General features: G+C 41.3%; 2 protein-coding genes across 2 annotated transcripts; one reads left to right on the top strand and one right to left on the bottom strand.

Annotated features, from left to right (window-relative positions):
• The first annotated feature begins 20775 nt into the window (after positions 1-20775).
• CBX8 (chromobox 8) lies at positions 20776-23918 on the top strand. Its single transcript, XM_039345748.1, has 5 exons — positions 20776-21026; positions 21574-21617; positions 21830-21895; positions 22018-22084; positions 22342-23918. The coding sequence occupies exons 1-5, from the start codon at positions 20958-20960 to the stop codon at positions 23176-23178; spliced, it is 1083 nt and encodes a 360-aa protein (XP_039201682.1). The 5' UTR covers positions 20776-20957; the 3' UTR covers positions 23179-23918.
• Positions 23919-33608: 9690 nt separating this feature from the next.
• On the bottom strand, positions 33609-66325 carry CBX2 (chromobox 2). The gene is made up of 5 exons (XM_039345723.1): positions 66059-66325; positions 65911-65954; positions 64525-64590; positions 40736-40805; positions 33609-40347 (listed from the first exon to the last, which is right to left on the bottom strand). Exons 1-5 carry the CDS (start codon positions 66128-66130, stop codon positions 39001-39003), a joined length of 1599 nt encoding a protein of 532 aa, XP_039201657.1. The 5' UTR covers positions 66131-66325; the 3' UTR covers positions 33609-39000.
• Between the last annotated feature and the right edge of the window lie 5764 nt (positions 66326-72089).

The following is a 72089-nucleotide window of genomic DNA, read 5'->3' as shown; positions in this document are numbered from 1 at the left end:
TTAAGGTAAACGAGGTTTACTTTCAGATGCTGAAAATCAGAAACTACATCTTCAAGCTCTGATCTCATGGAATCCAAGTAATCTATACCTTACTGATTTAGGATGCAAAGAAAGGATAACAGAATGTTGACACATTAACAAGAGGCTGGTTAACAAGAGATTGGGTTAGACAGGCTCTTGACATCTGTCCTCCAGATTCAGATCAGACAGACAATCCAGGGATTCCCAAGCAAAAGCAGGGGCCACACACGGGCTCTTGAAACCATGCAGAGTTTTTGCAGAAAGGAGGCACATCTCTGTGACTTACTCTCGCAGACACCATTTCTAGTAGCACGGTGCCACCTATGGAATGCACCTGGAATTATCCTTGCCACACAGCATAGATTCCTTCTTTCCCACTTTGGAAATCCTAAATCAGGACAGGTGATAAATTTGGTTTGTTACCAAAAATCCAAGAAAAAGGGAAGAAAAAAAATTAAAGCCTGTTTGCCAAGTATAATAACAATTACATTACACACTGTCATGTTTTTAGACCAGCATTCATCTCCAAGTAATAACTTTTCAAACAATCACTGAATACAGTAAAATGACCTTTGTGCAACGTTTTAGGTTCTTCACCCAACCTGCTGCCTTCTATATGTGGCTGGATCCATTTCCCAGTTCTTCTGGCTTCAAATTATGCTTTCTGAGAATGCTAAGCATTACAACAGGCAAACTGGAGGAGCACCACGTTGAGGAAGGTGCTTTTTCAACATCTGCTTCTGAAGGAAACACAAGTTAAGTTAGTTAAATTAGCTTTCTCCATCTCTTCAGATATTTTGCACTCCTATATTTTCTAGCTGGCATGAATGGTGACATCAAACTGAGGAGAAACTGACCTACAGTAATGCTTTTTGAAACTATGGTTTCATCTTTCTGACATCAACACTCACTCACAAATATGTGGCTAAAGAAATTAACTTTTGAGCATGCCCAGAAGTCTGTTTCACAACTCAAGGATCCTTGCTTCAAAGAGTGTCTTATTTTCTTGGTAGCCATGCAGAGTTTCCAGGTGAGGAGCCTGATCTCCAGAAAGGCTTTTTGACCAGCACATCTTCGTTTTTTTAAAGTAATTTTGGCATTAGGGGAGAAGACTCAACCAGTTGTTGCTGGTGTATGAATAGTATATATGTCAACCCAAACAGGAACTACGGTAGTTTCCAAAACAACCTCATGAAAATTCACTGGAGCAGGGATGGATATTTGATATTTACAACTGCTTTCAATTTGTAAACACAGTCACAGAGTTTCCACACATTTTGATTTAAATAGTCCTTCCTTCCTTCCTTCTTTCTTTCCTTCCTTCCTTCCTTCCTTCCTTCCTTCCTTCCTTCCTTCCTTCCTTCCTTCCTTCCCCACATGAATGGATCGCCTGTGAATCTTTTTACTTAAGATGAAGCCTCCCTAAACTTAATGGGATGTTTTTCATACACAGGCAGGTGGAGGGAAGATAAAAATCAAGTGGTGGCAGAGTCTTTACCTGGAAGGGTTGGATTATCAGTGCCTCCTTCCCACACATTCACATTCACCCCTGCAGTTTCTGAAAGAGAAATCCCTTACTTTTTAACACCACCCCCAACAATTCCTCTGGGAAATTGGTTGGGGGACCCTCTACCCCCCTAGCCGCCGCCCCCTATATTTATATTGTGGTTCATTGAAGTTTGCTGACTAGAAACTTCCAGGATGCCCAATGGTGTTCAGGTTCAGGTATTCACAGGACCACAGCTGAAAATTTCTGGGGAAACGGCTTCCTAATGTTTGTCTCTTTCCTTCTGTTGTCCACTTTATCTCGCACACAGGGGACAAACAATTGTTGTTTCTATTGGCCCAGCCAGGATTTTCCGGAAGGGTTTTTGAATATTAAAGTTCAACAGGATGAACTTTTCTGTTTGTTTTTCTCCTGAATCACAATGCAAGGCATAAATCTCCAGACGTGGCTGGGGTGATTTCTCAAGCACCCGAGCAAAAAGTTTGCCAAAGATCAAAGTCCAAAAACAGCTGCGGAAGTTCGAAAAAGTCCAGGAAACGCCCTCTTTTGGTCGACGTCACAAAAGCAGTTTCAGGCCTACGGAAGAGCTCTCTCTCTCTCTCTCTCTCTCTCTCTCTCTCTCTCTCTCTCTCTCTCTCTCTCTCTCTCTCTCTCTCTCTCTCTCTCTCTCCTTTTTTTTTCACAGAGCGCGTCCGACCACATGCCCCACTGAACTCAGACTTGCCTCGGAGGACTCCGCCTAGGATGAAACGGGAAGCTGTCCAACCATCTGCTACCTTCTTGGTACTTTTAGACTAGAACACTGTAGTGTTCTGCAAATTTTCTAAAAACAGACTAGATGAGGTTTATTTCGGAAAGCACCTGTGCTGGATTCCACCACATTCGAATGTTAAAGAAAGAAAAAGTCTTAGAATTCTAAGAACTTCGTGAGAGTTCCCTAACCTGGTGGCCTCCGCGTTTAGGGAACTACACGTTCATATTCACCAGCCAGCCTGACTCTACAACAGGCTCTCTAGGAATTATGGGAATTGCAATCTGGCTAAACGGGGAAGCACTATATTGAAGATTGCTCCATAAAATTATTGCCCAAAGGTTGATTCTAAAAGTGAAGCAGGGCTTTTGCAGTGAGAAGAACATCTCCTGTCTAAATCTTTTAAATTTCACCAGTTGCACAAATGGATCTTGATATTTGGGCACAGCATTAGCCTTGGCATCTTGGGAGAAAGTGGAAGTTGCTTCAACAGTTGTGGACAGCCACAAAGTTTGGTAGGTCTGTTCCAATGGGATTCAGTTTCATGTATTCACAGGATACCTGCAGCTTAAACTTTCTGGGGTATATCAAAAGCTTGAAGGTCACTTAGTAGTGTATCCCCAAGCAATAAGTCTGTTTTTTTTGTTGTTGTTGTTGTTTTTAAGAAACCCATGCTTCTGTCCTCTCACTGGTAAGAAAGAACTTCCATTTCAAACAGATTGCAAAAAGTAGCATGGCTATGACATCTTATGCCTATGTGTGGGTGTCATCAGTTGAAAGGTCAAAGTCCTTCTTGGTCTTTCCAGAAAGAAAGTGTATGTATGTACATCATCCATGCATCTGTGCACTGGGAAGTTATGTGTGTATGCTCTTTGTGTAGGAACAAGATGTAGTGTCTTTCCTAGAATGAAACTCATGTAATGCCTTATGATGAAAGATTTCAAGAGAAACAGGACCATAATGTAGGTGTAAGATAACTATATCATCCAAGTCACCAGAATGAGCATCTTGCAAAGACTGAGTTCTTATTTGTTCTACCAGAGAAATAAGTCAAACTAGAGGCAGTGCTTTAGGCAAGCCACTAACCTTGAAGCCTCTTCTCTTCTTCCTTCCCACAATATAGGCACAGCCATAGGGTAAGAATTACTGAGAGGATAATAAATTGATTTATGAGGCATGCCTAAATAAAACTAGTAAAAAAGTTGAGAATTGTAGCACTATACAATGCTTATCAAATGGATAGTGTAATCTTAAATCATGGAGGGGAACTCTAATTCTCCAGGTGTTGTTGGCCTCCAGCTACTTCAGGTTCCTGTACTGTCGAAACTCCAAATAGCCTCCAAGATTGAAAATGGAAGATTTTAGTTGGGTAACATTTGGAAGTGGCCATGAGCCCAGTAGGCAGAGTTTTGCATGACACAAGAGAATCTTGAGTTGCTTCCAGGGGAAATAAATAGGACATTATAATCTGACTTATGATGAATCTGATTGTTGGTCCATTTAGTTCTATAGAATCTGGACTGGTAGCAGGAACCCAAGGTTTTAAACAGGAGATGCCAAGAGTAGATACTTCATTTGCAAAATATGTACTCTGCCACTAAATTAGGGATTGTCCTATAAAATTCAATATCTTTTTTTTAAAGCTGCAATCATAAATGCACTGGCTAGAAAGTAAAAGCAAGGTGCTTCCCAAATTATGGCAGTTTTCCCTGTGGTGATATAATGCTTGTCTTCTTAAGTAGCTGTGGAGATGGCCTAAGAATGCCTCCATTATAGAACTGCACCAGTTCTAGTTCATCAAGAAGAACAGCTTGGCCTAGAGGAGCAGATATAAATAAATACCATTCTCCATTAGCCTTTTCTGGCAGCAGGGTCAGAAGATTGTCAGAAGCATTTCTCTTTGACCCTTTTCCCTTTTGCCAACCCATCTGTCTTTTCTTTTCACTAATTCATCTCAAAGTATCATTTTTTAGTCACAACAGTTGCTTGAAAAGTAAGAAAAAAGGTCCTGGAGCAATAACAAAGTCCTGTTAAGTCAAGTGGATTGGAATCTGATAGAATATAAATTTATTCCAAATGCATAAACGTATGGAGTAAAGAAGGAAAAACAGCAGGTAACCTTGTGTGTACCAAGAAATAGAAGCAGAGATCTTATTACTGTTCCTAGTGCACAGACTTTAAATAAAGGGATTGTAGAGATAGAATATGAGATTCAACACTGATCAAGGTTAGGTTCGATGTCTTCTTTGATCTCTTTCAATTCAAAAGTTCTAGGACTCTATAATTTTAGAAGGGAGAGACACTTTATATGCTGTAAATTGTTATCTGGTTTTGATCTGCAGAGCAGAATGGGTGAGGCACATGTTAATGAACATGAGACTAGAATACAAGACTAGTGTATCAGGGAGACACATTATGGGATGGCAGAGGTCTCTGGAGAAGGCTCTGATGTTGGGAAAGGTGGAAGGAAAGGGAAGAAGAGGACAATCGGAGCAAGGTGGATGGATTGTTAGTGGCGATGAAAAACCTGAAATACCAGGTTGGGATAGAACATCGTGGAGAAAATCTGTCTATGTGGTCGCGAAGAGTCCACACCGGCTTGATCACACATAATATCAATGAGAAGATTGCCTTCAATGTTTGTGCTGGCTCGATGGTACAGGAACCTGTAAATATATAAAACTGAGGTTTTCCAAGTTAAAGGGTGCCTCTGCCACTCGGTCCTCTGGATCGCTGCTCGCCCTGCGGCTTCATTAAGCGACTGAAAAGGCCGGGGAAAAGTTCTTCGTTGGTAGCTTTCCCAGCGCTTGATTCGTTGTGCAAGTTAGTGGTTGGTCCAGGAAATTCTGCCCCTTTGTTCTTGAAAGTATTGTTCAGCTGTGGAGGTTGGGCGGATGTTGAGTTTATTTATATAGTGCCCGACTCGCGGGATTGCAGACGTGTCCGCTTGTCTCTTTCCCGCACCTCTTCAACTCCCGGCCGGTTGTGGTCCTCTGACTTGAAGCCGGCAAGACAGGAAGCCGGTTCCTTGAGCAAAAGCTTCAGGTATAAACCAAATGGAGCGGAGGTCGCTAAGACCCCTCTGTTCTAAAGCATTCCGCCAGAAAAGAGAGAAAGACTACACTGTTCCTTCCCATTGCTAACCTCAGATAGGGACGCCAACCCAGAGATCTTCTCAGCCGCGGATACCTGCACCATCTCTCGCTTTCTTCCCCTCCCCGCCCCCACCTCCCCTCCATTATTCGACCCCTCCGATTGTCCGATTTTTTCCTCTTTGGAGAAACTTTGAATGCAAGGTGAGCTCTATTCTAGACGAGATCTCAGTTTAGGACGTCCAGTGGTTCAGCTCTACAGTCCCTTGCCAAGCCCACTCCTGCTTTGTTCAGGAATTGCTTGCAAAGCTTAGAGGAAAGAGGGAGCAAAGCGTAGGTGCTCGGGCCAGAACTCTTACAATTTGGAGACAACAAGGAACACTCCCCGCCCTCCTCGCAGGACCTGATGCTGGTGGGGACATCAACAAGCCCCGGTATCACTACCCTTCCTTGCTTCTGAGATGTCTGTGACATCATAGATACTTTCCCCCTAAAGCACGAGTGTCGCACTCGACGCGTCACGTGACGTATCGCCACGTTTTTGCCTTTGCGGAGGCGGAGTGGGCGTGGCCTGCGCGTGACGCATCCGGCCCGCGGGCCGCCGATTTGACAACCCTGCTCTAAAGCACAACAGGATGGGGCTTTAGCCCTTCCAAGAGGAAAAGAGTGAATGAGGGCTTGAGATGCTGCAGAGCTAGGAGAAACTGCTAATTTTTCAGGTATGCTTGAAGAGAAAGATAAAGGGATTTATGGAACTTGGTGCTGTGAACAGAACCACCCTAACCAGGAACTAATGGAGCAAGCTAGCTAAATCTAGAAATTAGTGACTTGCTTACCCTGAATCATCTTGTTTCAGAATCAGGTGTTAGTGATGCTTTTTCAGAACAACTAAGGAATATCTGGCTCCTGATAATATATAAGTTGTTTCCACACAATAAGGTTGTGTGAACCAAATTTTACCAAATAGTTTCCTGGGTTGATAGGAAACACAAGCTTTTGCTTAGTCATTGATAATTCAAAAGAAGCTTTCACACTTGGGTGTACGTGGAAATATATAATGGACTTTCCATGCCAATTAAAATATTCTAAAGATTCTAGATTTTCAGGGCAGTAATAGGATAAAGTTTCTGAGTTATGGCTTGTCAGGTAATTGTGGTTCAGCAGGAGCCTTGGTGCTGCAGTGGAATAATGTCACAGACAAGCAGTGGAGAGACATCCAGGCCTACTTATGCTTCTGCACTTTTGTAGAGATTAAATACCACAGACATTTCTAATACCTATATTTCTTCTTGATTAATTTGAAATAATTGCCATCTCTTTAGTTGTCAGTTACATACCAACCTCCAACTTTCTCTTTCAAGAGGAAAATAACTTTGAGACTCTAGTCACAGCTGTTGGTGGTTTCCTCTATATCAGAACACAGGCAAATGATGTTATGGTACTGAGGAAGGAGTACCTTTCAGGCAAATGAAGCTTGAATATGACTTGAAGGAATGAACTATGTTGATTAAATAAGAGACAGGGCAGATAACTGAAAAAATGGGAAGGATAATCCTGAGCCAGCTGAAAACTGGACTACAACTCCAGTAAACCTCACTCAGTCTGGTAAATGGCCAAGGATTATAAGCACAGTACATTAAAGACAACTAGAAGGCATCTAGTTCCTCTAACTCAGATACACACACAGGAACTTTGAAGCAAGTAAAAAAATCAGCTCAGAGAGCTCAAACAAGGCTGGAATCCACTCTGTACACAAACTAGTTTGAATTATAGTCCATTGAAAGCAGTGAAATACCCTGGTGTGGATTAAGATGGATGTATCAGTGTGTGTGTGTGGGGGGGGGTGTTTATATATTCTATGCAGTATATGTATAGGGAAGTTATACTTGATGGGGTGTAGATATAGAGAGATGAGTGTGTGTGCGCACATGTGATTCTCACAACTAACTCTCATCTTGTCCAGAACTTTTGGGTATTGTTATAGAGTTCCTAATATGCACATACTTATTTCACCATATAGCCATATTTGTAACAAAAGGGAAGAATTTTTAATTAGAATATTGGTATCCCCAAGGTGAGGAGAAAAGAAGAAAGGAAATCTATGACTTAAACACTCTCTCTCCCTCTCCCTCTCCCTCTCTCTCTCTTTCTTCTTGAAAGCCATTGGATGGCTTTCTTTTAAAATCCCATTGAATTCATTTGCTCTCCTTTCACCCTTGGCATCAGGCATGATGCAAGAGGAAGCCTCAGGAACTTGGGTTTCCCCTTCAAAAACTGCAGTTGACTGGATTTAACTTGGAGAAATGCAGAAGCCATTTGTGCAAATCTGAAGGCAGGGCACTGGTGTATTTAGGATAAGGTAATCTCTCCAGACCTGAAATGGATCCTGACACTCCTTTGCTCTCCCAAACCATTTCCTAGACTTGCTGAGCTACATCTACCATCATTTACTAAGCTGGATGAGGCTGGTGGTTATTGAATGCTGTAAAGAGATCTGATTAAAGGTGTGATGGTGCTAGAAATCATCAGAACTCACCCAGCAATATTGAAAGACATCAACATCCTTTTGTCTTGGTGTGTGTGTGTGTTTGTGTGCTCCATTTCTATGAAATTTTCAGTATGTGGGTTGGAGGGGGGAGTAAGAAAGCTATGTTCCTTCAAATGCTGTTTCTCTGGTTCTGCTAAAGTCAGGGCTTTTCCCGAGTTTCTCATTGCAATAAATGTGAGTTACAGGAAAGGTTTTGTGCTTCTTTATCAAGCCAAGTTAGATGGCATCAACCTCTCATCTTGAGTTGCATTGTTGGCTTATTTATGTCTGTCTAAAAGGAAATGGTCTGACTTCAGGAATAGGGTGTATAGGATAAATGATTTGCATACAGAAGATCCTAGGTTTCCTCCCTGGTATTTTTGGCAGGCTGGGAGAGACTTCCACTAGCACCTCACAGAGAGGCTGCTCCAATTTTAGAGAGAAGGCTTTCCCAGATCTACTTGGAGGCACCAGACCCATAGCTTTTGCTCCTCAAAAACTGGGTTCAATATCATACCAGTGCCCTCCTTCCTTAGTATGGGTTTTTTTTCCACAGAATAAATCTTCATAGATTTCCCCCCCCTCCTTACTTACACTGGAATAACGGCCGAAATAGAGATTCTAATTCATATTAATATCTGCAAATACAGTACTGTGCATTTCAAGATAGATAAAAAGCCACGACTTAACCAGACTTGTTATCGCATTAGCAAGGGCCTGTTTTATCACCATACATGCCCGAAGAGGCCTCATGGCTCCAGGCTCGTTGCAAATAGTTCAGTGATTTAAGGGAAAAGGCGTACCATTGCCGTATTCTATTATAAGGATTACAACCAGCGACCCGACATAACACGAAAGAGGATTTAGCCACATTCCGCGGGGGCGGAGGAAGGAAAGAAGAGCAGTAGCAACAGCCAGTAGGCAGTCCTCCGCCAACCAATAAACAACCAGCTCTGAGTCTATTGGTCCAGCGCCTGCCAGGCGCAGAATCAGTGGTGACTCTGTTTCCTTGTGGGTTTTTTTTTTCCGTTTTTTAAAAATTATTATTATTTTCCTGTAAAGAGCCGCGGGAAATCTTTTAGTATACGTTGGTTGTAAAAACCTAGAGCCGGAGGTTAACTGTGGCTCAACATTCAGCTACACTTCCCTGCTTTGGAAGAATGCAAGGTGGAAGGCAAGAAATTCTTACTGTAGCTCCATCTTTACTTGAACGTCAATCTTTTCCTTCCTGGAAAATACAAATGGTTAAAGACTTGGCTTCCGTGCATGTGGGAAATCACCCTTTCCCTTTCCGCAAAATATATAAAATATCCCCCCCCCCATATATATATATATAAAGCTGGGGAAAAGAAAAAGACTGGGTGAGGGACCGCGATTCGAATGCCTGCTGTTCTACGCTTCTGAAATACAGCCGCGCCTGGCTGACGAGCGAGCTTTGGAAAACTTCGCCTCCAGTGATTTATGACGTCTTATATCCTCGTGCAATTGTCAGTATGTCTGAGCTGAAGGCAAACCTGTACAGCAAGGAAAGCCTGCGCCCTTTCTGAGAGTGGGGAGACTCCGCGTGTCAAAAGTGCAAGTGAACCCAAACTTGTCTCATAAGCGAATCAGTTCATTTCTCAGCCGCTGTCTGATGTCGCAAGGTTGTTGGGATACTAACGCAAATGGGACGGAGTAGGTGGATGTGGGGCAAGGGCTCGTGCTTCTTACAGGCCTCGTGCTTCTTACAGGAACGATAAAACGCACGCACGCACACCAGTAGCTGACATCTCTTTCTTTTTAAAAGAGCCTTCGCAGTGTTAGCTTTTACTGAAATGTTGATTACATCTAAAACTAGTGGAGTTAAAGTATAAGCCTTAAGTAAAGCTAAATCTCCTCACGTATGTTTAGGATGCAGATCTGCGATCATTTATTTGAAAGGAAGTTATACAGAACTGAATGGGGCTTACCATTACCTGACCTGAACAGACAATACATCTTTTCACTTCGAGTATGGCAGGAATCCTTTATTCGACACTGAGATCTGAGCAACCGCCTGTAAATCCCTTTAAATCATCAGTCCAGAGGGAGCCTATTTAGAAACTAGATGTGGTCTAAATTGATAAAGTAACACGTGTTTAGCTGGGTGGCATCTGCAACATCACTGTCCCAACTGCTTTCAGGGATCAGTTCAGTTCTAATGGCGGTTATTCAACACCTCAAATGAGTAGAGAGGATTCATTGGAGAACATTCTGATGTTGGGAAAGATAGAAGGCAAAAGGAGAAAGGGACGGCAGAGGATGAGATAGTGTCATGGATGCAATGGGCATGAATCTGGGCAAACTCCTGGAGACAGAGGACAGGGGAGGCTGAGGTACTATGGCCCATGGGGTCGCCAAGTGGTGGGGGACAAGACTTAGCGACTGAACAACAACAAATTCACCCCTTTAGCTGGTTAACACAGAGTGAGGAGAATCCCATCCCCGAGTCTCTTTTCCATTTGGTTCTCTTAACAAACGGAAGGCTAGGGACGGTATGTTGAATGGTGGAGCATCTTGTAATCTTGATTTATTTATTTATTTATGAGACTTATATACCGCTTTAAGTGATTCCTGGTAGATGAACAGGGTAAAATATGGGAAGGTTCTATTTTACGGGTAAATCTCAGGAGTGCAATGCTCCATAGTCCAGACTATGGCCAGATCCATAGTTGAGCCATTCGAGGGAAAGTGGGGTCTGGACGTCGAAGAGGCAGAGAAAGAAGGAGGACTTCCCGTCGGGGGATTGCAGTGTAGGCATCGTCTGCAACAGCGCGAAGTTAAGTCCTGCTGCATCAGAAGAATCCCAGCCGAACCCAATCTTGAGCCCCAAACAACAGAAAGAGTTCTGGGAACTTTCTTAAACCGGTGCTGTACAGCAGTTCGGGGATGGGCGGCCGAGATATCTGTCCCTTTTGGAGGGCACTACGTTTGGGAAGAGGGGTGAAGTGGTCAGAATCTCTCAGTCCTTCCTGCAGGCTAATTCCCCATCTTCGGGACAACGAGGACCTTTGCCCTCCCGCTGATGTATGTCTTCCAAGTCCTCCCAGAAAGGTCAGCGCCGTCGGGGAACAGTTTCATTGTCCCCGGCAGACAGAAGACCTGCTTGGCCACAGCCTGGGATCAGAGTTCAGCCTTGCGTGTCTTCTCTCACCTGTTCCGGAGGCTCTCCTTTCCTGACCCCGGCTCCTCTGGTTTTCCTTCCCCCCCCCCTGCTTTCTTTTTCCTTTCTGGAGCAGCCAAGCGCGCTGATATGGGATTGGACAGACACCACCCGCTGGATCGCCTCCCCCCCCCCGCTCCCAAACGGCAACAGTCTATGGGCAACTTAGGCAGAACTTCGCAGCCGTCAAGTCTGCCACTTGCTAAAGAGCGAATGGGCACCGCTGTCGCTGGCCGACTTACTAAAACTATGACGACCAGCCTGAGAGCGCCTCTCTCTCTGTCTCTTCGGCTCTAATTGCCCTACCGAATGGGAACTCTGGGGCATGCACTCCAATGATTCTGGAACGCCTCTGTGGGAAAAGAGTACTCAGCCTGGATGAATGGGAAAGGGGGTGACCTTAGAGCAGTGTTTCCCAAACTTGACAATTTTAAGGCATGAGGACTTCAACTCCCAGAATTCCACAGCCAGCAACGCTGGCTGTGGAATTTTGGGAGTTGAAGTCCACATGCCTTAAAATTGTCAAGTTTGGGAAACACTGCCTTAGAGTCATCCAAAGACAGTCGAAATATTTGGTCCACAGTGTTCAAAGGACAAAATTTCCATAGTTAGCCAGGGTCATTTAACTCAAGCGGACTATACAGGGGCAACACAGGAGTGATAATATGGTCAGCTGGTTTGTCATTCACACAGTGTTCCTAGATTGATCCCTGAATCAACTAACTAAACAAGCTAGGTTCCCTTTGTATAGCCCACTAAATCCTTCATAAATATCGAGATTGAGACTAATCAAGTTTAGCACATTGTGAGAAATACAGGATTAAACAAATTGTATGAATGCAGCTTCTGCCAACCAGCTTCCTTGCCATTTGCAGACCGTACACACAGCAACAGATCTGTTTAAATCCAATGTCTTTTCAAACTGAAGAGCTAATGATCAGGAGGGGAACAGGATTATGAGTACCACAATCACCCTAACAAAGGAATCGATGGTCATGGTCCCTTCTTTGAAGAGGCTGGGCCATGAGATTATGGACCTAAACCCTGAATCTAAAATATCTTCATTTGGAATGGATTACCCTCAATTTGCCATCCAGGACAAGCCAGCAGCTTTAAGGTTGTCTTGGCAGGATAGTGCTTTCACCTAAGGCCTTGGGGCTGATTTACTAGAGGAAGGCCTGAGGTTTTGTGAAAAGGTTCAGGAAAAGCACAATAGTAAGTTGCCCACTTCAGACACTTACCTATCTATTTGTTCCCTACCAACTAGGAAATTTGGAAATCAACAACTTGTTTGTACTAGCAGTTTTGAGATGTTTAAATGGAATATTTAACCTACCTTTTGGATGAGATATTTTATCTAAAAATATATCATTGCTGAGATACATATTGGCAACTGTACAAAAGAAGGAAAATTGCAAACCAAACAAAGGAGATACCATGATTAGCTATGGGAAAACTAAATCTGGCTGAAGAATAAATTGAATATACTTCAGAGAGATCAGGAAGAAACTTCTGGCTCCTTCATCCTTCTTTGGCTTAAGTCTTCAACAAAAGCTTCACACTTTGGTTGATTTTATTTTCTTGAGTGGGGAGTTCCAGATTTCTCCTCCTCTAACCTAAATCTTATCTGAACTTAAAAAAAAGCTAAATTCTTCAACTTGATTAGTACTTGAGCAAGAGGCTACTAGGACATCCAGATTTGTAGTCAGATTGTGAAGACAAATATGAAGACACACTCAGAGGCAATGGCCAACTATATGAGAACTTTTGCCAAGAAACTTGCCTGGATGTCTCCATGTAGTTACCATAAGACTAGCTCCCCTGAAACTGCCTTTTTAGACTACATATGTATGACTGAGCTAGAGATAATGCTAATTGTAGCCCAACTCATCTATAGGGCAGCAGGTTAAAGGGAACATATTTTGATGTCTAGCCCTGGTAAGAAGCGGGCAGAGATAATTAGATCACATTTTCTTTGATACCCAGGACATTTGATGGAAGCAAGCAGGATGAGAAACTTGCTGGTGCTTCCTTTCACCAGAGGAAAGCCAACTGGAGAACCTTATACTGTATCTCCCTTACTGTCTCTTGGTATCCTATTTATAGAAGATGTCCTTGGTACCCATTAATTTTTCTTATCCCTTCAGATCCCTTATCTCATTCATTAAAACTAAAAGTAATGAGATTTGGGCCTGATGAAAGCCTTCAGGTCAAGCTGGATTGGTGGGGACTATCCCACCATGCAATCTTATTGTTAGCAGGAGAGAATTTACCTTGTCTTCTTCCATGCTTACACCAGGAAACTCGTGTCATCAAAGGTGTTGGCAGTCACTAGTTCAGATAGTTTTAGAGGACTAAAAAACTTGAGAGCATTGGGCAAGATTGGACAACTGTTTGCTGCCTCTAAATCAAAAGTAGCAGCCCTTAATTGTCAGCTCCTATGGGGTGTGTATGTGTTTTTGGGCTGTAAGAAAGAGATCATCCTCCATCTTTCAGAGATTCCAGAATGCATTTGATTGGTCACTCTGGAACACAGAAGGTTGGACTAGACAGTTCTTGATTTCTTATGCTTTCCCCTTTTTATAAATACACAGGTGATGTTCTTTTGGTAATTGGTTATGGTGTCTGCCATGAACCATAGTCCATAAACTATAGTCTATTATATACAAGAAAAGCTAACAGATTTAGTTAGAACTAATAAACTACATTATGGCTTAGTTCTCTGTATGAACCCTTCCCATAGGCCTTAGAACTATTCCCAGTGGCTGAACAGCCTCCTAACCAAAGGCAGCAGTTTTGTTCTCTGACATGGGACTTTTTGTATAATGTTCATCAACAATGTGAGTGTATCTATAGACAAAGTTTAGGACCGGTTTTCTAGCAGATGCATTCACACTATGTGCTGAATTTAATTTGTGATAACCGGTTTCCTCCTTTGTTTTGCTTTTTTGTGATTTTGTAGTACAAGCTGAGTTCATCTGGTTATTTTACAGTTCAGGGAATTAGGCGGTTCCAGAAAATAAGTTAATTTAGTAATCTGGTTAAATGTGTGAACAAAGCCTGTCAGTCTTTCTTGTACTAATCAGCACAATTTAGGAAACTGGCCCAAGTTCATTCCATAAGAAATATATTGAAGTAATTGGTATTGAGCAGGGACTCAAGTGAAATTAACTCTGGGGATACAGGTTAGTAAGGAATCTATAGATTAATTATTTGAGTGCAATAAAGGGGGGGAGGGGAATCTTTGTCTCTCTTCCTTTTCTCAGTCAGTACAGGATCCCAAGAATTAATAGTCCCGGTGCTGGATAAGATCACCTCATCTGTCCCTCTTCCCAATGAAGGATCAAGGACAGTTTTGTTAACGCGCTGGGTTATCTCTGCCATCTACAACGGAGTAGGAGTCAAGCAAAGAAGGTGCTCGGACCTAGAGGGAGAAAAAATATGCTGAAGGATCGAGGGTGTTGTCAGTAAAGCTTTTGCGAAGCTGGCTTTGTGGAGCTCCTTCGTTTGGCTTCCTACGGGTAGCTTCCACCAGAGCTTCCACCAGATGGAGAGATGGTACACAGGAGAATGATATCACGGCCGGACACCTTTGAGCCAGGCAAGAAACCGCAGCTGCTTTGTCCAGGTGCCGCGTGCTTCTGTCATTTGCAGTGCCCGCGGGCGCGCGCTCACATAGGCAGGCACGCGCGCGCGCGCGCGCGCTTGCAGACTGAACGGCTGACAGATTGAGAGAGACGAGCCGTATTTATTGGCTTAGACGCGCTGTTTGCTCTCATAATTCACCGCTCTATAATTCGTAATTCAACGCTCGTGTTAAGGATTTTTTTTTTTTACACGAGCGTTTTTGCACGAGGGTTAGCCGGCAGCAAGAAGGTTCACAATCAGGATAGGTTAAATTTGGGATAATTTAGTCCGTCCTCGCTGCCATTGCTCGCGTCAGTCACTTCAGAACCTGGCTCAAGTCGTTTCTGAAAGGAAAAAGAGACGAGCGTCAGTCCAGATGCTGGGGAAAAGATGGGCTGCCGGGGCAACAAATCAGAGTCAGCCTGACTTTGGCGGGCTGGGCGCTTGCTTTCCACCTGGGTTCACCTGACGACCGCCTCCTGTGCGCGGCCCCGCCGTTTCGGACCCTAAAGCAGGTTTTGACTTTGGCCGGTGCCTTTTCAAAGGCTGGAGAGTTAAACGCCAGCCGCAGCCCGTACTCGCGTTGGCCGCCACTTGCTCGAGCATGTAAAATATACCAGAGTACCGTATGAAAGGAGCCATCCCAATGGTGGTGCTACTCTCTCTGCCACTAATTTTCATTTGGGCTGATTTCCTAGCTTGGTAGGAAAGTCCATTTCTTTGACGCGAATCATCCAGCATAAGTCCCTTAGTTCATCTTGGAGAAGCAGACAGGCGTGCTTTAATGCACAGACAGAAAGCACGCTGCTGCACATGTAAACTCATCACAGTCCATCTCCGGTCATTTCAACGTGGACGCTCTTAGGCTCACTCATAAAGGGGCAGAGTAAAATTTCGCCATTTGTAAGCCCTTCTACCAACGTGTGTCAGCCATGGAGGTTGTTTGTGCTTTTCCTTATTGCTTGATGGCTTGTTGGTCACAGGAAAAGACCAAAGGAAGATCTGGCAAGGAGGGTACCTGGCAAGGGAGCAGATGTTGCTGCATCAGTGGTTGTCCAAAGTTTGCACTGGACCACATTCCCACCCCCCATTACTACAGGTAGTCCTCGACTTACAACAGTTCATTTAATCACAGTTCAAAGTTACAATGGTACTGAAAAAGTGACTTATAACCACTTTTCACACTTATGACCGTTGCAGCATTCCCAGGGTCACATGATTTACATTTGGATGCTTGACAATTGACTCACATTTATGTCATTTGCAGTGTCCCACGGTCATATAATCCCCTTTTACAACCTTCTGCTAAGCCAAGCCAATGGGGAAAACAGCTTCACTTAACAACCCTGCTACTAATTTAAGAACTGCAGTGGTTCACTTAACAAGCGTGGTAAGAACAGTCATAAAATGGGGCAAAACTCACTTAACAAAATTCTCATTTAGCACATAAATTTTGGGCTCAATTGTGGTCATAAGCTGAGGATTACCTGTATTATTCTTCCTCTGCAGAAAACAATATACAGTGGCCTGCTTGTTGTGTCCTCTATTTCTCCATTTCAATTACACGTTTCCCTTCCTCTTTTAAAAGACTCTTCCATCTCGATCCCATAAGGAGGTGCGTGTAAGTCTCACAGAACCTTTTTTCAGCAAAGGTGTTAAACGGTACCAGATTGCAAAATTGGACCACCTTTTTCTCTGGGGAGAAGGCTGCTCTCCGTTATTTTCTATCGGGGTCGAGGTCAAAACTGATGTACCCCACCACCGGTACCTAGCAATTGCTCCTAGCCGGGCCTTAATGGAGTGACCTCGGGCCATAAACGCGGCAACCCACTAACGCGCATTCTCTCCGAGCCCGACTGGCGCGCAGGCGCGCAGCACCGATCTCCGCGGAGACGCGGCTCCTAGCTGAAAGAGCAGATCTCCCCCGCTGCGCTTTTCGCCGCAGGACAGGGAGATTTCTCCCTTCGGCCCCCGCGCTCCTAGGCACGCGGGTTCAACGTGCTGGCGTTACTTTCAAGGGGGCAGGTGGCCGGGGGGAGATTCGGCAGGCAGCCTCAGCAGGAAGCGACTCCCACCGCGACTGTCTCTGGCCAAATGGTTTCTCCCGATCCCAGGCCGGGAGGAGATCCCAGGATGAAAGCGTAACTCGGCAGCTGCTCTCTGATTCTCCCAAGCGCTAGCCCCTTCCCGGTCCCGATTTCGGCCCCAAACTGGGAGAGAGAAAAGCTAGGCGTCCTGGAAAGAAACAGGTGTTGCGCGTGGCTCATTTCCTCCGAGAGCTGTGGGGACACAAAGAAAGCGAGAGGGAGGAGGCCGGGCGAATTGGGGACGGGCAGGTACTTTGACCAAGCTGTTAATATAGCGAGGCAAATGGATCCGCTGCCGTTTCCTCGTTATAAAATTGCAACACTAAGTATTTTATTTCCACATTCACCAGGCGCCCCGACCCGTTCCGTGGCGGACAAAACTGCAACCAGATAGAGACAACCTAGCGGAAGAGAAAGCTTTACCTTATTTATTGAAGCAGAGACGCACGTAGATTGCTGGTGGAACCCGCAACCTTTCAACTCGCGGTGTTTGGAAATCGCCTGTGGGGTGTGTGTGTGTGTGTGTGTGTGTGTGAGAGAGAGAGTGTATGAGGGAGGGAGGGAAGGAGAGAGAGACTGCAGTGTGTTCTAATTCGTACCGTGTTGCGTTGAAGGAATCAAACAGGTAAAGGTGAACTAGGGCATCTCGAGAGACATAGCTGAGCAACCTCCAAACGTCCGAAGTAGCTCCGATTCAAGATTCTGCTGCCACCTCTTGCTCCCAATACCTGCCTCTATTCTAGAGGTTTAAGGTGGTTATAGAATTCCTACCCTGGCAAGTTTGGCGGGTGTCTGGAGTCTTATACAGTGGAGCCCTTTCTCCCTCCCCCCCCCCCTGCTGAGGCACAGAAGCTAAAGGTGGACACTGAGACAGTGTCGAGAAACGGCTGGATTCCTTTTTTTATCTCGTGTTTCATCTGGAACCAACACCGCACTTCTTTTGGTGAAATGCTGCCTAGCAAAGTTATATTTCTGGTCGTACCTTCGGTTCCCCTCCGATTGTTTTCGTGTTTTAATTTCCTACAAGTGTGACAGTATGCTAGGATTGTATTGGTGTCTCCCCCCCCACACACACACTCCGGTTCCTGGTGCGACAAAAAAGGGCTGCTATTCACTCTGGAATCACCATAAAGCAAATACAATATTCACTTTGAGAGGATCGTTGTTTAGGTTTCACGGAAAAGTGCAAAAACAGACACCCCCCTCCTCTTGAAAACACAAAATAGAAAATTGTTCCTGCCTGTTCTCTCCTCCTACGTCTCCTAATCCTTTGAGTCTCTTCAAAGTGTCAAAAGATAAATATAGTTAACAGGGGCAAGAAGGCAATAAAGTCACCGAGGGGTGAAATACAGCAAAATATCTCTTTAGAGCAAATATCTGAACTCTTCAAGTGCTTTAGTGTTCTCAAGAGTTTGGCGGAGGAGCGGATCGAAATGAGATCCGGTAAACGGTTCAGTGAAAAGGTCCACCCAAAGTTAATGGTGAGTGTGAGAAATTGGGAGAACTTGTTGGGTGAGTGCTCGTGCCCTTAAGGACGGGGTCGGCTAGTGGTTTCTTCCCGACTTCCACACGCCCCGGGTGGGACCTGACCTACCCCACGCTTTCCCTACCCCACCGCCACTCTCCTTTCTCCCACCCCGTCGCGCTCTCTCCAGAAGACTAGCGAAAAGCCCCCCCCGAGATACTTCACAGAGTTAGGAAATCAGAACCTCCCGTAATAGACTCTTGAAGTCGACTTTATTTTCACTCCCTAAACTGTTGGAAAGTATTTAAACTTAAGCAGAAACAGCTGGATTGCTGGCACTGCTTTTTGTTGCTGCGAAAGTCGACTTTGTAATTCAGAACTGGCGTTTTTAGAAGGGAAGATGTCTCGGTTGCTTTTTTTTTTTTAAAAAAAAAACATCCTGCAAGTAGACTCATCAATCCTCCCCGCCTCTACCCGCTTCGCGGAAGTGTGTTAAAATTACATGTACCGATTGACTGACAATGGGACTTGGTTTTGTATTTTAATGTATTCGATCGCAGAGAGTTAAGTATATTATAGACTCTACAGATATTGTTATAAAACTATTGCCTGAACACTAGTATACTTCTATGAGCTCTTTGGTTTTCATTCCAACCCCCATCAAAGCATAGGGGCGTCAGAAAATGAAAAGTGTGGTGGAGTACAAAACTTACTCTATCCCTTGGGAGAGAGAGAGATCCCCTCTGATTTTAAGCAGTAAAGCAGAGTAGAACAGGACTCACTTTAAGCTTCTTCTAGATCCAAATCAAAATGATTCGGGGCAACTGGATTGTTGGCGGGGATAGATCGTGATCGCAACTTCTGTACGGAAGCATACAAATACTTCTTTTGGTCACATCTAGCATTTCCAGAAGTAAGGAACACGTCGGGAAAACCTATGGCTTTCCAAGACTCTGAAGGGCCTTAGGGTTAGACAAATGTATAAGTAAGTATAGGTAACCTTTCTTTGATCTCACCAGAATTTACGGAAGGGGGGGGGGCAAGGATAATTGTTGTTTATGGAAGTTTCTTCTAAGTAGCCCTAAGCGCTAAAGTCAGAGACTTCGAGTGGAAGGGCCAACATTCTTTTCGGTGGGAAAGTAGCTTTTCTCTCTGGACAGAAGTTATGAACTACTACAGTACACTATGTGATATTTCTGCATCACACACTCAGCAGTATCTTTCGCTCATCTCCCCGCGCGTTTGTGCTTCTCACAGAAAATATGGTGAAGTCAACGTTCCCCGAGTTTGGCTCAAAACGTCGCAGTAAAAGGAAAAAATAGTTGCATTTCTCCACTCCTCTGCAGCATGCCAGACGAAGGGGGAAATTGCACACCAGCGGGAAAGCGCCGGGGCTGGTAGGTTTCGCAGAGCGCACCGAAGTGGAGCCTGGGAGGCGCTCTTCCTAGAGATTTGCATAGATCCAAGACTGTCGGAGAAAGTCCCGGTCTAGTTGGATCTATGGGGAACAGTTCGGAGGAGACGAGTCTTCCCGGAACCACTAGAAAAGAGACGGGGGAGGGCGCTCTGTGCGGCTGCTTCGACAGTTCAACTCATGATGTGCATGGACGTCCACCCACCCGCGCCTCCTTTTCAGGAAAGTCGACGGGCTGGAGCGAGGGAGAGCAGTTTCGGAACCTCGGTTATTCTGGCCCTGCCCCCCCACCACCCTGAAGAAGGACGTTAGCCGAGGGAGAAGAACGAAAATTACATGGTCGGCATGTCTCCTCCCTCCGCTTTTTGCAACCAACTCGGTCCCACCGTGCTCCAGAACCAATGCTGAAGATCGAGCTCCCAGTGTGTCAATGCCCAGATCCTGCGAATCCCAGGATCTTGGCCTCCTCCTCTTTCCGAGATTAATCGGGCACGGGCACCTCCTCTCCTCGACCTCCTATTATTCCGCCTCCTTATTACTTGTAGGGGGATTTTCTTTCCAGGCTCGGGGAGGGGGTGGTCGTTGTTTATTTAGCTGGAGTAAGGAAGTCGATTAAAAAAGAAAGAAAAGCTTCGCCTGTCTCCAGGCTCTATAAATGCCATTGATTTATTCCCCCCACACATACACACGAGGGGAGGGGATTGAAATTGGGCTAGCGGATTGGAGGAGTGCGAGGAGCAAGGCTGGGTATGGAGGAGGAGGAGGGGTGGGGAGGGGGCTCCCGCTCCCCTCCCCCTGCCTCCCCTTGCTTCCCCCACCAGACAGCTGAAGACCCCCTCCGTCTCGCTTTCTCCCCGCAGCCGCTCCGGAGGTCCCCCTCCCAGCTCCCCCTGCTGGGGACGCAGCCTCCCTGCCCCCCTCCGGGATCCCTGCTCCTTTGGCTCCACCCCTTTGTGATTGAAACGCCGATCACGTCGCGAGGAGGCGGGGGCGGTGGGAAGGGAAGGCTGGGGAAGAGCCGAGCCGAGTAGGATCCGAGCCAGGGCTTCGGCAAGAGCGGCCTCTCCCTCGGACGAGCGGCTGGGCGGGCGGGCGGGCGGGCGAGCAGGCAGGCAGGCTAAGCCAGCAACAAGTGCGCAGGCAGGGAGGCAGGCGAGGCGAGGCGAGGGAGGGCGAAAGCTGACGTCAGCGAGCGGAGTATTATGGTCTGGGCTGTGCTGGCTGCCGCCACTGCCGCCGCCGCCGCCGCCGCCGCCGCTTTTCTGCTGCCAGCGGCCGAGTAAACATGGAGCTCTCCGCCGTGGGCGAGAGGGTCTTCGCGGCCGAGGCCTTGCTCAAAAGACGCATCCGGAAAGTAGGTGCCCCGGCGCCGCCTGGCAGCGCAGTCTCGGCTTTGTGCGCGCGGCACCGAACCCGCCAGGCCCGCCCGAGGCCGCAGGCAGGCAGGCGGAGGAGCGAGGCTCCGCACGGCTCCCTCCTTTCTGCAGCAGCGCTTTGCTGCCTGCCGCTCCCCCTTTCGGCTCGCGCGGCGCAGATTGCCACCATCTCGAGCGTCGCGGACCCTTCCCCCCACCCACCCACCCCCCGCCTTAAATGCATGCACGTTTTGGCTGCTGCGGCTATCTTTTGCTGCACGCAGCTCTGCATGCATATTGGATCCCGGGTTGCAGCACGCCCCCTTTTCATGCATGGATATTTTTTTTTCCGCCTTTGCAGCTTGCCTTTGCATTTTCGTGGCATGCTTTGGGCTGCTTGCTTTTTTGTGTTTTTTGTTTTTTTTTTAATTGACGCATGCGGTCGGGAACACCTTTGATTTTTAGAGCGAGTACATTGTAACGCCGTTTATTTAGTACGCTCTCCTGAAATGCGGGCTCATTTGTTTCTTCTTGACACAACTGCAGGGTCGTATGGAATATCTGGTGAAATGGAAAGGCTGGTCTCAGAAGTAAGTAGACCTCAGTGCAGTCTAATGTAGCAAAAAATGCAGTAGGACTGGAGGTAATGCTTTGTTGAGTAGACAGAGGGACATTATCCCCCCCCCCCAGAAAGCTACCTTCCACTGCTGTGTTTTGGAAGATAAGGAGGGGGAAATTATTTTCTTTTTCTTTCTCTTTTTTTCCCTCCCTCTCTGTTTGACTTTCTTTTACTTTTTCCTAGGTACAGCACCTGGGAACCAGAGGAAAACATTCTAGATGCCCGCCTGCTGGCTGCTTTTGAGGAAAGGTATGTCTGTTTGAGGAAACCTACATCTTTATTAGAGCCATAACACTGTGTTTCAGAGCACCATTAAATCATTCTGTGTCCTTACAATGCCTGCATTTATTTTTTTAAAAAACCACATTTAGGGAAAGAGAAATGGAACTTTATGGTCCTAAGAAACGTGGCCCCAAACCCAAAACCTTCCTTTTAAAGGTAAGAAAAACAAATACAAAGAGCCATGGTTTTTTTTTGAGTTTCTGCTGTGATCATAATAGAAAATGCAACTTTTTTTTCTTAATTAAAAGGCCACATTTTGAAGAACCAGCTTCTTTTCTGCTCTGTCTCTGGATTGTGTGTGTGGATGTGTGTGTTTGAGTGCGGGGAGGGGGTTCACTCTGCCTTTAAGCTGTGTTGACAACATTGTTGGAGCACAGGACTAAAGAAGTGTAGTTGCTTTCACTCTTTTACAGGCCCAGGCCAAAGCCAAAGCCAAAACATATGAATTCCGTAGTGACTCTGCTAGGGGCCTCCGAGTACCTTATCCTGGACGATCTCCCCAGGAACTGGGCTCTACTTCCCGGGCTAGAGAAGGACTGAGACAAATTCCGCTACCTCCTCAAAGCAGCCCCACCACCTCTGTCCCCAACATGCCTCGAATGGAGCCCATCCAGGAAAACAGGGTTGGGGCAGAGGAAGACCGATCTGAAGGCGCCTTTAAAAAGCGAGGTCCAAAGCCCAGGAAAGACCTACCTGAAATGGCAGAGGTTGCCTCAAAGCGGAAATCAATGGAGCCTGGTGACAAGATGGTGGTGGACTACCTAAAAGCCAGAAAATTGGAAGAGGCAGCAAACTCTGGGACAGCAAAATTCAGTTCAGGACACAGTGTTATCCAGTTAGCCAGGAGACGGGAGCCTGAGTTACCCAGTGCTGTTCCCAACCCAAGGGCAGAAGCTGGCATGAAGCTGGGTGCACCTGAGACTTACCCTCCTAGACTGACCAAGCACAGGGCGGATTTCCTGGATTCCAAAGGGCAAAGTGGTTTGGACTTGGGGGCTTCTAAGATCTTGCACAGCTCTGCGAACCAAGGCAGCTTATATCGAGATGGCCTAGGGACGCAGGCTGGCAGGCCTTCCCTCATCGCCCGCATTCCTGTCTCCCGGATCCTGGGTGACCCAGAAGAGGAACCTTGGAGCCCATCTCTCAACAATTTGGAGAAAGTAGTAGTGACTGATGTGACATCCAATTTTTTGACAGTAACCATCAAGGAGAGCAGCACAGACCAAGGGTTCTTTAAAGAAAAGCGGTGAATTCCTCCAGAGAAGAAAAGTCATTGAAAAGCTTTGGATAGAGGTCGGCTGAATTGGGATTTTTTAAAAAAAAAACTTTTATTTTTAAACTTTTTTGGACAGGCTTGCTTTTCAAATATCTGTCCTTAATTCTGTTCTTTATCTCTCCCTCCCCACCCCAACCTTGCCACCAATTTCAGTTTTGTTTGAAAAAATTATCTCTAGAGTTATATTTTCTATTAGATGTAAATATGTTATTTAAAGAAAAATACATATATATATATCTATATACATACATATAAATATATATATTTCAACTCTTAAGTTGTTTGTTGCTTTTTTTTAATTTAAGGCCTTTGAAGAAGGATATTAAAACAGAAAAGTGATGCATCTCTTGCCTCAACTGCAAGAGCTGGTGTAGATAATGAATGATCCTGTTAGTCAATCATAACACTTTGATTTAATTTTTTTCCAATTATTTCTCCTTCCTTCCCACAAATATGATGTTGACTGAAAATATGGAGATATTATATTCATCTGGGGACTGAAAAAGCTCCAGGGTTTTTTTTTTAATTGCTATACTATAAGGTGTTGCTTTGTACAATCAAGTGTGCTGTATACACAACTGTTCTGGCTGGACAGCTGAAGTAAGCACTTGACTTTACAGTATTGTCTTGCTTTGTTTTGCTCCAGTTGAAAAAAAAAGTTGTTGTTCTAAAAAGTGTCCATTAAAAACAGTTGAAATATGTTTTAGCAAAGAAGTATTAACTTGAATACCTTTTCTTGCAAGGGAGAAGGGGATGTGTAAGATTTTTTTTAAAGTGTAGCTGCTGTTATGCACTTTAATATGACTGTCATAGAGGGAAAGTGGGAGTAGTAGAGGAAATTGAGCTGATAGTTTAATTTTGATTTTTTTCCCCCTCCTGATCTTTTCCCTGCTCACTCCAATAAGAAAATCTGTTTACATTCCTTACATGCCAGAAAGTTGGGAGGGAAGCATCTGACTGGTCATATTCTCAGTGTTCCTGCTGTTATTTTGAAAGTGGATTTTCCAACTTCCCCCAGTGTTTGTAGCTCCTTTATAGGCTATTAGATTAATGTGTGGCATAAAATCATGATGTTCTTCATTACATTCTCAATTTCTGATTAAGGATACACTGACAACTTCCCGTGTAATGGAGCTGGGAAAGATCAGTTTCAGAGTTAGCTGTTTTTAAAGCTGAATTTCTTTCATTTTTTTTAGAAAGAAGCATCTGTTCTGATCCCCCTCCCCCCCAGTTTCTAAGCCAAGTGATTAAAAAAATGCTTGTCCACTTTAAGCAAACATTTAAACCATTTTTCTGCTCCCTTGAAGATGAACTCTGCTTAACTTTTCAAGAAAGGGTTTTGGTTGTGCTTTATTCTGTAAAGCTCCCGATTAAGAGGGAACCTGCAGAGGAAATTGGGGGGGAGGGTCCTTTCCTTGGCTTTTAGCAGGTGCTGTGGTATCCCAATAGATATTGATTTAAGCATCTTTTGTTGGTTCAAAAAGCACAAATCTGCCTCCCAGCCCCTAAGGGCCTAGCAAAGGGATGTGTTGACTTCTCTGTTCTTTTTCTGAATGGCTGATTCACTGGGCCCTTTTAACACACTTTCTAATTGGGGGAGTGAACAGGGCATGAAACTCTATGTGTGGCCTAATGAGAAAAGACACAGAGAAAATCAGGTGAATGTTGCAAGAAGCAGAAAAGCCCAGGTAATTTCTGGGCTGTGTTAGAAATAATGTTTCTTTGCCCACCTATCTCCTCCTGCTTATTGGAGGTGGGATTTCTCCAACAAAATCAATACAGGCATTTTCTTTAGATTATGCTGAAGAAGTAAGCCAGCTTCATTTTTATTTCTCTTCTCCCTCCCTTTCTTATTTAAAGGAAAACTGATATTTTAAATTCCAGTCAGCTCAAAGCATTTATGTAGCTCTGCAAATCTGTTGAGTTCAACCAGGGGTGAGGAAGCATGTCAACATATGTGTCTGTTGACAGTGATTCCATATAGTTTAGAGCTGGAGTGGGGAAGAGGGGAGAGTGCCTAGGAGATATATTTCCTGGGTAGAAACAATCTTAAGTGCTCTCTCTACTTCCTTGGGTGTCAAAGGTGGTATATGCCCCCTGTGATGTGGGTTTCTAGAGGCACACACATGGGTATATAAAAGCTAGACCGACATGTGAGTGTATTTGTCTATGTACATAGTTACATTTATTGAATGTATGTGGGTGTGAGTTATTTAATTCTCTTTTAAGATTTGTAAAAGGAAAAACAAACATTATTGAACTGGCCTCACAGTCTCATAAGTGAAGCTTAAGTAGGTGTCTTCTGCAAATGTGGAATGTTTAATACAGTACCTGCTTTTTTGTGAATTGAAATATATATAATTCTTTGTAAATAGAGACTTGGCTTTGTTTCTTTTGTTGCTCTCTGAGGTAAAAGACTCCTCGTGATTCACACTTCTGGGGGTCGTTCTGGGGGTCACCCTATCTTGCTGTGCTAAGAGGCTTGTGGGAAAAGAGCACATAGCTGCATCTTGGCTCATCCAACAGTTCCTCTGATGTGAAGCTGGGCCCATTTCCCAAGTGAGGTGCTAAAATTGGGGAAAGATGGTGCTACCCCCTTGCCCTAACCAGCTGCTCAACACACAACCGAAAGGGGAGCCTTTTTGAGGCACTTCATGCTTGACCAAAATTCAGGTAGTGTACACCAGGAATCTGACCTTGGTAGCTTTCCTACTGGATGGCTGAGAAACTGAAATGAAGAACCCTTCCCTGGGAATATCATTATGTTGCCAGCCTCTATCATTTTTGCTTGGTAATGGATGTCCTTGGGCTCCAAGCTTCTTTCTCTTGGGCCATTCATCAAATGAGGTCCTAAGTAGTTGAAGCTTAAAAGGGGGAGCAGTATCTGTCACCAAGTTATGGATGGAAGCTGGATCTAACAAGCGTAATCTGGTGGCTCAGTGGTTAGAATGCAGTACTGCAGACTAACTCTACACACAGCCTGGAGTTCGATCCTGGTGGGCTCAAAGTTGACTCAACCTTCCATCCTTCCGAGTTCGGTAAAATGAGGACCCAGATTGTTGGGGGCCATAGGCTGATTCTGTAAACAACTTAGAGAGGGCTGTAAAGCACTGTGAAGTGGTGTATAAGTCTAAGCGCTATTGCTATTGCAGTTACTATAATTGAGCACGAATCAATCTATTTTCAGATGGTTAATTAGTTTTACAATGTTGCTAATCTGAGTGGGAGGCCAGCCCTGCCAGGGACTTTACAGAAATTCAGTTACTCCTATTGCCTTCAAGTGAACTCAACAGCCTTTGTATCTTTTACCTGGGAAATAATTAGTAAAACAATTTAATAGAACGACCCAAGCAGAGGGTTGGCAGGCTCCTTACGGAATTGCGATGATCCAGAACCCCAAATTTCACTAATAAAAGCCATAAAGCAAAGGGCCTTTATGGCTTCGATTCCATGTCTTCCTTTGCGATCTTTGAGATCAAACTAAAAGGCCAGGAGAGGAAAACAGGCAGATTTGAATTTAACTCAGATAAAATACAGGGCTCCTTTCCCCTTTTCGGTTGGGCCGGCAGAGGTAGCCTACCCGCGGCTTCTTTGTGATCAGAAATCCTAATCCCGGAGAGAAATTCTTGGAAGTGTCAACAACGAAAACCACGTTTCATGGTTTTTTAAAATATAGCCTTCCCTCTTTCTCATCTAGCTTTAACACCTTTACGAATATAACCCTTCGGAAGTAATAATTTGCCGGGGCCTTCGTGGCCACGCACTTTCTCAGGTCTTTGCAGTTTTGCGTTGCGTGGCAGCGCGGAGAGTTTGGAGACCCGTAAAACTGGCGAGTCCGGGAAGCCTGCGAGATCCAGGAGCGACGGAGGCGTTCTGGGAGACAAGTTAGCGCGCCCGCGCCCTTCGTGGGAAGGGGGACCACGTAGGGCGCCCCGCGATTAGAAACAACGCCAATCCTCGACCTGAAAGGTGGCTGAGCGGCTGGTTTCGCACAATCGCTAAGCTTGGTTCTAAAAGGCGGGTTTGCGGGTCATAACCCCTGATTTAAGGTTCGTCTGGCACGCCCCCCCCCCAAAAAAAACCACAATTCGGATAGAAACCGAAAGGTCGCGTTCACGCAAAGAGCCAAGGCAAGGGCATGCCCACCAGAAAGGGAAGCCCCAGCTCCATTTCAACTTACCCGAAGGCGCAACGCACCCTAGTCTCAGAGGCCAAGTACGTTGCCTGACCTTCCCAGGCGCTAGGCGAAGAGTCAGTGGGGCACATTCTCTTAATCTGGAGTAAATCGGGTTCAGCCGCAGCTAGTTGACTACAGGAGTGGCAACAGCGACCGCCCCCGCGTTTCCAACGTCGGCCACGGACTTCCCAGCGAAAAGGGGGGTCTTAACGATTCAATCGTCGATTTAGTCCCCGTCTTCAACGAATACCGCGGAAGGCCGCAATCTTGGACTAGCGAGCATCAAGACTCCTCCCCATTTATCGCAAAGGGGCTCTCCGCACCCCGCGCGGGGAATTGGACTTTTAACTCCTTGTTGCCGTCCCTGCTCCAGTCGGGGATCCTAAAGATCGACCCCCAGCGAATCTCTTTTCTCTCGCGGATTAACACGCCAAGGAGGAGGGCAAGGCTTCGGGTCTGTGTGTGTGTGTGGGGGGGGGAGGCAGATTTTTTTCTTTCTTTCTTTTTTGAAACGGGCACCTCTCCCTTCTTCGGATTCTGCGCCAACCTAATTATTCTGGCGCGTTTTCAGTCTGGTATGTGTACACGTGCGTGCGCGTGTGTCATCAAGTAGGCAATTAGCGAGTCCAGAAACACTGGTTGGGTGGGTGGGTGGGGTTGCTTCCCTCGCCTTGCAAAGCGCCGCGGGGTCCTGGAAGGGAAGAGCCGGCACTTGGAGCGGCGAGCCCAGAGTTTCTCTCCTCTTCCTCCTCCTCCTCCCTCCAGACCAGCAACGCGGGGGCAGAGCAGGAGGTTCCTCCCATCCCACTAGAGCAGTGTTTCCCAAACTTGACAATTTTAAGGCATGTGGACTTCAACTCCCAGAATTCCACAGCCAGCAACGCTGGCTGTGGAATTCTGGGAGTTGAAGTCCACATGCCTTAAAATTGTCAAGTTTGGGAAACGCTGCACTAGAGGAAGAGGTTGAAAAGAGCCTGGGCGGCGACTGGAGCCGGTGTTTCCAGTGCCTCCTGGACGGCTTGCCCCGATTTCGCCCCCCGACGTCCGGGGCGGCGGCTGCTGCTGCGAACGGGAGGAGGGCAAGGCGAAAGCTCTTTGGGAGACCCTAACTTTTGCACCCGCGCCCTTTTTTTCTTTTCCCCGAAGACAGCCGGCCAAACTGGCAAAACAGATCGCTGCCTGTTTACTAAGGAAGTTGCAGTCCGCTTACTCCCCACTCCCTAGGCGTTGCTTTACGGCCTCGGCGGGTAATTTCTAAGGCAGCCTTCCCCCAGATCTGTTGGTGGTGACGCTGGCTTAGCAATGCTGTGAGTTAAAAGTCTTAAAAACACGTCGCGTGATTTTTTCAAGCCGAGGAAGGCTGCTCTAAGAAGAGACTCGGCTTAAGGCAGCGAACTTAAAAAGCACCTTACGAGCTTTGCAAAAAGCCCGAACGCCCAAAATGTGTGCGTGGAACGTGCTTTGAATAGCGGTTGCTAGTTTACAGGTTCCTAAAAGGCGTCCTTACAATTGACATAAAGAATGGGGGAGGGGGGGGGCGGCTCGGCCCAGAGACGGAGCCTTAGTAAGCAGCTCCTCTTGTCTCCAGCAGGCAGGTTAAAACTCTTGCCCGGGAAAAGCAGCAGAAGTGGACTGTCAAATTAAGGGTGAGCGTGGCCGGTTTTAGTTGGCCCGGGTTGGGACGAGATCAGAATCTTTCCTCTCCTCTCCCCGACCTCATAGACGCCGCCTTCCCTAACCAAAGACAGGGAGACACCATCTCCTCCCCCCCCCTCCCCGCGCCGCCGCCCTTCGGGAGATCGAAGCTCGGCGATCCTGAATTTGAAGGCGAATGTTTTCAGGGTGATGGGCGCATCCTGGGAAGGGGAATCGCCGCTTCTCACAACCTTCACTCTACCCGCAAGCCTTTATATTCCCGCATACACGCGCCTCGCGATGACTAATGCCAGATATCCTAAGGTCCTCTCTCCCTACTGGGGAGCTGGGAGCGGCGCGGCTAAGCGGCCAGGCGCAAAGAGTAGTCAGCTGTCAAACCCCCCCCCCCCTGCTTAGACCAGTCCTGGCCAGTGATCCGTTGCCAACGGAAGTTTTACAGCCTGGTAGCGGATGAACTTTCTTAAGAGTTATTGGGAATGGGGAGCCCCTTGGTTACCGTTCAATAAAACGCTAGGCGGCCGGTCTCGAAAAACTTAACTGGCTCCGATCTACTTGATCCTTGGAATGGGAGACTACCAGGAAATTTCAGAATTATAGCTTAACCTGGGCAGGTTAGAAAAATGGATTGCCAAGAGATTTATTGGTGTGTTCATGAAGTCAAGAGAATAGCTTGGCCTCAACCAGTCTGCGCAGAAGATTGTACCCAGACAATGACTTACACTTCTTAGTATGTATGCGGCTGCCTTCGAAGCCAGCTTTCTTTTCCCCCCTCACCGTTTAACTTTTGGATTAAAAACATACCCCTTCCCACTCCAAGTGGGTCCCTTTGGTCTCTTTTGCACCAAGTCGAAAGTGGTGGCACTTTCTATCGACTTTCCAGACAGATTTGCTCTGGATTTAACAAGAAGGACAAATACATAAGAGGCAAGACATGAAATATCTGTTTGACTAAGAAGGAATGGAAAAGTAAGGAATGGCTGGAGAGACCGAGAAAGGGATGGACAGAAGCCCATCTTAAAGGAGACTCCTTAGAGGTAACAGGTAAAATCTGTCTAGGGGCAAATTAGACTCCACAAGATTTCATGAGCAGATCCATCCGATTTTCTTGGCAACAATAGGGAGGGGATCGTCCGTTTTTTTTTTAAATTGCCCTGTGGAACTGATGTGGGATTTCATGGTGACCTCCCATCCCGCTATGAACCAGGTTTGTTTCTGCTTTTCAGGATCAGTGAAGGTCTTAGAAGACAGGACCTCTGGGCAACTTCTCAAATAAATAAATAAATAAATAAATAAATAAATAAAAATGGGAAAAGAAAACCCAGCGTGGAGGCTCCAGGGAAATGGACCCTGGGCATGTTCTCTAGAGAATCCGCAAGGCAAATGAGGTCCTGACTGGCCAGCACTAAGGGAAGGCGAAAGCGATGCAACTCCCCGAAAACAGATGAAGTCAAAGGTGCGTCACTTGGGCCACCCCCAACTCCGTCTCGAAAGTTCCATCGGGCAGGGCCAGAGTTCAGCTGGTTAATCTGGAGAAAGTGAACCAATCAATCAAGAATAGAAAAGCGGCCCGGATCCTTGGAAAACAAGGAGCATGAGTCTGGCAACCAGGGCTGGCTTCGCTGGGTGTGGAGTCCCAGCGAAAGCTCTTCGCCACCCGACGTTAATATTTTCCAGAATGAGAAACTCCAAGCTCAGACGATCGCAGGCACGTTTATTCGTAAGCAACTATTCTTAGCTGTGGCTAAATATAGTTTGATTTGTGAGACTGTCCTTCAAATATGAACGGGCCACGGGATAACCGTTCACAGTTTACAACAGCCAACGACGATCGGTGCCCATTATCTTCTTAGCGACCGTTATGCTTGACGCTACTTCGCTCGGGTTTAATCTGAATGAATGAACCTGCCTAACTTTTGTAAAGCGAAGGCGTCCTTGCTGGGCAGTTCCTCCGCCAACCTAGTGAGCTTTTTTTCCTCGCTCTAAGGCAGGGGTTCGCAACCTTGGCAACTTTAAGACTTGTGGACTTCAACTCCCAGAATTCCTCAGCCAGCAAAGCTGGCTGAGGAATTCTGGGAGTTGAAGTCCACAAGTCTTAAAGTTGTCAAGGTTGAGAACCCCTGCTCTAAGGCCTTCGTTGGTTTTCAGGACATCCTTTCCTCCCTGCCGCCCTCTGTTTGCGCCCCGAGAGGGCTGTCCAGGATTCCCCCTAGAGAGGACTTAAAACAGCTTCAGCCTTTTTTTTAATTTAAAGGACGGCTGGATTGCGGCCAACGCCTGCCACGAAACAGCGACCCCCAGCTGTCAAAGGAGAAGTGAGCGATCAGGTTGTCCTAGTCAGTCCTGATAGCGCTTCCAAAATGATTACAGTTCTAATAGCGAAGGAACGGGGAGACACGAACCCCAAGTTTTGCTACGGACGAGGAGGATGACCCAGACAAAACCGCGCTTCCTCCAACCCGGCCGCTCTCCAGAGGTACCGCAATACAACTCCCAGAATCCCCGGGTCCCTCTGCTTAAGCTTGGAGTGTCCGACGCTAACGATCTGCAGTCACTGGCTGAGATCACACCCAACTGCCGTAAAGCCCGGAGGTGCAGACTCCAGGTCCTTGAAGGAAGCGACGGAGCCGGGTTGGCAAAACCTTCCACGCGAGCGACGCGTCATTGTGTCCCTGGGGCTTAGTAAGCAAATCTTCTGGGAGATTCCAAAGCACCCAGAACCGTCCCAGCTCCTTGCGCAACGTGATTCTCCCTGACGGAAAACGGGGAAAGGAAGAAGAGGCGGAGGAAAGGATTGTGCTGCATCCTGTGCCGATGCCCACCCAGGGGTAGTAGCACCCTGGGAAAAACTAAGTGGCTGCTGGACACGCTGTGACTATCGGAGCCTCAGGCAGCTGACTGCCATAAGCTGGGAGACTTCAGAAATCCCACATCGGGGTGTACCACCCTAAGCTGGCCACTAGGGGTGACCTGATGGCGGAGCCCTACTACCGTACCAGGAAGTCAGGCTGGACTGGACACACGCGACCGAAGGAAATCCTTCTAATGCCGATCTTAGCAAGGCAAGACTCGGGAAACTGCTGACGAAGCAGGGACTTTGCCTTTGGAGGAAAAGTGAAAAGCAGAACAAAGCTACTCCAGCTGGATTTATCAGTTCCGGATTTTAACTTTGCAGGAATGTTGCTCCATTGCACAGGAACATTTGAAGTCGATTAATCTAGCAGCATTTGAAGAGTCCTGGATTCAAGGCTTCATCACAGCATATTTTAAGTTAAAGGCTACAATGATAGTGATTTCTTTGCCATTCTAGTTATCAGGGTTCTTAATTTTGCTACTTACAGTGTAATCAGCCTTCCAGAATCCAGTTGCTGTTATACATTTTCCAGCCAAAATTAGCCATGAAAAAGAAACAGCCAAGCGTGTTAGAATAGGAAAATCCTTGTGGCAAGACGGGGGCCAAACAAATAAAAAAATTAAAAAATATTATTCTAAATAATTTGCACAGGAAAATGTACCGTTAAGGAACTGCTCTTGTATAGACAGCAAGGAACAGTTAGAAATTTAACTTCTTTACCAATCTCTAGCTTTGTTAAAGTAAAATAAGTCAATTAGATCAAGTCTTCATTAGCTTGACCAAAGTATGAACTATTCAAAAGGCCTGAGATAAAGTCTCTAAATGAAACAAGGCAAGTTTCATATTTCACTCCTCTGAACTTTTACACCCCATTCCTCCCCAGGGGATTATTTCCTTTTTATGGTGTAATTAAACAGTTGCTAATCCCAAGGGCAGGCTCCAAATACACCACAACATTGATAAGAATAAAGGAATAAAGATAAATACCTTGTGACATTAAAAATGCATTTTTAGATCTCATTAAAAATTTCTGATAGTGAAGTATTCTAATTCAATTTGTCTACTTTTAAGATTAATGCCATTTGCAAATTATAACAAAAAATACCACCATCTACGTAACCAGAGGTAAAATAATTGCTTGAAGCTTTTTTTCCCCACTGAGGATATTTGATAGTTCCTCATTTGCTGTACAAGGCCATACAACTTTCTGGAATATTTGTGAAAATTATCAGTTCAGTGCTGAAATGTGTCACACAACACCACAAAGAGAGGATAAAGCAAACTGCATAGAGAGCATCCCAATCCTATTACCATAGATTTTTTGGGGGAGAGGGGTTGTATTAAGGAGTACTCTGAAAATCCTTTAAGAGAACTATATGTTACTACATCAGTGATTATACTCTTTTAATAATTGCTCAAAATCTTCACATCTGCTGATTGAAGCCTCTAATGTTTCTTCTTCTCATTTACTACTTCTGAAGTCTGTATCAGCAGGTATTTTTATACTGGTAAAGTTAATATTCTGTAAGCTGAAATTATATACAGAAGCTTGGAAATAAAACCCATACAGTGCAGTGTGATTTTATTAAATAAACATGTATAAGATTGCACTGTCAGTAAAATATGTGTTATAAATGAATTACTATCTTAAGATTAGGTGTAGGAAAACAAGGTAATAGTAAAGAGAGTATCCAAATGAAGCAGAACAAGCCACAGTCAGTTAAGTTACAAAAATATTTATTGATACTAAAACAGAGAATTGAAAGTTATACAAAAACTGTCCAGCCATAATGTAGTCTAAAAGTTCTTTTAAGATGGGAAATAAATTAAAGAAATAAAACAAACAAGATAGTAATCTCAAGTCTAAACTAGAGTAAGTGGTAAGAAAAATGGGGAGATAGACATCACACAACAGAACCAAGCAAGCTACACAGCCAGGGTCAAACAAATAAACCCCAGTGCATCAGTGAACCCACAGTGAGATCAGTGGACAGACACTGCTGTCAGCCTTATTTAATATTCTGCCTGGAAAGTCTGTCCCACTCAAACAAAGAAGCTAAGCTTTCCCAGGGTAATAACATCCCCAACTTTTGTTCTCTTAGTATAAAAGCAAAGAAGCAGCTCCAGTTAAAGCAATTAGAAAATGTCATACAAGAACTATTTGGCTTTTTTAAAAAATGGAACATACAGTGGTTGATACACATTGCAAGAAACACTGAACCGATTCTTAGGAGTCTCTTGCAAAGGCATTTCGCTGAGCTTGGAACAGAATAGAGTGAATATTTATTGGAGTAGCAGAAACACTGTAATATATAAAGTAACTCTGTTCCCCTTTAGTTTTTGGTACTGCAGTTATTAATGTTAATCACAAGACTAAACTGAGCCCTTTTGCTCAGTGTAAACAGAGTAATTAAGTTACTCCAAAAGCAAAAATATTTACCTGATTAATGCAGTAACACAACAGTTATAAAAAGTTTTAAAAATGTGGAATAGTAGCAACAGAACTTTTAAAAACAATTTGTTACATAGATATAACATGCACAGAAGAGGAAGAGCAACAAGCCTAAGAAAAACATGTAAGGGTAGGCTTTGACTATTAAAAGGGGCAGTGATTATCATCAAGTTCAATTATCTACCCATTACTGATAAAATTGAGTCCTTAATTAGTGAACTCACATGCATCATCTGCTTATACAAGGTTTTGGAATTCAGTTGCATACCCAATATACAACTAAGGAAGAATATGCCAACTTGCTCATTCAGATAAGAGATTTAGGACTTTGGACTTTGAAACTGAAACAGCTGGTTAACCAAAAGGCACAGCATTTGAGCTTCTGAAGGAGAGCATTTCAGTTTTCCAAACAAGCTGGAGATTAGAAAGCTTGTTTTAAATGGAACTGACTGAAAACCAGAATTAAGAATCTGACATTGTAGACAACCCCCCCAAAGGAGGAATGCATCTCTGAGAGAGGAAATAGTTGCACATTACAGATAACAGTTGGAAAAAAATGAGTATTGAAAATAAACAGAAGCAGAAGCGACTTGCGAAACTTAAAGAACAACAAGACAACATTGCATGTAGGCTAACAGAAGCAGCAGTCCTGCAAGAGCAAAGTAATACAGGTGCATATGCATACATACATAGGCAGCATAGCAAGGACCTGAGAAATTGGACTGGGGACAACAGAACTTTGTGGGAGGAACTATTTCTGAAACCACCAAATTCTTCAAGTCCATAAGCAATATTAGCCATTATTTTAATGGAATTTAATGGGAAAAGATAGTAGCTTCTACAAGAAAGGCTGGGTTGGGTGGGTCTAAGAGAAAGCTGACTTCATTTAACTGAATTGCTGTGTATCCTCCTCTTCTAACTCTGCTCCAGAATCTTAGTTCTCCACAGAGACATCTACTTTGGCAGAATTATCAAAATATTGTCAACATGCATCCAGAACTAAAAGGCACATGATAGAAATTAAAAAGAATTTAGCCAAGGACAGCTCCCACAGGAAATGCACAAAAGAGCTGAGACAGCAGGCATTCTCATCTGAGTTCCTCAGATCCCTCACTGATACTATCCAAGTGGGATGTACCAATTACTACAAAGAGCACACTTTGTAACTTTGACATTATCTTCTAGGTCTACAATATCTAAATTTGGCAGATTTTACCAAAGGCATTTAAATGATCGACTAAGGCAGCCCCTTCAGTATTACACACTGACATCTTAAAGTAAGTGGACAGAAGCCCCTAGATCAGCAGTTCTCAACCTATGGGTTGCGACCCCATTTGGGGTCGAACGACCATTTTATGGGGGTCGCCAAACAACGCGATCTGCCATTTTTCCCCCTCAGGGGGCGCCGCCACGCATGCATGCCGCGCATGGGGGCGCCGCCGCACATGCGCGCCGCGTCCGTGTGACCGGGGGTCGCCGTATTAAAAGGTTGAGAACCACTGCCCTAGATAATGTTGGGCACTCTAAGGAGGTTAGTTGTTGAGGTGGGGAGACTTCCAGAAAAAAAGGGAAATGGGAATTGTGTAATCTGACTCCGAGGAATACACAACTTACAGAGTACTGCACTAATGGAGAGCAAGTGCGGAAAAGAGGGCACCTGATTAAAAGCACTGAATGAGAAAGCCAGACAAATCTACGATTCAGAACAAATGCCTTGTTTTCTTATGCTATTTTCAGGTGTTTATAATATAGCCACTGGGTGGTCTCTTTTACATTATAACAAGTCACATCCTCACAGACTAGCAAACAGAGATTTCTCCTCTGCCGTCTGATTTAAACAAAGAATATTGTTGGAATTAATAGGGTGAGTTGGAACCAATATGGAGAGCTGAGACCCCAGTCAGCTCTGGGCTAAACCAGGAAGGTTATGAAATTCTGAAAATGCTACCTGAATAGATTATATTAAGCCTGAAGCTTGAGGCATTCTATCTAGAGGCGGGCCCTTTGGAAAACCCTGGGTCAGCTTCTGTTACCTTATTCAGCAGCAGTACACATCAAGAGGAGTAGGCGTAAAGAACTAGGAGCACTGTTTGCAGAAGACTCATTCAGTGCACTTACAACCCGGCATATTAAATTTAAATTACAGCTCTATGGAAGCAAATCTCATGGACTTCCTTGGAACTGTTTTCTATGTGATTAAACTTTGGTGAAAAAGATAAGCTTCCACATCAATTTATTTTAAAAAAATCATACTAGCTAATATAAGCATGAGCAACACTTTATCCCTGATAAATTTGCCATCTTGCCTTTTCTTAGCTTCACAGCTCGTATGGCTGTAGCATAAAAGGATCAGCAATACAAAAGAGAAACTACAAGAAAGAGCAAGGAAAGTAGTAGGCTAAGCCAATGCTTCAAATGATCCGAAAACCTGGAAACCAATTTCACATTACGAAATACACACAACAAAGTAAACTGTGATCTTAACATACAGTTTTGAACAAAACCTTTGCATCGCTTTACCGTAGAATGGGTCTGATAAACAGTGATCCAACATTACATACTTTATGACTTTGAAAGATGCAAAAATACCCATTTCAATAAAATTCCCTATAATCAATTTAACATTCCCTGTTTCTACCGGTTTCTTTTTACTGAGTGTGCTATAAGTATGGGGACTTATCACAGAAGCGCACTGTTAGAACACAGTCAAATTCTGGCAGAGCTTGACTGTCAATTGACTTGACAGAGCTTAGTGCTGCCCAAACCTAGACCATGGCTTTTGACCAACAGGAAGCACCTGTTCTGAGAGAAATAACAGAAACCTAAACTGAATCATCACTTGACTTCAAAAAGCAGGTAGCCTAAATTAAATATAGGTTCAAGGATGTTTTCACTCCAGTTTATCCTCTCTGGTTTCCTACATTAGCTTCCCACTCAAGGTAATGATAAAGCCAGCCTTTGCTGGAGCAATAAAACAAAGAGAGGTTTCAATCATTTCTGCCCTGTAGCGATGCCCTGTAGCAGAATTTAATTGGGAGACAGGACATAGGTAGAGATCAAATAAAAGTAAGTGGCAGTTTGTATCACAATGTTATCTTGCCATCTGCAATATTTTTTTGTAGTTATTGCAGGTAAGAGTAAGTAGAAAGATATCACCAACAGAAGAGAATATTTGTACCTCAGGATCGGACTGTGGAGTCCTAGATGCTCTCTGAGCTTGGTTGTTTGCTTGCAGATGTTTCATTCTTTGACTACGTAACATCATCAGTGCTAGTGACTCTGGTGTTTGCCCCATGTTTTTATACAGTACACCAATTTGCCCTGCCAGTATTGATGGGGTGTGTGACCCCATACTCAGACAGCAAACACCATACTCACTAACACTGATGATGTTACGTAGTTTGGTAATGAAATGTCTGCAAGCAAACAATCAAACTCCCAACTCAAAAGAGCATCTAGGCCTACAAAAGATAACAATTGCATAGAAACTTCAAAAACCTGCTTTCTGATTCCAAAGATTCTCAACTCATTTTGAACAGCACCCATCAATAGTATTTCATCTCACATTATAAGGCATCTTATTCTTATAAAATCTCTACATCATCAAAATTTCTAATTTTGCTTTCTTCCCATTTCTTCTGTGTAAGCAACAGCATACAAAATGTGTATCTGTGTGCATGTGTACGTGAACACACTGGGGACTCACAACGGGTCTCAACCATATAAGCATATATAATTCCTCAGAACACATGGCTTATTTAAGCAATGGTTTACACATATCACATTTTACATGGAACTGGTTTCCATATAGAATTTTCCAATGTGTAAAAGCTTCCTGAATTACATATTCATGTGTACACTCATGTACACTCAGATGTTGAAAAGGAGACAGCATTCTCCTCTGAGTGACATCTGCTGACATTTGGCAAGTTGAAAAACATATTGTCTTCTCAAGTTCTTGAGAACATTGTTCCGCAGTTCTCCAAGGTTGATTTCCTGTATCTGCTGATATATTTGGCAGGTTGAAAAGCATACTTTTTTTTCAAGTTCTTGAGACACTGGTCCAAACAAGTGAATTGCTATTTCTGAAAGTTCTAGAGATCAATGCTTGACCTGAACCAAACTCACTTGATAGCTGTTAGTCCCAGCTCCAAACCAATGCTGTCTTATATATCATACCCTCTAGTTTCCAAAGCAAGTTGGAAGTATGTCTTACATACATTCCCTTAAGACAAACGTTTTATATGGCCCTTGGCAGGTATCCTAAATATAGATCTGTTCACAAATTTCCAAACTAATGTAATTAGTTCTAGGAGCTTAGAAGTGTTGAAACTTCATCATTTGGAAGAAAAAATAAGGAACTATTTTTCTTAGAGAAACTATTCAGGAGAATGAATATATATATGTATATGAATATATATTTGTTCTCTTGAATGATAAAATCCTCTGGTATTTCAAATCATATAGCTAAAGTATTCAAGTACAGCAAAGCATGGGGTTGTAGTTTTCACTACACTCCTCTGAATTGGCAAGTAACACAAGTAAAGCCAAAAGAGTCCCTAAGCTTATTTCTCTGATTGCTAACTACTGTGATTTGTTTCTTCTTCTAATATCCAAGAGTCAAATGAGATGGAGGAAGAATGCTTATCTGCCTTGGAGCTCAATAATGTCTTAGGTTAAAAAACCCCACACTTGTTGGAGACTCCTTAACAGTTACTGTGATCAAATTAGCTGTCACATCTGTGACAAAAACATGTTCAATAAGACTCCGGGTAGGTTTCCAGTCCTGGCTAGTCTGGATAGAGAGAGACGTATTCTGGTCTCCTCCAGGAAAAGAAGCAGAATCTCTGTCAGAATCAGAACTAGTCTCCTCTTCTCCGGTGCTCCCTTCTGACATGCCTGAAGTCTTGTCTTTTGTGGGACATACCTGGGCACAGGTGGTATTACTCTTGGTGGCCCCATCTCTCTCACTAATAGATGCTCTTTGTGCCGGTTTCTCACCTTTGCAAGGATCTGCATCTGTTGATGTTGCCCCTGTGTTGGCAATGTTCTGGCCACTCCCAGGCCCGCTGCCCTTGGATACATTTGTCTTTGTTGCTAAACTGTTGCCACTGCCTTTGCCAACTGCCCCGCAGCCATGGTGAGAAATGTGGTTACCGCTGGTGGAGTTTGGCCCATTCTTCACACTTTGCAGATTTAAAGCTTGTAGGTTGAGCTCTTGGTTGCAAGCTGGCTGGGTGCTGGGAGAGCCAGAAGGAACTTTGTTGCCATTGTGCAAATTTCCTGTCTTTTGTTCCCCCAAGGAATTGCCACTCGGTCTCTTGGTCACTTTGGATCCTTGCACAGTCAATTCCAAGTTTCCGGAACCCTTCTGGTTTTTTAGTTTTAAATCCAAACCTAGGTTGCTCTTGCAGGACATAGCTGACTTCAGAGTCAGTCGTCCCACTGCAGAGGCGTCTGCAGAGCTCTGGTTCTGTGACATCCTACTCATATAATGGACAATGGAGCTTTGCCAGCTGATACCGCAATTTGGGCTTCCAACTGTAGAATTCTTCACTATGCTGGAGAGGTTATCATTGGAGGATGCTCCAGAACAAAAGCCACCAAAGGCACCTTGTGCTTCCTTCATGTGGGATTTAAGCATGGCAATGCCAGAACTTTGAGCATTGTGTTGTGGCTGCATCTTGCTTGCCAATTTGGCCCCCCCTCCCCCTCCTACCTCCTTTCTATTTGTTTTAAGCACCTTGGTTAGGTTGACTGTCCTCTTGGCTGCCTTCTGCTCAGGAGGCAGTGGCTTCCGCCCACGTTTCTTCCTAGCTGAGTCCTTGTTTTCAGGTTTGGCAACTAAAATCTGAGCTTTCTTTTGAGGCACTGGGTGACTCTCCCTGTTCCGCTGACTTCTCTTTGTCTCAAGGTCACTTTCCTCCTCTTCATCAGAAGAGGAAGTTGAAGAGGAGGTGGAGGATGAAGAGCTGCTGGATTTGCTCCTGGATGGGGCTTCAGGTTCCTTTAAATAGGAGACAGAGCAGAATGACAGCAACATGAATATGACCCACTTACTCAATAATCTTGCCGAAATTCTATTTTCTTAAATAAAGTTTACACAATCAATTTTCTGGATAACCATTTACTTTTCAGAGCCAACAGAATTTGCTTTTATAATTTGCTTATTATATTTCAATATGTAAAAGTTTCTTGCTACAGACAGATTTGTATTTTCCTAATTAAAATTAGATGTTGCCAATGATGAATAATTATTGATTCCAAGTAATAGGAATCAACAAGACTATACAAGAGATTACCAGGCACCATAGCAGGTGAAGTCCAGCTATCTACAAGTAAGAATGCCCCCATGACTGTAATTTCAATGGGTCCTATAAATCACCATTACTTACAACATTTTTTCTTGGTCTGCCTCTGGGTCGTTTGCCTCTTTTCCGATTTTGTACCTCTTTTTCATGTTCCCTGGGAAGACAGAAAGTTATCCTCTTACTTTTCTTTTTCAGCAGAAGATGCCTATTTTTGTTTTCAGACAATTTCACTATAAATTTCACAGGAATCTTGTGATCCATCCAGAGTGAAATCTTTGTCACTACGTATGAATATGGATTACCAGCACAACACAAATTTGCTTGTTTCTTAATATAAGAGTATGCTGTATCATATATCACCAGAGCTGAGTTGATAGAAGTTGGTCACTGCTTTTCCTTCATTATACTTTAATGGATCATTCTGTTGTAGTGAAGACTAGGTTCAATGAATTCTTCTCGATTATGCTGAAATATTTTGTCATATCCTCCAAGTTTTTTTGTATACAGAAATCAATTATTCTGTTTTGCTGCCTTGAAAAGTATATTTCTAATATGAATAGCAAATTTTAAATGTATGAATGATTATTCTCTTTAGAAAAATTGTTAAGATAAAATGTCAAGGCTGCTAACATCAGATGTTCTTGCTTGACAATATATGAAGAAGCAAACATGTTTTATTTAACCTGTGTATCACTTGTAGAGTTAAAGTCAGACAATGTTAGAAGAGAGGGGGGAAAGTATGTACTTGGGGGATAGTTAGCCATAACAATATTTCAGTACAGTATTTCCAAAGTCAGTTGTAACCAGAGGAGTTATGGGAGGGAAAGTTCACAGTTCAAACTAATTGGTTATGGGTGTTTGGGGGAGGGAGAATTCAGTTTTTGGCTTCATTATGTACATGCAGAAGCTATGTAGCAATAAAAGGATTCTTTAAGGTAAACAAGGCCTCAAAGTTCTTTGAAAAGGTTCTTCTTTCGGAACCATGACAACTGACTTTAAAAACCTGACACTGACATTTTAACCAGTGAAACACTTGATTATGTTTAATTTTTGTTTCTATGCATTTTGTACATTTTCAAAGAACACTGATTTATTTATGTTAAGATTAATGGAGAAAATGAATTTTGGGGAAAAAATTTTACAAGCTCTTGATGTTATTTATCAAAAGCAAACGGCACAACTTATAGTTAATGGGGGTTTGTCAGAGCTGTTTACAATAGAGAAGGGGACTAGACAGGGCTGTCCATTGTCACCATTGCTGTTTGTTTTAACTTTGGAAATACTGTTGATTAAAATTTGAGAATCACAGCAAATAAAAGGAATAGAAGTTAATAAAAAAGAATATAAATTAAGGGCTTTCGCAGATGACTTGGTGGTTACCTTATCTCAACCTACTTATTCTGTAATAGAGTTATTACAATTGATACATCAGTATGGACAGGTTTCGGGTTTTAAAATTAATAACAATAAGACTAAAATATTGCCTAAAAATATGACTAATCTGGATAAGCAGACTTTGGTTAAGCTGACAGATTTTGAGGTTGTCAATAAGGTAAAATATTTGGGGGTTATTTTATCTGTTTCTAATGCAAAATTGTACAAAAATAACTATGAAAGGCTGTGGGTCAATATACAAAGAGATTTGGAAAATTGGGAGAAGTTGCAATTATCTCTTTTGGGAAGAATTGCGGCAATCAAAATGAATGTTTTGCCAAAGTTTCTTTTTTTATTTCAAATGATACCTATTTTAAAGAATGAGGTTAATTTAAATGAATGGCAGAAAGGTATTAACAAATTTATCTGGACAGGGAAAAAACCAAGAGTAAAACTTAAAATTATACAGGATATTCGTGAGAGAGATGGACTCAAGGTACCAAATTTGAAATTGTATTATGATGCTGTGGTTTTAACATTAATAAGTGATTGGGTTAATTTAACAAATGTAGAAATACTCCTCTTAGAGGGTTGGGATTTACTTTTTGGATGGCATGCCTATTTAATTTTTAATAAAAAGGTTGATAGGGTCTTTAAATCTCATAAGGATTTCTTTACTTCGGGTTTGGAGGAAATATTATAGAAGTGATTTTAAAATTCCACTATGGCACAGGTCGGCAACCTGCGGCTCTGGAGCCGCATGCGGCTCTTTGAGCCTTCCCCTGTGGCTCCCAGCCTCCTCTGCCTTTGCAGAGAGAAACAGAGAGAGGCAATTGCGCTTCCCTGCTTCTCTCTCTCTATCTCTCTCTCTCTCTGTGTGTGTGCGTTTGTGTTTGTGTGTGTGTATGTGTAAAAGAGAGTGCACTCACAGTGTTCTCCGAGGAGCTGAAAAGCTTACTGGACGGAGCTCCTCCCTTTGCTGCGTCTCTGCAGGAAGCAGGAAGGGCAGGAGAGAGCTAGCTAGCCCAGCTAGGCTGACTCAGGAATTCTGGGAGTTGAAGTCCATGAGTCATAAAAGAGACGAGGTTGCCCACCCCTAGCTTGTTGGACAACAGTTTGAAGCTTGCCAGGTGAGCAGCAGATAGGAGGGGGGGGGAGAAAGAGAGAGGGAGGGAGAGAGAGAGGAAAGAGAGAGAGAAAGAAAGAGAGTGGGGGAAGAGGAGTGGCAGACCAAGGTCAGATAGGGAGGGAGGGAGAGAGACAGAGAGAGAGAGAGACCCTTTTGACATCTAAAATGAAGATAACACTGCATATATCCTTTTTTTACCTTTGTGTGTATGTAATTTTATTCTCTTAAAGCATTCTCTTGGTGATCATTGTTTTAATGGTATGGATATTCCCAAGAGTCATATTTTTACTTTTATTTTTAATGTTTTGCGGCTCCCGGTGTTTTGTTTTTGGTGGGAAACAGGTCCAAGTGGCTCTTTGAGTGTTTTGGGTTGCCTACCCCTGCACTATGGGCTATACCTGGGCATGTGATAGAAGGGATAAGGAGAGGAGTCAAGATGGATAGCGTTTCTTATGCACAACTACTTAGATGGAATGGTAAAAATTGGCAATTAAAATCTTTGGAAGATTTAATACAAGAAAATATTATTTACTCATGGTTTCATTATAGACAAATAGTGGAGAGGTGGAAGATAGATCGTAATGTGGGTTTGCTTAGAGAAGATGAGAATTTATTAAAACAAATAAAAGATCAAAGACAAACCCATATTAAGAGAATTTATGGGGTGTTAGTAGAATTGGATTCAGAAGTAGAATTAGTTAAAGAATGTATGGTCAAATGGGCACAAAATTTTGATGAACCTGTTCTATTAGATACTTGGGAAATTATTTGGGTGAGGAATGTTAAATTTACACAAGCCCAAAATTTAAGGGAAAATTTTTACAAAATGTTTCATAGATGGCACCTTGATCCACAAAAAATGTTTCGTATGTATCCTGACTTACAGCCTAAATGTTGGAGATGTGGATGTTTGGATGCTACTTATTATCATATCTGGTGGTCATGCAAAAATATAAAAGCTTTTTGGATTAAGATATGGTGGAATATTCAAAGAATTTTTAGAAGAAGGGTAAAATTTACCCCACAACTGTTTTTGTTAGGTATTGTTTCTGATTGTGATACTAAGGAGACTATATTGATGTTAAATTTAATCACAGCGGCAAGATTGTTAGTAGGGCAATGTTGGAAGAAGGAATCTTTGCCTACCTTGCAAGAGTGGTTTTTTAAAGTTTCTTATTTGGCGGAAATGGCAAAGATTTCAGCTTTCTTGAAAGACCAATCGCAAGAGAAGTATTTTTTGGTATGGAAAAAATAGATAGACTTTATACAATATAAGTTGGATATAAAAAAATATTATCTAGCTTTTCAATAACTTATACTTAAAATTTAAGATATTTTATAGACTTTTTTCCTTTTTCTTTCTTCCTATTTCCTCGTATTTCCTTGTATTTTTGTTTTTTTATACATATATTATTGTTAACTAGTTTACAATTTGTTTAATTAATGTATTTAGATTTGTTTATGGTTTATATTTGTTTTAAGACTTTTTGAAAAAAATATTAATTAAGCCTGTATTCAGCTCTGGGAAGGTCGGGGGAGGGCATGGGAGGGTTGGGGGGGGGGCTTGGGGAAGGGAACCGTATTGTTTTGTAAAATTTAAAAATTTTCAATAAAAAAAAAGAACACTGATTTAAGTATACAAATAAAAAAAACATATTACATATCAAATATATACACAACATATGCAGAAAGATACGATCAAAAGTAATGGTGATTTTACTTAGATGCAAAACAGAGACAATCCAATAAACAAAAATCTATTAAAAGAATTCAATGTGGAAAATTGCTATAGAAGTCCAGTAACTGCGCTAGATTTCAAAAAATCAATGTTTCCAAACAGGAAGATCAATTCTATCCAGAATATTTGGGATTACCCAAAACCACATTAGAAGCTCAGCTTGCATCTCTACAGCAAGCAAAAACATAAATATAACTAATCCAGAGGTATTGAAGAAATGGTAAAAAGAAAATGGAAATTTAACATATGCTTGCATAAGCCAATATATTCACTGGATTACAAAGAATTATTAGGGAAAGATAAGGACTTTGCAGAGTCACTTAATGATACTTTGCACCTCTCTTTGTTATGGAAGTAGATTGGATATACCTGCCAGTAGTTATATTTTCAAGTTGGGAATCCAGGGAAGAACTATTAGAAAATATTACAGAAATAAAATTTGAAAGTACTGGTGTTATAACAGAAATATTAAAATACTTTATAGTATCTTTAGCAGAGATTTCCAAAGCGGTCAATGCAATATTCATATTAAGAAGTGCTGCAGAGAAAAAGGCTAAATAAAATGTAATACCTATTTAGAATAAATCATTAGAAAAAATATTTCAAATATTTGGGACTTTTAAAAAGTTATTTTGAGAGTTTACAGGCAATATTTAGGTGTAGTGAATGATGTGATATTGAGTAATTAACTCTTTGTATGAAGTGCACCGGTGGATACAGCTGATCCAACAGATACTGTTTACTTGAGCTATCAAAATATATTTGACGAAGTCCCTTATGAAAGATTCCCAAGAAAATATATCAGCTGCTGGAGGTAAAGAGTAGTCCCTCTTTGGTAACCTCTGGGAAAATGATGCTGGACAAGACTGGATTGTTTAACCTACTACAGCTTCCTTACATTGTTAAGCCTAAAGATCCATGGTGCCTCCTCCAAGAGCAGACCACTGGTTTTAGAGGGGCAAAACAAGGATGAATCAGTATGTATTAACAGGAATCTCAGAAACAGGATCTACCATTTGAGAGATATACCTAACACAGACAGACATTTGTACCAATCCTGGGACTGGCATGGAGTTTTGATTCTTCAGAGACACCAGACACATATAACTGCCTTTATATGTTCTCAGACCTTTACCAATTGTCTGGTCTCTTCCAGGACTGCCTTATGCAAATTGTTCTAATATTTTTTCCTGGTAAATAGGGATACATTTTCCTTTAACCTTTAAAGTAATACTGGAACTATTTATTTTGATAATGTCCATCTTTACAGGTAGTCCTTGACTTACAACTATTTGTTTAGCAATCACTGGAAGTTACAATGACAGCAAAAAAAAGTCACTTAAAAAAATCACTTCTCAAACTTACAACTGTTGCAGCATCCCCATAGTCAGGCGACACATATTTACAATGTTTACACTGTTCCAGTGTAGCTGAATTCCATTCCAGTTGAAATTTAAACATCTCAACAAATTCATATTATCATTCATGGAAATTTGCCTAAGCTGTGCGAGATTCAAAAGGACACAAGACAAGAATGTCCTTTATCTCCTTTGCTTTCTGTTTTAGTCTTGGAGGTTTTAATTAGAGACATCAGAAAAGATGAAAAAACATTGAGTATAAAGATTAAAAAAGAAACGCACGAACGGAGAGCTTTTGCTAATGATTTAGTTTTGTTTCTACAAAACCTCCAAAATGGAATGGAATATTTAATGAATGACTTTGGTGCCTTAGCTGGCTTGAAATTATATAAACAAAAAACCAAAAATGTTGGTTAAGAATATAAGTACAAGATCATGAAATTTTAACAAGGAAGTCAGGCTTTAAGGTAGAAAAATGTCAAATATCTAGGCGTTATATTATTAATACAAATTCTAAATTATTTCATAGTAATTATGTGATCTACAATCAGTCCTCAAACTTACAACTGTAGCAGTATCCTCATTGTCACGTGGCATGTATTTTTGAAGTTTACACCATTCACCTCTTACCCAATTAGCCATTTTCTCTTACAAAAAAACAATTTTAATACTGTAATAAAAAGATTACTATTCAACCACAGCTTACAGGTGAGATCTAGGCAACAGGCAGCATACAAATTTAATAAATACATACAATAAAAAGTCAGAATTCTTCAAACTGGAAAGCAAATGTTTTTTTTAAGTACATGAAACTGAATGTTTTTAGTTCCTTTTAAACGGTACAGAAGCCTAAATATTAAAAATGCAAGAAAATGAAATTGTTGTCTAAAAAAATGATTAGAGCAGCATTCTATAACCACATCCCTAAAATTTATACCCATAGATGTCCGGAGATTGCAGTCAGATTAATAAGTGACCATCAAACAACATAGACGAGTTGTAGAAAAAAGGTTCGTTCTATACTGAGTTATTTAGAATACATGGCAGAAAAATCCCAGTATGAATACAGACAACCCAACTGATTTACATAAACACTGGTCCATGTTATTATTTCACTATTATTGCTTTTGGATTATTACAATGGAGATTTTTTATTTTTTAATGAAAACAAAATGCATATTGTTTAATATTAATATACATTAACACATCAACATTATACTTTTGATAATATATTGTTCAAAATAAAAATTTTGATAAGCAAGCTATTGCTGAAGATCTGATATACAGTCTTCCTTCTAATGTTGTATATTATAAGTCATCACAGGAGTCCATAGTTATTATTACCGGTACTTATTTATTAAACAAATTTATATGTCTTGATAATTTTTAAATACTAGGAGCATAGCTAAGATATATATTTATGTGTTTAACTTGGTAATCAATACGGAATTAGGTTAACAGAAGTCAATTTCAGCTGAAGGACCTGTCCTGACCACAAGAATCCCTGTACCAACTTCTGAACAGAATCTCCAATGGCAAGGCAAATGCAACCAGCCATTTGGAACATCCTCTATGATAGGGAATGCATTGACAACCTCTGCAACTTTAAGCTGTGTGGACTTCCAGAATTCCTCAAGCCAGCACTCACAAATAACCTAGATAATTTTCTTGTTTTGGATTTACAAAAGAGACCTGTTAAAGCTTTAAAAAAAATTTGTGAGAAGGGACAAATAAAAACATAAAAAGAAATAAAGCTTTATGATATTTTCTGATGAAAGATCAAGATTGTTAAAGAAAAAAGGAATAATATAAAGTTGTTTTATTTAAGCACGGTTAAAATAGATATACTGTTACCTACACAATGACTTTTAAAGCAGCCTCAATTCTACAAACTTCTACATTATCCTGATGCCTCAGTTTTAAGGATTTCCCTCATTAATGGATTTTTAAAACAGCCACACCTCCCCCTACCAATATGTTATTGAGGAAACTAAAAGAAAAATCTAGCTCAGAAATAAAGCCAAAAATCAAATGGATCCTTGGTGCTTTCTAAGCTTGGTTGTTTTCTTGCAGACATTTCATTACCCAAATTAGGTAACCTCGGTGCTAAAAATCAAGACATATAAAAAGCTTTCTCAGCATCCAAATAAATTATAGTTGTTGGATTCTACTTAATTTGTAGTAGAGCACAAACATAATTAAAAACCTGATTATGTCAGAAGCTTGAAATTCCTGTATAAATCTTGCCTGGGCTTTATGTATGATAAATAATAAGCTGTAATCTACAGACTAAGGCAGTTATTAAAATTTTAACATTCATATCTATCAAAGAAATATAATTAGAATACATAGTTGAATCCATGTCTGGCTTGGAAACAGCTATAATATTCATCTCATTAAAAGGGAAACAGGAAGTGGATTTGGAAAAAATAGATGAAGATCTACAAAAGCAACAATTACCAAAACTTTCACAAGCTTAGAGACAAACTATGAATGAACCTATAACAACTTTTAAAATATCAGACACCATTAAAAAGATCAAAATAGGTAAAGCAACAGGTCTGGATGAACTCTCAAATCAAAATTATAAATGCTTTAAAGACAATTCTTACAATCACTGAAGAATGCAATGAACATTACTTTGCAGGACTCTACAATGCCTCAGTCTTGGAAAGAAGTCAATATAGTTTTATATTGAAGACCAGGATGTGTCTCTAACAAAAAAATATGGACCAATCTCATTGTTAAATAATGATTATAAACCTTTTACTACAATATTGGCTGAAAGATAGAAAAAGATTTTACAGATCTTTGTTCAACTTCAATCTAGGTTTTTGCTGAAAAGGCAGCTAAGAGGATATTACTGAATATTTACAATAATATTTTTGGATGTGGAGAAAACTTTTGACTAATTTGAATCTTTATGTTTAAATTTTTGGAAGATATGGATTTGGAGGAAAAAAATCATTTAAATGGATTTATATGTGTCAACAAACATATATTCATTGGAGATTTGCCTAAGCTATGTAATATTCAAAAGGGCACAAGACAAAGTTATCCTTTATCTCCTTTGCTTTTTATTTTAATCTTGGAGGTTTTGAATGGAGACATCAGAAAAAATGAAATAATGTTGGGTGTGAAAATTACAAAAGAAATGTATGAACTGAGAGCTTTTGCTAATCATTTAATTTTGTTTCTACAAGACCCCCTCAAAATTTGATATTCATAAATATTTTTATATTTAATTAATTAAAAGAAATGGAATGACTTAGGACCTTAGGTGCCTCAGCTGGTTTTAAAATAAACAAAACCCAAAAAATGTTGGTAAAGAGTATGACTGCACAAGATCATGAAATTTTAATAAAAAGTCAGACTTTAAGGTGGAAAAAAAGGTCAACTATCTAGAGGTTATATCGACTTAATACAAATTTTAAATTATTTCAGAATAATTATGTCACTGTTTGGGATGACATTAAAAAGGACTTATCAAGGATAAATTGAAGTTATTGTTGTTGGGTACAATTTCTGTAGTTAAAATGAATGTTTTACCTAAGAGGTTGTTTTTATTCCAGATCTTACCAATATTAATGATCAGTGCTCCATTTAAGCAATGGCAAAAAGATATAGCAAAGGAAAAATCTGAGAATCTACTATAACTTGTTGCCAGATGCGAAAAACAGAAGAGGTCTACCAGAATTAAGATTATAGTTTGGTGCTTGCTGTTTGGTTTGGATGGAGGATTGGCTGACTGTAGAAAATAACAGATTATTAGATCTGGAGGACCATGAATTGAGGTTTGCGTTGAAAGGCCATGAATTGAGATTTGGGTGCACTGTCTAACATTAAACTATTACATCACATTGGGTCTCACACAGCTAAGGTAAATGTAGATTTCAAGAATAATTTTGTTAGGCATGCCATTCTAAAAAATTGGAATAAATATAAAATAAGTTTCTCTCTTAAGATACCTTTTTGGTTGTCATCCAAAGAAGCCATTTTTTAAGAAACGAAATGACAATTAGACCAACCTGGTGGATCTATGATGAAATAATATGTTTTATTCAAGGTAAAGAACTTAAGTTAGAAAGACGTGCTTGCCACTGGTTCACATATATACAATTAAAAGAAAGACTTAAATATGAAATAACTTAAATCTTATATCCTAACTTAAATAAGAAGTTTCAGTTTGTAAAAAGGGAATTTGAAATTGCATTGTATGCTAACGATGAACAATGTTATTCCTAAAGTCTATAAAATGTTGTTGAAATTGAATTTGGGAAATGAGTTTGTTAAAGATTCTGTATCAATGGTGGTGAACCTATAGCACGGGTGCCAGAAGCGGCACTCAGAACTCTCTCTGTGGGCACACACGCCGTCGCCCCAGTCCTAAGCCTTCACAGCTGGGTTTTATAAAACCTTTTTGCTTTAGGCCTCCGCCGCCGTGTACAAAAAAAAAAAAAAAGATTCAATTAATCAGTCAATTTCAACTTATTGCGGGAAAAAAAAGATCTTGCAAAGTTGGAATTGATTGATTGAACTTTTTAGTCCCACCCAATCTGCCATTACCACTGCAGCCACGCCCACCCAATGGGCCACACCCACCCGGTACCCGACGATGCATAAGTGGGTTTTGGCTTGCAGTTTGGGTACTCGGTCTCTAAAAGGTTCGCCTCCACTGTTCTATATGATCTCATGGGCAAAGAACAATAGGAAGACATATGGACAAATGGATTTAAGTTTACATTGAACTATAAACCGAAAAAAACCTTTTATACAACAATGCATCACTGAAGTTTAACACCTGAGAGATTTATAGATAAGAGAACTTTAAATGTATGTTAGAAATGTAATGCTTTTTTACCATCTCTCATGGACTTGTCACAAAGCAAAGAAATACTGGGATCAGATCTTTAGTTCAAAAGGTTTTTAAAATAAATATAAAATTGAAATCAAAAGTCTTTCTTCTAGGTTTAATAAGGAAATTGAAAGAAAATTTGAAATTTTATTATTATATATGTTAACAGTGGTGAGAAATTTATTTGCACAATGATAGTAAGACACATTGATTCCCACAATGGAAAAATGGACAGTGAAGGTGATGTAGTTTGTGGAGATAGCAAAACTGACTGTTTTAATTAGACAGAACTTATATAGCTTTGTTTCCACCTGGAAAACACTTCTCGAAAGGAACAGGGAAAAAAATGAAAATTTGATTTTAGATTTAGATGATTAGATTTTGTTGTTATAGAAATGGTTTGAATTTATTGGAAATGTAGAAGATTGAGGTTCTGGCTCAGGAATTCTGGGAGTTGAAGTCCATGAGTCATAAAAGAGCTAAGGTTGACTACCCCTGTTCTAACTTTTCTTGTATTCCCTGCACTGAAAAAACTCAGAAGCCACTACTTTTTCCTTTTTCTTTCTTCATCTTTGCCCTTTTTCTCTTTAATTTTTGTTTCTATTTGTATTTTATCTTATCGTAAATTTTAACAAAATTCTACTAAAATTTTGTGTGTGCTAATTTTTTTTTAGGAGTACAGATTTATTTGAAAAAGTTCCATTATATACCTTTAGTAAGTTAAAAGAGGAGGTACTTTTGTACCAACCCACTGGAAAGTGGAAAGAGTTATATTGCCTTTCACAGATTTCTCAATGATTTAAGAAAGATAAGGGACAGATCATCATGTCCAACTTATTCCAGTGCAAGTCCTCCCTCCCCCTGCTTTAACCAGGTTTTTTTAAAAAAGAGTTCTGCAATATTATGTTTTTGGCCCAGTTGACAGGAGAATAAAATAAAATTAGGGTTTTTTTTCCCCCTAAGGTAAAGTTAAGGTATGGAAGATAAGGAGAGTTAAGGTATCGAAATCACCAATCAAGAGACATGGGAAATGACTAATGAGGTCACAACCAAGTCAAAGTAGTGGATAAGATGGAAAGCCAGAAAGGGTTTTCTTAAGTTGGTTTCATTTCCAGCCAAATTACGCGGTGATACATGCAGCTGAAGTCTGAAAAGTTTCATTTTCTGTAAGCCTAAAACATTTCCTCCACAATTTAGAATCAAAATTTAACAGCTATTAATAGGTCTGGAATGTGTTATTCACTTTTCTGTGAATTAAAATTATTTAAGTTTGATTGAGTCTAAGACCACTAATTTACAAAATTCTCCCTTTTCCGAATATCATTCTCTGATGAAGATTTTTATTTTATTCTGTTCTATTATACCCTATTTTCTGTGAGATTAATGTATTTTCTTCAAGAAATATATGTGGCATACATTGGATACCTTTCCTCTTAATTTTTCAAATAATTCAGTGAGAAAGGTTGACTTGAGAAAGTGATCCAGAGCTACCCAGTGGGCTTCTATTCTGAAGATAGATAAGAATCTGGAATTCCCTAATTCTTGTCCAACATTAAACCATGACATGATTACTGGCTCTACTTCATTTCTGGCAGAGATCAAAATTCTATATTGTTCAGATGGAGAACGTTATAAGCAGATAATTATTTAACTTTCTCTTGTAACAATTTAACTGGGCTAGTTGTTGGTTGGTAAGAAACATATGTAATTCTACAGTCTCAAATAATGGCTTTTGCGGTGGTCCATGCCAAGATTGTAATATAGAAAACTCTTGGTTAAAACAAACAAATAAAAAAAAGATACCACTTTCTGGTTCACCTGCTTAAGAAAAAACAAAACAAAGATGCTTTCACAACTAACTCAAAAGAGGCATTCAATTTTTTGCACAATAGGGCTAAGGTACAAGAGCATTACAGTATCATTGAAGTTGCTTGCTTTAAATTTAAAAACCGAAGAATTGAGTTATCAGGGGAAAAAATTCAGATGAAAACATTTTTTTTGTACATGGGCAAAACAAGTATATATATCTGCAAAGAAGGGTTAGCAGAATAGCCAACTATCCTACAAAATTAAAATCGAATATCTTATCTAGTAAAATGTTGGTCTAGAAAAACTATTGATCAAACCTGCAATATTTCTCCCACCCTCATGTTCTTTAAAAACTATTTACCTTTAGGGAGAATAGAAGTCTGCAGAAAAGCAGTTTCAGTGCTTGCCTTTCAAAGTTTTAATTAACTCCAGTTTGTGTCTGACTGCAGGGAAAGACATCTTAGCATTCCAGGTTATTAAGGAGACTGCATTAAATGTTAATATTCAGAGCAGTGAGCATGACAATATCCCTGCTGTACTGAAATTTACATGTTGCAACTGCCAGTAGCAAAACATGGTGCATCATTATCAGATCTCCTCTACACAGATAGGTAAGGAAAAGATGGAAGAATGGAAATTCTACTGATTAGTCTTTCTAAAGTATATAAATCTTAAAGAAAATAATTTTAGAACAAAAAAAACAAGAAAGGGGAAGAGAAAAAAAAAAGCACGGCTGTTCAAGAAACCACCATCTGTAATCTCTCCCTGTAGCCAAAGAGATACAGCTCACTTTAACAAGTGCATGCATAATTAGAAGGTAGAAATTGCAAATGCAATACTTTCTCGCTTATAGTAGAACTTCCATAAAAAATAATTGGTTGGCCTTTCTCAATTTCATTCAGAATGCCAGTCAAATGGAAAGTACTCAAGAGTGATATATCTGAAATCCAGGGACATTTATCTCCTGAAGGAGTTTATTAGTTTTTAGTAAAGAGGGTGAAAGAAAATAAAGCCCATTTGTTTCATAATGGGCTATTTAAAACCAAAATAACCACCATGTAAAAATGGGTCAACAAGTCCAGGAAAAGGTCTTGTTTTTTTTAATGGTATCCAGGAAGCTGTAAAAGTTAAAAAGTCTTCCTGCAGGAAAAGGAACATCTGCCCTAATGAAGACAACATAAAGTACAAACCCTGACCAAGAAAAGTGTAAGATGATAATCCAGTAAGTAGCAATAATTATAATTTCAGGAAAGTATGAAAATTAAAAAAATTAAGGGAACAAAAATCATTTCTTTAAATATATTCAAAGCAAAGGACCAGCCAAGGCAGTGACTGAGCCATTAGGCAACAAAGGAATGAAAAAGGGGTGGCTCAGGAACGTTATTGGGAATGTTGAAGAAATAAATGAACAATATTTTCTGTTTATGCCACAGAAAATATAGAAGAGATATCTGACTCTGTGCTGATTTTCTTAGGAGGGAACTGGAACAACTGAAGCAAACTGAGGTACCCAGAGAAGATTCCACGTTAGAAGAGAATGCACAGTAACAAATCATTGGGTGGTACCTGCTCAAGAGTCAGAACTCAAAGGTGCAATCACTAAACTACTAGCAGAAATGCAACTTGTTCCACATACTGGGCTAGGTAATTGGATGTGTCATCATTCATGGAAGATCTGGGAAATTACAGTACGGTTAGCTTAACAACTGTCCTCAGAAATTTGGTAAACATGATAATCAAGTAAAACTACATCCAGGGAATTTTGCTGAACTATAGTAAGGCATGGATTCTCAGAGATGAACTCTGCTCCTCCAACCTTCTATAGAGCTTGTTGAGAGTAACAACCGACACATGGTTGGGCGTGACCCTGCCAATACCAAGGCTTTTTCAAATACCTACATATCCATCCTACTACAGGTAGTCCTCAACTTACCACCACAACGGAACTCAACATTTCTATTGCTAAGCGAGACATTTGTTAAATGAGTTTTTGATTCATTTTACAATTTTTCTTGCCACAGTTGAGTGAATCACTGCAGTTGTTAAGTTAGTGACACGGTTGTTAAGTGAAACCAGCTTCCCCACTGACTTTGCTTGTCAGAAGTTCGCAAAAGGGAATTACATGACCTGGGACACTGCGACCGTCATAAATATATGAATCAGTTGCCAAATGTCTGGATTTTAAGCATGTGACTACGGGGATGCTGCAATAGTTATAAATGTGAAAAACAGTCCTAAGTCACTTTTTTCAGTGCTATTGTAACTTTGAACGGTTACTAAATTAACTGTTGTAAGTTGAGGACTACGTGTATTTTGTTTTATGGTAAGTAACATAATGCAAACTGCCAAAATGGAGCAAGAAATAATAAAGACAAAAAAAGTCAAAATAAAAGTAAATTAAGCTCAGTCCACTTTTCACAAACACTATTGACTATACCTTTCCATACACTTCTATTTTTTGCAAACAATTTAAATTTCTCAAATTTCTCATCTTTCTTTTGCAAGCTCTCATTAATTCCCTCCATCAATTTTCTGCTCTATTCATTCTTCATCAACATATTTCTTTACTAATAATCCACTTTATATTCAATCGACATTAATTCAGTTCCCATTCATGTTTAATTTTGTATTTTCTTCTTTTAAAACCCACACTTCAGTGATCACTTCTAATTGAATTTCTCCTGATGCCCAACAAAGTTTGATAACATTCTTTCTAGCAGGTTTCCCCCCCCCCTCCATACACATATATTTCTCTCATTCCTTTTTGTAGCACTGTTATGTTTTTTCCTTATTCACAGCCCCTTCCATTTCATAATTCCTCCATTTTTCCAGACTTCCTATTAGCATAACTCCATGCATAAAGGGGAACTCCATTTTAATTTATTCTATAGCACTCATATCTTCTTTTCTGGTATCTAACTTCCATTCATTCTGTTGGGAAGCTTATATTTACATATTTGCATAAATACATATAAATGCTTATGGTAATACTGCTTGTTTAAAGCCAATAGATACTCCCGAAACAATCACTATTCTTATTCTCATTTTCATTCCAAATGGCACAGTAACACTTTTCATACTATTATCTTGTTTCCATTTCTAATCATTCATGTCACAATATTTCCCCCCAAGTTTGCATTCATTCAGAATATTTTTCTTTAAACTCACCCCTGGTTTCTGTGTATAACTTGAAATTATTACCAACATACTTTTTAACACATCGACTATAACCTAAATAACACTAATTTATATTTTCTGACACACATTTTAGCCCTTGCATTCATGATTAAACCTACAGCTTTACTTTCCGGCATGTATTCATATTGACTCCAATTCAGAAGATCCAGACTTCATTCAGTTTGATTACATTCTTTCTTTCTTCATACAGAATAGAAAATAACAGAGTTAGAAGGGGCTTGGAGGTCTTTAACCTCTTGCTTAAGCAGGAGACCCTATACAATTCCAGACAAATGGCTGCTCAATCTCTTCTTAAAAACTTCCAGTGATGGAACACCCACAACTTCTGGAGGCAAGTTATTCCACTGATTTCTTTCACTTTTATAATTATTATTCTTTCATTTCATTACTGTATATGCCGGCGTATAAGACAACTTCCGGAAGCGCTAAACTCGGCGCCAAAGTCTTATATGCTGAGTCGTCTTATACACCGGAAATACTGGTAGTTTCCGGCATATAAGACGATGTTCTAGGAATGCGGCTCGGTGACAAAGACGGGGGTCATCTTATACGCCGGGTCGCCTAATACGCCGGCATATACGGTAATTCATAATCTTTATTATTTACTCCTCTTCCATTCTAAGCCACAATTTTCCAAACGCTATGGTCATCACAAGATGAATCCATAATTATTGTCTTCCATTGCTCAACATGGCTTTGGTTAATTGAAGCTTTCATGTGTTTTGTAACATAATTACATCTGTGCCACATGTAGCATTCCCTGCTAATGGCAAATAAAGTACTGGTCAATTTGGCATATTTTGGCCAGAAAGCCCAAGTGCAACCAAAGTCCCATTTTACCCCAAACATATATATCCTGCTCTGTGCAAGCTTTAACCACTAAGCTAAAGAGTAGTTTGAAAGTCAACATACTCCAGCATGCATTCCCCCACAGAATTAAATGTACTGTCATTTCCTTAGGCATCTCAGAACCTGACAAAATCAAGTATTTTCTTTATCAAAAACTCTCACATAAATGAAGCATTCATCAGATAAAAAAGTGTCTTATTTTCTACTAGTCAAAGGATCCAGAAACATGCTCTTAAGTTTAGATTTTATAATTTGTAATAACATATATGATTGTAATATAGCAGTGATGGCGAACCTTTTAGAGACTGAGTGCCCAAACTGCAACCCAAAACCCACTTATGCATCATCGAGTGCCAGGTGGGTGTGGCCCATTGGGTGGGTGTGGCTGCGGTGGTAATGGCAGACTGGGTGGGACTAAAAAGTTCAATCAATCAATTCCAACTTTGCAAGATCTTTTTTTTCCCCCGTGAGAAGTTGAAATTGATTGATTGAACCTTTTTTTTTTTTTTGCACACGGCGGCGGAGGCCTAAAGGTTTTATAAAACCCAGCTGAAGGCCTAGGACTGGGGCGACAGTGCGTGTGCCCACAGAGAGGGCTCTGAGTGCCGCCTCTGGCACCCGTGCCATAGGTTCACCACCACTGTCATATAGCATCATATGGTATTTTTGTAAACTAGTGAATGTAAATTTAATATATAAATTTTGTTTTTTCCTTTTCCCACTTTTCCTTTTCTTGTTTTCAATAATTTTTAGTTTAGTTCATTTTGTTACTGTTACCGTGCATCTTGGTAAATTGATTGTATTCTGTATTCTTTTAAAACAATCATTCTCTAAAAAAGATGATTTCTCTTTTATAGATTGGCAACGGGTTAAAAAAGAAGAAAACAATGAAAAGGAATAAACTGACAAATTTTCCAGCTGAGGGAAGAGACAGTCTCTCAAACATCTGTATTGGGAACTTTTTTCAACTTCCTAAAAAAAATCTTAACTTAGAGAAAAGCAGTAAGCCACCAAGTTTGCAAATGATATCAAACTACAGGTAGTCCTCATTTAGTGATTGTACACAATTGCAGTTGTGGTGAACAAGTAATTTTAAAACCAAGTCTCACATTTACAACTTTTGCAGGTTACTTTAAATTGATGTTAAGAAATGAGTTTTCTGAAACTACAGTAACAAACGGGACAAAAATGGGGCTGCTGCAAGAAAGAAGACATTGACTCAATATGTGGCATTGTAAAAAAAATCATCAGTTCTATGCTAGGAATCATTGGTGGAGGGACCAAAAGTAAAACCACCAACATTGTAAAGGCCTTATACAAATGTATGGTACATCCATATCTGGATTAACCACGGAAGAAGGCAAAATGATCAAGTATAATGTTTCGTATTTCATATATCCAGACTTACGAAGTGCATTTCTTTCCTCATTTACAATACTTTTATTACTTTCCATTTAGAAAATATCAAAGTGATTTCCAAAAACCGTGAAATAAAAACAACAAACAAACAAACAAATAAAAAAATTGGTCTTTTTTTTTTTTAAAAAAAAAAAAGACAAATGAAAGAAACAGTTTAAATAACTCAGGGAAGTTAATAAAATCAAGGGAAATTCTGTACAGGAAGTAAGTTTTCAATTTCTGGGAAAACTGGAACTTTGAGGCAAAAGCCTCCGTAAAGAATATTATTTGATATTATCTATTACTTATTATAATCAGTTTGGTCTAGTGGTTAAAGCACCAGGCTAAAAAATAGGCGACTGAATTTTAGGCATGAAAGCAAGCTGAGGGACTTTGGCTCACATCGGTAACTCTCAGCCCATGTCAGGCTCAGGTGACAAGTTAGTTGGTCAATTGTCACAACCAATAGATTAACACTCATTTGTTCCAGGAAACAAATATACCCTGCATTTATGAGAAAACACTAGGAAAAATATGTATTAAGTACTGCATCAAATACATCATCTTTAATTTCATATATCTGGTCAAGAAAGAGGTTTTATCCTGCCAAAGATAGAGATTTTAGGTCCTACATTATATCATTGGAACAGCTGTATTCAGGAACTACACCATTACTCCTCTGGCCACTGGCTTCTATACCTAAGGCAGTTAATACCCAGAGAGCAGAAGAACACCTGTAATCAGCAGATACAATAATGACAGGTAAACAACACATTTCAGGGGCAACAAGTTCAAACTATGTACTGCTGATGCTACTGAACTCAAGCAACATCCGACACAGCCTCTGCATCATTACAAAACAAATCCACACAGGCAGTCGCAACCATCCCTCAGGATTCTCCTCCCCACTCAGTCACCAGTAACCTTGTCCCTTTTGCAAAAATCTCATGTTCTTCTCTTAGTTCCAAAGCACAACACACAAAGGAAAGGAAGGAAAGCTCATATAACACAGCTTCCCAAACAGGGAGTCTGAACAGACTACAAATACCACTTCAGCATGAGGGAGGCCCAGCTACAGAAGAAATGGCCCAGCCACTCTTCCAACACACAGAAAACAGGATTTCTCATAAATTGCTAGCAGCACCCTCCAGTGGCTCATTGCATAGGGCTGAACAAAAGATTGTATAAGTTCTACAGGGGAGAAGTGCTAGCAAAATACAGCCAGTCATTTTCTTTGATATCCGGGAAGAAAGTGCCAGGACAAAAAAGGGAGCACAATATGCTAGAAACACCACATAATTTGTTAGCTAATCATTACATCAAAACAACCAAGGAGCAATGTTTCTTTCTCCCCCTAAAACTTTAGATAGTAACCACAGGAATCAAGTGCAAAAAAACCCCTAGTTTTGGCAGAAAAATATGTTTTGCCCTACACATACTGTGTTTTCCCGAAAATAAGACCCAACTGGAAAATAAGCCCTAGCGTGATTTTTCAGGATGCTCATAATGTAAGCCCCACTCTAAAAAGAAACGGATCTATTTAGTACTGTATTTCCCTGAAAATAAGACCTAACTGGAAAATAAGCGTCTTTTGGAGCAAAAATTAATAAAAGATGCAGTCTTATTTTTGGGAAAACATGGTAGAAGTATAGAAAGGGGTCTCTACTGAAGGATACTGCATAACAAGATGAAGCATGGCAACACATGGATTATTGCTTATGAGAGGCCATCCTTCATTTTTTAGCCTCTGCCATCCTTGGCCAGACCAACTTTGCACTCTTGCGCAAGTATCCCATGTCCTCCTGATGATTCTCTACTAATTGATCCAGGCATCTATCCCACCAGTACACACAGAAAAGATTTCCCTCAGCACACAGATGAGAGCGTGCATATCAAGTAGGTCACATGGCTAGTCTTGAGTCTACCAAACTCTTTGTATTTTCTTGTTCTGCCTTAGACAGAGGCAGATATTTTGGCAATTATTTCAACCTAATACTCTTCAGGCCTGTAGACCTAAAACTCTCAATATCCATAGCTACAATGTCTATGGAAAAAGAAGTCTTAGTCACTGTTCCATTGTAACAAAACACAAACAATGCATAGGACAATGTCAGGGCTTTTATTGATCAGTCTCTTTGGAATAGAGCTGCCTCAGAAGAAACAAAGAGCAGAGTCTTGAGCATTGGAAACAGTGGCTTAACAGACAGCAGGGCAGCAAATTGTATGACTGTCTGCTCTGGAGGTATATAAATCTGCCTGGAGAGGCTGGTCAATACCTCACTGAAGAACATCTGGGGAAATCCTGCGTTTTGCTGATAGTCAAAGGTTACATTTCTTTTCTGATCTTGTCCATCAACCTGTACCTGTAGGACAGCAAGGGAAAACATAGAAAGTGGAACTCGCAACAGACAGCAGGAGCCTATGGCCCCTTAATCTGGACATACACTAAATATTTGGGCAAGAGAAAGAGTGAACGATGTCCTTGATTGCTTAGACAATCCTCAAGCCCTCCCTGAAGTTGCATCCTCTGTGACAAGGAGACTGTTAAATTTTTTTGAGTATATTTCACCCTACAGTGCAAGACTGTGTGTATTGTCCAGTGTATGTAACTTTTAATTTTGCAAAGCAAAGGCGCTCATGTACAGCAGTTGTAATGAAACACCTGATCTTTGCCAATCTTTGCCTTGGTATCTAGGAATGAGAACTTCTACTGCTGAACAACACAGCCCATGCAAATATGTTTTGTGAATATAGCAAAGGGATTGGGAATTGGCATGGGAGAGAGATGCGGTTTAACATATGTTCCTCATTTCCATGCTTACCTGTGTGCAATGCTGTCTTGTTCTTCAACTCAGGAAAAAGAATTTGGTGCCGGACAAATGTGACTGGAATGCCAAGATAAGTACCTGTTGAGGGTTCTAGGCAAAATTGGTTAGTAATATGTGTTGCAAGATCAGGAGGTTTTGTGGACCAACCTTCCCTTTCTGTGCAGAATGCCTCTTCTTCATATGTTCCCATCATTCTTCCATTTGAACTCTCTTTGCATAATGTCAGGCTAAAGATACTTTCCATGCTTATTCTAAGACATGTTTGAGGCAGATACATGTAGGTTATGCTTGCGAGGTGAGCTACAAGTGCTAAACACTGGCATATTGATATCTGTAAGGCTGTTGTCAACACTGGGGTAACAATTTCTGAAGTGAATGGAAGGAAAATTTCTTGCACCAAGTTTTGGACTGATTGGTAAATATTGTACACAGAACAGAATGTGCCCATCAACTGAAGGGAGATAGTACTCAACCAAAGTATTCTCCTCCCTTAATATGTCTACATGGATATCTATGATGACAATGTTTACCAGCACTGTACATGTCATATATCTTCCATTCCTTTGGTACCACGGATGTTAAAATCCCTTATCTCATTATTATTACTTCTGAGTGCTTCATTTGTTGGATATCCAGGAAGCTCAATTCAGCTTATCACTTGAACTATCTTAAGTTATAAGAATTGCATAGATTAAGAAACAAAAACAGAGGGAACAGCAGAATTACAATTTGGGAACATATATACATTTGTAAAGTTTGAAATAACTCTATTTACCTGTCCTTATGTTGCTATTTTTCTCTGATACTTTATTTTTAATAACTTTATGAAGTTGTATAGTAAAATTGCACACAGTAAGTAGAATTAAATACTCCAACATTATTCTACAATCCAACAATGGCTAGATACCCATAGGAAAGAACAAGTATGGCATCAACAGCAATATTTGTTAATGCCAAAGCTACTGAACATGAAGATTTCAGTTTCTTGGCTGACATTTAACAGATACATCTTTGATTTATTTAATATTTTTAATTCCAGGCCTAGTAGACACATCTCATGCAGATAATTATATTGTTTTACAAAGTTTATCTTATTTACTCTTGTTCTCATCATCCCCATTTAGAGAATAATTTCTCAGCTTTAATACATTTAACAGAATAACAGAATTGAAGGGACCTTGGAGGCTGCCTAGTTCAACCCCCTGCTCAGGAATGTATTTATTAGCATTCATATACTACATGCTAAGTTGTTTTTATATAATTCATATACTGTATTTCCATGCCATTTTTAGCAATCTTCTTCTAGAACTATATTATTGGAATTAAAATTTAGATAAAATAACTAAGGAACACAGAAGACAAAATCAAATCTATAATATGTTACAGGAGGTAGAAGTTCCACTTTTCACTGTGAAACAGCACACAAGAAGAAGAAGGCATGGCCCAATCTATAAATCTTGTAACAGCCACTTGCACAGGAAATCAGTTTTATGTTTTTCCAAAAATATGTGCAGGAAACTACAGTTGTACGAACTCTGAAAGCTGCTCAAACCTGCATAGTCAACCACTTGAATCACACTGGAAATTCTGGTGGGAGGATGCAGCGATATATTATTCTTAGAATTTGTAGTCCATGAGTGTGATAAAGCATTGAAAATGGTGACTATCAGTGTATTTATTTTATATTTAAAGGCCACCTGACTCTGGGCCGTTTACATTTTAAAAGTAAGGAATAATAAAAACAAATGTCTGGAAGTTAAATCATGGCAGCTGGACTTCTTTTCTTGTTGGTTCAAAACATTTCATTGCTTATCCAAGTAGCTTCTTCAGCCTAAACAAGTTGGCTAGGGGGACTCCCCGGAGGACATATGCTGTGTCCCCCTAACTAACTTGCTCAGACTGAAGAAGCTACTTGGAAAAGCAGGAAAACATTTTGAATCAACAAGAAAACAAGTCCTGTTGCCATGACTCAACTTCCAGACAATTCTGCCTGGATGATTGAGAACCTTCATTGACAATAAAAACAGAAGAAATAGTTTATGAATGTCTGGAATGTTCACCCCTGAGAAACAAACTGGAGCTTAGTAGCTACCTATCTTCAGGCCTAGGAGTAAAGCCAAGTTTTCAAAGACTTTTGGAAGATGCTTAGGATGGAACACATACAGATCTCCGGGGATGCTGTTCCAGAGCCAAAGGACAAATATACGGCTTATTTTGTGTATCGATGCAGACTGCCAGTCTAAACATGTATTTGCTCACTTTTGCCAATTCCTTCGACACACTTCTCTTATATGACCATGGCTTTAGCTTTCCATTCTTTTCCAATTATTGTGCATATTTGTTATCACACTTTGTACTAAGGGAATATATCACTTAGTATCTTTACCTACTTGACTAATTTGGAGCATTTTATAAACTTCTCAATGTTTATGCAGTCTGCACAACTACTACATGCTAATAGATTTAAGAAGAAAATTGTTGCCTTCACCCTGGACACAATTCCATCTCTAGCATATTCCTTCCAACACCAAACAGCCTTTCTCTTGTATGCCAGATATTTTAGCTTTACATTTCTTTCCTAATATCATGCATCTTCAATAGTTCCCAATATCAGTGGCACCTGCATTGGAGCAAAATGAGCAAGAAAGTGGACATAATCTGAACCACATCTCTTTTGTGTGCACACACATCCTCAATACATGTAGAAAAGGATGGGGCTTGGATTGGGATGACTCATCCACCAATTTGAATCTTCTGACCCACCCTGCACAGATACTGTTTAATATTCTACATATTTCTGCAAGTGTACATTATATTCAGAGAATATACTATTTAGTATCTTCTTTTCTGACCAGCAACAATTTTTATAATTTCTCAAGATCCATAAAACTTGCATGAGGAACAAGTCAAGCTATAGGCAGCTGTTAGGTGCTAATAGAAGTCTTAAGCACCAAGTTAGCTATAGCAGCCTTCTTCTCAGCATCCAGTGAGACAGAGCTAAATCCTCTTCACTTCAATGCAACATAACAGGCCCTTTTTTCATAATAGCTTGGATAGTTTATCAATGTACAGAATGAAATCTACACAGTAACTCCTATGCTGAATTCAGAAGCAAAGAAACATGAAACACAATCAAGCCCTGTCTAAAAGCATCAAAAATCAACTTTACACTTGAGCTTTCTTCATTAACCAGGCCCTTAAAACAGTACTTGGGTATCAAGGAAAAATAGGCCAATGGGCTTCAATCTGGGGGAACAATAGAGTTTCCACAATTTCAGCCTGTCTGCCTAGAACAAGCCCTCCTCCCACCTCTCAGCAAGGTTGGTGGCTTACTCACTTCTTCTGGAAAGCCAAGAGGAGTCTTGGATCAAGAATATTCTCTTCAGGTTCCCAGCTGTTGTGCCTAGAAAAGAACAAAATCATTCACTAGGATATATACCCTGCTTTCTTACAACATACAATTCTCAATTAGAGGTTTTGTTTATTGTAGTGCTGCATTTTGAGGCAAAGCCTATCAGAAGTACAGTGCACACTTTACCTCTCCCTAAGCTGTTTCCCAGATTTGTTGGGCTACTACAAGTCCCATAACCCCAAACATGGAAACACTCCTGTCCTCCTGGCTAGGAGTAATGAGAGCTGCAGTTTAATCAAACTAGAGGCCATCAGAGGAAAAGCTGGCTTGAAAGTAATAATTAATTAAAGACTGTCTTGGCCAGGGGACCTAAGACAACTTGCTGAATAATAATAAGCACTAGTTTAATTCTTGGATGAAATTTAATTTTTTGCAGCAATTCATGAAATCGATGAAAAGTTTGTGCTTTGTTTTATGACTGGACCCGTTCAATTTGCTTAATGGAAAAGGCATGGGAGGCAATCAGGGAAAAAAAAGGAGCACACGGAGATGCATTATGGATAACTTGAGCACGTGTGCGGGGAGGGGGCTGGGGTGTAAGAAGAGAAACCAAGCAGGAAAAGGATAAAAGCAGAGGGAAGGCTGGCTCTCAGGAGTAGCTGGCAGGAGGGGTAAAGGGAGAAGCTTCTCTTGGTCTTGACAACCCTTTTCCCCCTTCTTCACAAGTGTGGGGGTGGAGGACCCCCACCACATGCACGAAAGGGAAGATCGGGGTTCAGAAGCGGATCAACGGAGAGCAAAGGAAGCTTTTGCCATTTCTGCGGAGAAGCCTTTACGCTCCTGCAGGGCTATACCTCCCCCCTCCCCACCCGCACCGTGTCCCGGTTACAACCAGGGAGGCGAAGGCGGCCCACGGACTTCTTAGAAGTTCGTTTAGCAGAAGCGGCAAAGCAACAAGCAACACATCGGAGCCAAGCCAAACAAGGGAGTTTCATCGAAAGCCGGCACCGGCAGAGCCACCCAATAAAGAAACGGGGCGCAAATTTAACTAATTACTACTAAACAAAAGAAGGTCGGACGGGAAGAAACACTCCCGGGGAGGACGGAAGAGTAAAAACACCCGTAACAAATGAGAGTAACTTCTAAGCGCTCGTAAGTCCAGCCGAGGTTGCAGGCGTTTCCCCCGGCCCAGGCTTTCCGCCTCCCTTCCGCTTCGGCTGGCGGTTTGCAGCCGCGCCGCCCGCCTCTTGTTTTCGCCCGAGTCCCCCGCTCGCCTGGGCCCAGCATCCCCGAGCCCTCAAGCCCCGCCCTGGAGCCCCTCAGCTCAACGGCTGGCTGGCGCTCAGCTGCTCGCTTCATTGTCCGACTCACTTGGAAGACCAGCCTCTCCACTTCACCAAATACTCCAGCTTGCCCTGTGAGGAGAAGGGAGAGGAAAAAGAAAAGAGGAGCGTTAGAGGGAGCCGAGGCGGCGGGCGACGGCGTCGCTGCTCTTGCTGCCGGCCGCCTCGCTGCCCACCTTGCGAAGCCGCTTGCTGAGGATGCACTCGGCAGCGAAGACTTGCTCTCCCACGCTGCTCAGCTCCTCCATGGCGCCGACTGGCTCCGCTCGGCTCCCTCCTCCTCGGCCGCCGCCTCCGCTTCTTCCGCCACCTCTGACTTGTTCTTAGCGGAGCCAGCGTTGTGCCTGCATAAGGCTAGAGTCCGCGGGAGCGCGCGCTCCCCCCACCTCACCCGCCGCTGCCACCGCCGTCCCCCCCAGTTTCGGCGGGAACGCGCGCACCCCCGAAAGCCCAGAGCTTCACTTGGAGCGCACACAATGCAACGCGCGCGCAACCGGCCCCGCCTTCCCACGCCCTGCTCAGGGGCTCCCCAAATTCCCAGTTAGCCAATGAGAAAGGGGGGAGGCGGGGCTTGAGAGCTTCTGGCGGAGAAAGGGAGCCGAGCTTTTGCCTATTGTTTGGTGCGTCGCTTTCTGGGTCTCTCGACGACCGGGTTGCAGAAGACTAGAGTGAACGAAAGGACCGAGTTTGGGGAGGGGGAGGGGGTGTCCTGAAGTTTAAACCTTGAGGGAAGAATGACGCTTGCCTGGCCCAGCCCACATTCGTGGGACGCGCCAGCGACGTTCTTCAGGGCTCTAAAACGTGTGGCTGCATCCGACATCGGCTCCCGAATAAGTTGAAATGTTTCGAGGGGTTTCGACTTTTCAGCGCTCAGCGGCTTCTAGGCATTTTAGAACGCCGGTTAAACCCGGGAATCGAAATTCTTCATCCGGTGCGGGAATTGTAAGAACGTCTCCTCTAATTATTTCGTAATGCGCGTCGGCAAAGTGGTAACTTTCATCCTCGCTCTTCATTTTCTCACGATTCTTAAGAAATAAAGTGGAATCCAACTTCTGACTTTATCATTCTATTGCCTCCTACGGGATGATTTCCCAGCTTTTTCGGTGCAGCCATCTATCCTGGAGTGCTCAGACGATCTTCCATCTTAATCCGTAACGGGGTCACCTTACTTGGCTTGGATTTAGGAGTGTACAGGTAGAATCACCCAACGGACAAATGATCTCGTTAGGAAATCCATCAAGAAATACAGCACGTTCAAAAATTAAAGTTTTGCGTTTTTTCCTTATTTGTATTAAATGTTTGAAAAGGTGAGAAAGGGAAAAGAAAACAAATACAAGCTTCTACAGTTCAGCGGTTTCCACCAGGTTTAGCATCGCTCAGAAACAAGTATGGTAATTTCAGTGAGGTGCTGCAGAATAATTGAGTTGTGAACTATGAGCTGAAAAATTGGATCTTGTTCTGACGTCTAGGTGGAAGCTGGATACATGAAATTGAGTAGAGATAATTTCATAATATTTTGATATGGGATCCCCCTAGAATAAATAATAAATTGTCTGCAGACACATAATTCAAATAATCAGGATTGGATGAATTTTGGCACTGTCATGTATCAAAAATAAGTGCATCAGAGGGGTGTATCCTCTTGATTTTGCCTTAAAAAAAAAAGAATGGAAACATTCACACACAAAAAAAATCCCTGATCACCATGGATCTGGCAGTGCTCTAAGACAAATACCTTGATCTGAGACACATATCATTGTTTTTTTCCCAAGAACTCCACTATTAACAGATCACATTCATTTTATGCGAAAAAGTGCTACAGTTAGGAAACATTTTTTGAAATGGGATCCACATGAAATCGTCATCAAATCACAGATCATATCTATTGGCATGCAAAGAATCATGTCATACAAAAATGTTGATTCAACTCAAAAAGCTCATTTTAATTTACGTATTTTATATAGGATGCATATAAAATCAGTATGAAATATAGAATGTCTACATGCATTGAACTTTAGCCATCAAGGATCTGATTATTTTATCAAATAGATGATTTTAAAGAATGGATCCTCTTGATTGTGCACAAACTACAGGTGATTCACATGAAACCATCAAATCACATCCACTTACATTGAAGGTGCTTTCAAAATTTTGTATCCAATGGTTCTGGTACCATCATGGCACAAAAATATAGATCTTGGTGTATATATCTTCACAGAACCACACTTTTTTTTAAATCTGCAATCCTCATGAAACCACAATCACATATATTACACCCATTTACACATAGGAACCCAACAATTTTGGAGGTGCTATATCACTAAAATGTGGAGATGAGTCATGGCGCTTTGTGGACCAAAATGATTTCACATAGGAACCTGATAAAACTATAAAATCAGAGATATTTGCAGACAATGACAGCCACACATTCAAACTTTGAAGTCACCAGGGCCTCAAAATGAGACAGATTACTATTCCAGTTACAGAACTATGAGTCCACATGATTTAATATCAAATAATATAGAGCATCTGTTAGTGTTTAGTGCAGTTAGACAATAAAAATCTGAAGATTTCTGTGTCAGAAAACCATGAATGCAAGTCATTCTATCAACTTAATTACATATGGTTTGTATGTGTGTTTCACATGCAAGAACAATAAAATCCATGTTACTCTGCATGCAATGAGCCATTAAAGCTATGGATCAGATAGGTATTTGCTCTGGTACAAAAACAGGGATCTGCGTTCACATAGATTTTCACCTGGGATCTTCAGGAGACCAGAATTAAATCACAGTCTAGATGACATGAATAATGATTATCATGAATCCTTCATTTTATGATACTGGCATGGTATGAAAATATGAATCCAAAATACTGTATGGATCCTCTACATATGATACTTAGATTTAGCTAGACCTATTATAAAATTATAGATATATTCATCTGCACACAGAGTCCCTACAATCTGATTTGAAGGTTTTAATAACCTTGTACACAAATTCAGATCTGAAGTGATAATCTTCATATAACTATCTGATTGTACAAGGGATTTGTCTGCACAGAATAAATCATTACAATCACAAATTCATTACTTGAGGTAGCAAAGTAGCAATAAAATAATACTAGGTATAAGTTCAAGGCAGGGACATTCATTTCAATTTTTTCCATGGGATCTGACTGAATCTAATGCTAAAATATGTATCATATATACCTGAGGGTTAGTATGGAGAAATAAAAAGTCAAATCTATGTTTCAATGATTCATTCTGTGCAAATGATGTGATCTGTAATCTGACAATGATTTCATGCAAACTTCTTAAAAAAATAATCTGCGATGCATCACATCCATGTTTTTTGCATATGATGGTTTTGAAAATCCAGATGCCTCATTGTGATGACATACTGATTTGCAAATGTGGGATCTTTCTGCATCTGATATAAAAACATGTATTATATACACATCAAAATAATTAAGAATACAAATGATAGATCTGCAATTCAATATCTCATTCTTGCTGACAGATTGTATCTTTAAGTTGACTGTCAAAAAATCTTATCTAAAAGAACATAAATGCAAAAGTTTTAAGTTATCCTTATTGAACTTTAAGCTGAACCTATTTGGTTGACATGCCACACATCATTAATAAAAACAATACATAATTATTAATTTACTACTGAACAAGCTGAAATATGATACCATAAGGAAAAAAATCCTAAATCTCAGATGTGACATAACATCCTGGATAACATTATATGAATGGTTGCCTCTATTGTTCTACACCACGGGTGTCAAACTCACTGCGTCACGTGACATCGCGATGTATCGTGACTTTTTTTGCATTGCTGGAGCTGGGGTGGGCACGGCCTCTGTATGATGCAACCAGCCGGCTGGCAGTTTGACATCCCTGTTCTATGCGAAGAACAATTTCCAATTAGAAATAAATTCTATGTCAGATTTAGGTAGCAAATTATTCTTCACATTGAAGGATATTCCATATGATGGTTAATTCATGAAAATCTTTTGTAAAAACTGTACCCACCCATGAGGATCCTTGCAGATATGCATGCATGTGTGTGTGACAGCAGGACTCCAACCTTGAAATTTATGGTTACAATGACTCATGCAAATAGATATGAATTTAATGCTGGTCTGTGACCTTAATAAAAATTGATTGATTGATTGATATGAATTTACCAAGCAATTTTACCTTTTCTCCAATTTGAAAAATTAGACACTTCTTTCCAAGTAGCATGGCCAGACAGAATGTGATGGAGACTTTATTTTAAATCATTGCAACTCCCTTTACAGCACACTCTTGTCATGCAAGGAGAAGTTCCACTGTAGTTCTGGAGAAAGAATGACAAAAGATTTATAACATATCTGCTTAAGTATTATTTATTTATTTATCGAGTAAATTTATATGGCATCTATGGCACTGATAAGGCCACTTCACTACATATACTACTGTTTGATATTCTGGAGTGTTAACTTTGTAATTTTCATTTCAGGATATTAAGAGTAAAGTAGATGGGGGAGAAGTGGAAACAACAACATCATATTTTTAAGCTTTTGGTTTTTTTTTCAAATGGATGCTGACTGATTCCCTCTTCCCCAGCTGCCATTACCAAGCTCACATAAAAGGCCCAGTCAAGTAATTCTCTATCAAATCAAAGACAACAAGACCTTCTTGAAAGTCTCTTAAAAATTTAGGATGAGGTAGTAGGATTTGACTTTGATGTCAGGAACTCTTTTTGATGTAAAATTTCTTTTACATCTATTTTCATCAATTACGGGCTGTAAAAATAAATCTTAATGGTACCATACCTCCTTAAAATGATTGCCTTATTACCATCTCAAGGCTTTTCCCCACACTCCTGGCAAGATGCAATCCTCTTCTCCTTGAACAAAAGGAGGTAAGTAGGTTACTTGGAAAACTGCTTCCTCCACAGCTTTTCCTTTGTTACACCTCTAAAAAAGGCTGACAGAGAGAGACAGTGATTTACTGCTGCCGCCAGATGAATGGAAAAGGGAATTTTCTCCTTCTCTTCTGGCTCCTTCCTCCTCTCATTAGCCAAGCGTGGATCCTCTACCCTCTGTTCCCCCATACCTTAGTTCCATGCTTGTTGGAGAGCCCCACCATTGAGCAAAATGTGAATCTCCCAAGGGCAGTGCTAGTTGTGGCTGATGATGTTGAGAGTAGGATTCTTGTACCTAGTAGAAAAGTACCAAAGTACCAGCAGGGTATCCCAAGGTTCAATCTTAAACCCAGTACTTTTCAATATCTTCATAAACAGTTTAGATCAGGGATGTCAAACTGCCGGCCCGCGGGCTTGTAGCATCATATGGAGACCGTGCCCACCCCAGCTCCAGCAACACAAAAAACTTCGTGATACTTCACAAGTCACATGATGTGGTGAGTTTGACACCTATGATTTAGATGGAGAGAATAGAAGGGGAACTACCGTATTTTCCAGCGTATAAGGCGACTCGGCGTATAAGACAACCCCCGACTTCAGCAACAATTTCCATGCTTTAGAAAGTTGTCTTATTCGCCGAAAAATATGGTAATCAAATTTGCAGATGACACCAAATGGGCAGGAATAGCCAACACCCTCGATAGGGTCAAGATCCAGAAGGATCTTGACACACTTGAACACTGGGCCCTATTTAACAAAATGAGATTCAATATAGAGAAAAATAAGGTTTTACACTTAGCCAAGAAAAACCAAATGTACAGGTATAGAATGTGTGGAACCTGACTCAATAGCAGTAACTGCGAGAGGGATCTTGGAGTCCTAGTGGACAAACACTTAAATATGAGCCAGCAATATGCGGCAGCAGCTGCCAAAAAAAAACCCCAATGCAATCCTAGGCTGCATTAAAGGAAGGATAGAATCAAGTGTGTTAGTATAGCTGTATAACGCCTTGGTAAGGCTATATTTGGAATATTGCATCTAGTTTTGGCCACCATAACATAAAAAAAGATGTTGAGACTCTGGAAAGAGGACAGAGAAGAGCAACAAAGATGATTAGGGGATTGGAGGCTAAGACATATGAAGAACGGTTGCAAGAATTGGTCACGTGTAGTCTAGTGAAAAGAAGGCCTAGGTGAAATGAGAGCAGTCTTCCAATATTTGAGGGGCTGTCACAAAAGGGGTCAACCTATTCTCCAAAACACCAGAAGGCAAGACAAGAAGCAAGGGATGG

Source organism: Crotalus tigris, unplaced genomic scaffold, assembly GCF_016545835.1.
Source record: "Crotalus tigris isolate CLP2741 ecotype Arizona unplaced genomic scaffold, ASM1654583v1 scf7180000017551.9496454, whole genome shotgun sequence".
NCBI classification, from domain to species: domain Eukaryota; kingdom Metazoa; phylum Chordata; class Lepidosauria; order Squamata; family Viperidae; genus Crotalus; species Crotalus tigris.
This window is presented reverse-complemented; position numbering and strand designations above follow the sequence as displayed.

Excerpts from the sequence above, each read along its gene's own strand:
- CBX8 (XM_039345748.1), top strand. The coding sequence starts at position 20,958 with ATGGAGCTCTCCGCCGTGGGCGAGAGGGTCTTCGCGGCCGAGGCCTTG. Across the intron at positions 21,027-21,573 it reads TCAAAAGACGCATCCGGAAA|GGTCGTATGGAATATCTGGT; the intron begins GTAGGTGCCCCG and ends ACACAACTGCAG. Across the intron at positions 21,896-22,017 it reads CTGGCTGCTTTTGAGGAAAG|GGAAAGAGAAATGGAACTTT; the intron begins GTATGTCTGTTT and ends AACCACATTTAG.
- CBX2 (XM_039345723.1), bottom strand. The coding sequence starts at position 66,130 with ATGGAGGAGCTGAGCAGCGTGGGAGAGCAAGTCTTCGCTGCCGAGTGC. Across the intron at positions 65,955-66,058 it reads TCAGCAAGCGGCTTCGCAAG|GGCAAGCTGGAGTATTTGGT; the intron begins GTGGGCAGCGAG and ends TTCTCCTCACAG. Across the intron at positions 40,348-40,735 it reads GCAGACCAAGAAAAAATGTT|GAACCTGAAGCCCCATCCAG; the intron begins GTAAGTAATGGT and ends TCCTATTTAAAG.